Source organism: Mustelus asterias, chromosome 23, assembly GCF_964213995.1.
Source record: "Mustelus asterias chromosome 23, sMusAst1.hap1.1, whole genome shotgun sequence".
Taxonomy (NCBI): domain Eukaryota; kingdom Metazoa; phylum Chordata; class Chondrichthyes; order Carcharhiniformes; family Triakidae; genus Mustelus; species Mustelus asterias.
In genome coordinates this window covers 17,928,631-18,000,719 of record NC_135823.1, presented here as the reverse complement: position 1 = coordinate 18,000,719, position 72,089 = coordinate 17,928,631, and the positions used below count along the sequence as shown (strand labels likewise).

The following is a 72,089-nucleotide window of genomic DNA, read 5'->3' as shown; positions in this document are numbered from 1 at the left end:
AACTGGCACCGCTTGCCTGCAGTGTGCACTTTTCAATTAAATCACTGGCCCTGGCAGTCATGGGGTACTCCAGATGTTTTATTTCAACAGAAGTAAGACAAAAGCTATTACTGTGCTGATGCATGCTTTTACTCGAGCTCATACACATATACACTCACACACACACACTTACAAGTGCACACACACACTCACACTCAAACGTGCACATGTACCCCTCACACTCACACACATACAAACACACTCATGTGCACTAACAAATACTCATGCACACATGCATACACACACTCTCAAGAACACACACAGGCACAAACACAGACACACACCTATTCACAAACACACTGGCAAAGAAACACAATCTCACACACACTCAAAAACAATATAAAAGCAAATCAGTGCGGATGCTGGAATCTAAAACCAAAATAAAAAATGCTGGAAAAACTCAAACACAGATATCTGGACCATAGGGATCTCTTCCGAGGCAGGTGGGACCTGTGCAAGAACGACGGGTTTAAACTGGAAGGACATAAATATTTTGTCCGGGGGATTTGCTAGTGTCACACGGGAGGATTTAAACTAGTTTGGCAGGGGGGTGGGAACCAAAGCAAAGGTGAATTAATTGAAGGGGAACCAGAGAGTCGGGCCAGTAAGACTCAGAGAAACAGCAGGCAGGGTGGGATTGCTAATCAAAGAAGGTCTGGTGGACTGAAGTGCATTTGTTTCAATGCGAGAAGTGTAACAGGTAAGGCAGATGAACTTAGAGCTTGGATTAGTACTTGGAACTATGATGTTGTTGCTATTACAGAGACTTGGTTAAGGGAAGGACAGGATTGGCAGCTTAACGTTCCAGGATACAGATGTTTCAGGCGGGATAGAGGGAGATGTAAAAGGGGTGGGGGATTTGCACTGCTGGTTAAGGAGCATATCACAACTGTACTGCGGGAGGACACCTCGGAGGGCTCATACAGCGAGGCAATATGGGTAGAGCTGAGGAATACAAAGGGTGTAGTCACAACGTTGGGGGTTTACGATAGGCCGCCCAACAGCCAGCGGGAGATTGAGGAACAGATATGTAGGCAGATTTTGGCAAGGTGTAAAAGTAACAGAGTTGTTGTGGTGGGAGATTTTAACTTCCCCTATATTGACTGGGACTCACTTAGTGCTAGGGGCTTGGATGGGGCAGAGTTTGTAAGGAGCATCCAGGAAGGCTTCTTGAAATAGTATGTAGGTAGTTCAACTAGGGAAGGGGCCATACGGGACCTGGTATTGGGGAATGAGCCCGGCCAGGTGGTCGATGTTTCAGTAGGGGAGCAGTTCGGGAACAGTGACCACAATTCAGTAAGCTTTAAGGTACTGATGGATAAAGATAAGTGTAGTCCCCAAATTAAGGTGCTAAATTGGGAGAAGGTTAATTACAACAATATTAAGCAGGAACTGAAGAATGTAGATTGGGGGCAGATGTTTGAGGGCTAATCAACATCTGGCATGTGAGAGGCTTTCAAGTGTAATTTGATAGGGATTCAAGACCGGCACATTCCTGGAAGGATGAAGGATAAGTATGGCAAGCTTTGGGAACCTTGGATAACGAGAGATATTGTGAGTCTAGTCAAAGAGAAAAAGGAAGCATTTGTCAAGGCTAGGAGGCTGGGAACACATGAAGCAAGTGTGGAATACAAGGAAAGTAGAAAGAAACTTAAACATGGATTAAGGAGGGCTAAAAGGGGTCATGAAAAAGCATTGGCCAGCAGGATTAAGGAAAATCCCATGGCTTTTTATGCATATATAAAGAGCAAGAGGGTAGCCAGGGAGAGGGTTGGCCCACTCAAGGACAAGGGAGGGAATTTATGTGTGGAGCCAGAGGAAATGGGCGAGGTATTAAATGAGTACTTTGCGTCAGTATTCACCAAAGGGAAGGGCTTGGTGGATGATGAATCTGGGAAAGGGTGTACAGAGAGTTTGAGTCATGTTGAGATCAAAAAAGAGGAGGTATTGGGGTTCTTGAGAAACATTAAGGTAAACAAATCCCCAGGACCTGATGGGATATACCCCAGAATACTGGGAAAGGCAAGGGAGGAAATTGCTGGGGCCTTGAGAGAAATCTTTGTATTCGCACTGGCTACAGGGGAGGTCCCAGACGATTGGAGAATAGCCAATATTATTCCTTTGTTTAAGAAGGGTAGCAAGAATAATCCTGGTAATTACAGGCTGATGAGCCTTACGTCAGTGGTAGGGAAATAATTGGAGAGGATCCTTAGAGACAGGATTTACTCTCACTTGGAAATAAGTGGCCGTATTAGTGAGAGGCAACATGGTTTTGTGAAGGAGAAGTCATGTCTCACTAACTTGATCGAGTTTTTCGAGGAAGTGACGAAGATGATTGATGAGGGTAGGGCAGTGGATGTTGTCTACATAGACCTCAGTAAGGCTTTGACAAGGTCCCTCATGGCAGACTGGTGCAGAAGGTGAAGTTGCACAGGATCAGAGGTGAGCTGGCAAGGTGGATACAGAGCTGGCTCGGTCATAGAATAAGGAAGAATAAGTAAGAATAAGCAGAATAAGTAATAGAAGACAGAGGGTAGCAGTGGAAGGGTGCATTTCTGAATGGAGGGCTGTGATATGTGACGTTCCTCAGGGATCAGTGCTGGGACCTTTGCAGTTTGTAATAAATATATAAATGATTTGGAGGAAAATGTAACTCGTTTGATTAGTAAGTTTGCGGACGACACAAAGTTTGGTGGATTTGCGGATAGCGATGAGGACCATCAGAGGATACAGCAGGATATAGATCGGATGAAGACTTGGGCGGAGAGATGGCAGATGGAGTTTAATCTAGACAAATGTGAGGTAATGCATTTTGGAAGGTCTAATACAGATAGGAAATATACAATAAATGGCAGAACCCTTAAGAGTATTGATAGGCAGAGGGATCTGGGTGTACAGGTACACAGGTCACTGAAAATGGCAAATGCAGATGGAGAAGGTTGTCAAGAAGGCATACGGCATGCTTGCTTTCATCTGCTGTGGCATTGAGTTTAAAAAGTGGCAAGTCATGTTGCAGCTTTATAGAACATTAATTAGGCCGCACTTGGAATATAGTGTTCAATTCTGCTCACCACACTACCAGAAGGATGTGAAGGCTTTGGAGAGGGTACAGAAAAGATTTACCAGGATGTTGCCAGGCATGGAGGGCATGAGCTATGAGGAGAGGTTGGAGAAACTTGGTTTGTTTTCACTGGAACGACGGAGGTTGAGGGGAGACCTGATAGAAGTCTACAAGATTATGAGGGGCATGGACAGAGTGGATAGTCAGAAGCTTTTTCCCAGGGTGGAAGAGTCAATTACTAAGGGGCATAGGTTTAAGGTGCGAGGGGCAAGGTATAAAGGAGATGTACGAGGCAAATTTTTAACACAAAGGGTGGTGGGTGCCTGGAACTCGCTGCCCAGGAGAGGTAGTGGAAGCAGATACGATAGTGAATTTTAAGGAGCGCCTTGACAAATACATGAATAGGATGGGAATGGAGGGATGTGGTACCTGGAAGGGTAAGGGGTTTTAGTTCAGTTGGGCAACATGGTCGGTGCAGGCTTGGAGGGCCGAAGGGCCTGTTCCTGTGCTGTAATTTTCTTTGTTCTTTGTTCACACAATCACATACAGATGTGAATTGTCCCATTCTGCCTGCCACGGGAATTGGAGCGGGCGAGGGACAGACCATGGTAAGGTCCATTGACCTTGGGTGGGATTTTATGGTTTTGGGACAAGCGTGGCTGGAAAATTGTGCCCACACTCACAAACACACACACACATGCACTCACAAACACACAGGCACACACATTCTTAAATGCACACACTTGCAAACACATACACATGTGGACCGTACTGACACCATGCTTTAGACACAACCCCCCCATTTAAGAAAAGCTTGACCAGTTGTTCCCAGTGCCCCTCCCCCCCCGAATCAGGATGGCAGGACCTTCCCACTTCACTCCGCCATACCTCCACCCTATCCTCTGTCCTCCATGGGTTGCTCTCACACCACCCCATGCCCCCAAACCCAATCCATCCTTCACCCCAGACTCACTCTTGCCAGTCCCAATCCTCAGTGCGAGCTGCCAGTCTCCTGCTCTCCTCGCTTGTGCCGCAGAGTTCAACAAGGAAAACCTCAAATACAATGATGTGGAGGTGCCGGCATTGGACTGGGGTGGGCACCTGATGAAGGAGCAGCGCTCCGAAAGCTCGTGATTCCAAATAAACCTGTTGGACTTTCACCTGGTGTTGTGAGGCTTTTTACTGCATTCAAATACAATGGCATTGAGCCGACTATGGCATGTCACCTTTAAATAAACCTGAACGAGTGCCACAGGATTCTTATCCATTGCGGATTTTATAATCAAAGCAGGTGGAATAACAAAACATTTTAATTTAATGAGTATTCGTTAATACTCATTAACGAATCAACACAGGAGAGTGTGAGACACATCTTGCCACAGCAAATGAGGAAATTACTGACTTTGAACCCAACTTCGAGATTTCAGCTTCCAACTAATTAAGTTCCAAATCCACCAACTTTCCTGCTCTTGGAGACCCCATAAAATCCAGCACTCACACGCACTCACACAACAGCACAGTGGCACAGTGATTAGCACTGCTGCCTCACAGCGCCAGAGACCCGGCTTCAATTCCAGCCTCAGGTCACTGTCTGCGTGGAGTTTGCGTGTTCTCCCTGTGTCTGCGTGGGTTTCCTCTGGGCCCTCCAGCTTCCTCCCACACTTCAAAGATATGCAGGTTAGTTGGATTGGTCCTTGTTGTCCAAAGGTATATTGGTTAGGGGGATTAGCGGGTAAATACGTGGGCTTATGAGGTAAGCCTAGGTATGAGTCAGGGTAGACTCGCCCACAAGCCTGGCGCCTTTACCAGCACTGGAAGAGGTTGTGATGACCCTAAATATTTGCCACTATCAGCAAGGCAGATTAAAGGCTGGACACAAAAAGATGCAGCCCTATCTAAAATTAGGCGCATGATCCTGCATGGGGGATTCCGAGTACAATCCTCTGAAGAAGTGAAACCCTACCTCAGTGAGAAAGATTAGCTTGCGGATGGGATCATTCTGTGGGAGCCTCCGAGTAATTTTTCCTTCCCCAGGATGATGTCCATTATTAACTGAACTACATAATAACCGCCCAGGAGTATCAAAAATAAAGTTAAAGTTAAAGTTTATTTATTAGTCACAAATAAGGCTTACATTAACACTGCAATGAAGTTACTGTGAAAACCCCCTGGTTAGATGCTGGCTAGGGGTTACATCTGGTGGCCCAGTCTTGACTGACATCACAGGTTTGATGAAGAGATGGGACCTGTGCCAGGAAGATTAAAAACTCCCACCCTCAGCCTCCCTGCACCCATGGGAGTGGCCTGGCAGGCCTAAGGTGCATGTACATGTGGACCTGGTGGGACCTTCTGTAGGTTCCATGTTTTTAATCATGGTGGTCACACACTCCAACTGGTTAGAGGTGCACTGCATGGACTCCAGGAGTTATCAGGCTACGATCGAGAAAGCCTCAGTATACATGGAATACTGTAAGTCCTGGTTTCTGGTGACGGCACTGTCTTTACTTAGTGGTGTTTTCCAGAACATTGTGCTCTCCAGTGCTATCCACATTTAGAGAAGCACTACATGACCCTTCCTGCCAGGCCAACAAGTGGTTCCAGACCCAATGAAAAGGCCTACTACGGCCTCAGTGCCATGGCAGTTAGGGATAGGCAACAGGTACAACTCATGAAAAAAATAAAGAAAAGGTGACAGAAGAAGGTTGACGGATATGCACGATAGAATTGTGGAAAGCCTGCTGTCATTGTTAAAGGGTATGGAGCAGTCCAACACCACTTGACATAGACTTTTTTGTGCAGAGTTTGAGGTCTATCCTTTTGAACATAGTAGTGACAGACCACTCCATTAATCCATGTGCGAACCCAACCATGATGCAGCATATGATGATTGATGTCTGATATTCTAGTGGCAGGGACCACCCGCATTGGTATGCGGCAATAGGGTAGCACTGAATCATATCCTGCAAGGCCACCTCCTGCAAACTCAGACTGCTGCCCATTGCTATGGGCATCAGTGTTTAAGGGGGCTTGCAGGAAATAGATTATCATGATTTCCGAGGTGCCAGCTCAATGGAGTAGCCGTGGCGCCATGGAGTATGAAGTGATTTGATGGCTCATCTTGGATAACTATTCACGGGCTATAAATTGACTCAGGAAAGAAAGCTGCTCTGTTAATAATTACCCTTTATTACCCAAAGCATAATTTTTACTGTGAGGCATTGTATTGAGGTCTATTCAAAGTTAACCGGCCTTAGAAGTTATTTTGAGCAATCCTGGGTTTCATTTTCATGTTCTGTTTAACCATTCGTAGATTTAATGCTTTCACTTTAGCTTGGGATAATACTGAGAAATTTGCGTTCCTTGTAGACCTTGCCCTCAAATTGAGGAGTTGGCGATACCGAATGAGGTTTACCAATAAATTTAAATTTGTAATTTATTGCTTTTTAATGCATGCCTGTGACTGTAAAGAAAGTTTGCACAATGGAATTAGTCTATACAGCATTAACTACATCAGGTGGCATGGTGGCACAATGGTTAGTACTGCTGCCTCGCAGCGCCAGGGACTTGGGTTCGATTCCTGGCTTGGGTCACTGTCTGTTGTCGAGTTTGCACGTTCTCCCCTTGTCTGCGTGGCTTGGAGGGGAACTTGTAGGTGGTGGTGTTCCCATATATCTGCTACTGTTGTCCTTCTAGATGGAAGTGGTCATGGGTTTGGAAGGTGCTGTCTAAGGATCTTTGGTGAATTGCTGCAGTGCATCTTGTAAATAATACACACTGCTGCTACTGAGCGTCGGTGGTGGAGAGATTGAATGTTTGTGGATGTGGTGCCAATCAAGTGGGCTGCTTTGTCCTGGATGGTGCCAAGCTTCTTGAATGTTCAGCTGAAGGGTTTTCTAATGCACCAAACATTCCATTGTGCATATCTGTCAACCTTTTTCTTTAACCTTTTCTTTGTTTCTTTCAAGAGATCTTGTTGTATGTTGCCCATCGGTCAGCTGAAGAGCTGTGATGTTGAGCCCCTCTCTGCCAATGATTTTCCAAATGGTCTAGCTGGCCTCTCCTCCTCCTTTGGGATGTGAGTTACCCCTTGCTTTCCTTGAACCTGAATGGAATTCATCCAAGCTAATGGACCTAGGGTGAGACAATTAGTCCATCCTGTTCACTTGGGTGTGAAATTTGGCATTCCATAATCTCGCCTTCAATACACATTATCAATGCCTTCAGCCATTGGCCATTCTAAAAGAATCGGAATTGCTTCATTCCACCTTTAAACACGATTCAATCGCCAAATCTTCTGCATGAAGTATTCACCAAATGTGGAATGTGGCATTGAGCGACAGTTAAAGAAAAACTGATGTAGTCACCAAACTCCCTCCAGAATAATTCTGATCCAAAGCCTATGATGAGTCTAAATTTCTTTGTGAGTTAAGCTCGAAGTGAACACAAGATTCTAAAGGAGGAAATCCAATGAGTGAAGACATGAAATTATTGTTTAATTTTGTGGAGGATCAGAGATCTCACATTATTTGTCGCGCTCTCTGTTAGTTGATGCTGATGTTTTCCTTCCTCCCTGCCCTAAAGTGCTCTTGTTTCCGAGATAACTCCGACTGTAGCAGTTTTGAGTGAGAAGGACAACAAACTGAAACCAAAAGAGAAAACGCTGGAAAATCTCAGCAGGTCTGGCAGCATCTGTAAGGAGAGAAAATAGCTGACGTTTCGAGTCCAGATGACCCTTTGTCAAAGCTAAAAGGTATAGAAAGTGGGAGATATTTATACTGCAGGGCGAGGGAATGAAAGATGAGTCATAGCCACAGAAACCAGGGGAAAGGCTGCTAATGGCAGTCCATAGAGAGAATAAAGGGTGTGAATGGCAGAGAAGCTGAAATCAGAGGGTAAACTGTGAGAGATGAAGATGTAGGGGGAGGGGGTGGCTAGGTGGGAGAGAGGTAAAATTGAGAAAAAGGGGAAAGAGGGAAGCAAAGGGGGAGAAAAGGTAAGAAAGGAGGGTAAAAAAGGGGGGAAGAGTGGGGGGAAGAAAAATAAAGAAAGATGATAAAGAAATAAAAGGTAGAGAACAGTTAAAAGTTAAATGAAATGAAAACAAAGGGGGCTGAGGTGAGGTAGACCTAATCATCTGAAGTTGTTGAATTCGATGTTGAGACCGGAAGGCTGTAAAGTGCCTAGCCGGAAGATGAGATGCTGTTCCCCCAGTTTGCGTTGAGCTTCACTGGAACATTGCAGTAGACCAAGGACAGACATGTGGGCATAGGAGCAGGATCGTGTGTTAAAATGGCAAGCAACCGGAAGGTCAAGGTCCTGATTGCGCACAGACCGAAGGTGCTCAGCAAAGCAATCAATGAACTGATAGGTGCGGGTTAGGTGCATTGGCCATGCTAAATTCTCCCTCAGTGTACCCGAACAGGCACTGGAGTGTGGCAACTAGGGGATTTTCACAGTTACTTTATTGCAGTGTGAATGGAAGCCTACTTGTGACACTAATAAATAAACGTTAAACTTAAACTGGTGCATTAGAAACCGGATGGGGGTAGGAGTCGGGGAGAGGGGGATCGGGAGGGCCAAGAAATGGAGAAGGGGTAATGCAGTTTATGCTGAATAATCCCAAGGACTCATCAACACACAATGCTAACAATGAATATGTAAATAACTGTACTATTTGTAATGGCAGACACGATGCCATGGGGGAATCATCAATAGATCTCCCTGTGGGCTACATGGAATATGAGGTGTCTTATTGAGCAAGCGAAGTCTCTCCCAATGGGAAGCAGTCAATGGGGGGGATTTAAGACTGTTACTCTAGCTGAACCGTTGTTGTAGGTCCCGAGGTGAAGAATACCTGACTGTAAGTTGTAGGTGCAGCCCTTTCCTTTGGCGTACAATAAAGGGTGTTGGTGACAGGTAACTGGCATTTGATTAAATTACTACACTGTCATTAGATTTAAAAAGCCTACACATGAAAGGAGGCATTATGTAAAATGTTAATTGGCTCTGTGGTTCATCAGTGAATTTTTTAAATTACAAAATAAGCAAAACATCTGAAAAGCTTACATTTCTGGGCAGCGTACCATATGTTTATCAATTGGTTTAAAAGCTTTTAAAGTTTATTTATTAGTGTCACAAGTAGGTTTACATTAACACTGCAATGAAGCCACTGTGAAAATCCCCTAGTTGCCACACTCCGGCGCCTGTTTGGGTACACTGAGGGAGAATTTAGCATGGCCAATGCACTTAACCAGCATGTCTTTGCACTGTGGGAGGAAACCAGAGCACCCGGAGGAAACCCACGCAGACATGGGGAGAATGTGCAAACTCCACATATATATGTATATAAATCTGTCAACCTTTCCACACCTGACAGTGCATAGGTCAGGATTTTGTCTGTTTCTGTAGCTAATTATTCCTGGAATTGGTCGCTAGACTGTCGCCAGGGGCTTATAGCTTGAGGAACGCACCACACATCAAACTCAGCCGCACTCACAGACAAACTAAGGGACATTTACCATGGCTAATCCATCTAACCGACACATCTTTGGACACTAAGGGGCAATTTAGCACGGCCAATCCACCTAACCTACACACCTTTGGACTGTGGGAGGAAACCGGAGCACCCGGAGGAAACCCACACAGACATGGGGAGGACGTGCAAACTCCACACAGACAGTGACCCGAGGCCAGAATTGAACCCGGGTTCCTGATGCTGTGAGGCAGCAGTGCTATCCATTGTGCCACCGTGCTGGCCGTACTGTGCCTTCCCTGGAGCCTTCTCTCACGTTCAACATTTTCTGTTCTTTCCAACATCAAATACAGTGAAGCAGGAGAGAAAACATGAGGGTAACGATATGCAGGTAGTCAGCACTGGTGCCCTTTTTATAGTCCCTTCTAAACAGCCTCTGGCCTTTTCACTACATGTCACCACCACTGGACTGGAATTTTTTTTGTCTCCTACGTTGTTCAGTCTGCATGTCCCCTCCAGGCAAGCTGTGAGCTAAAACTCCACAGACATTCCAATCCCTCCCACACTCCAAAGATATGCAGGTTAGGTGGATTGTCCATGCTAAATTGCCCATTAGTGTCCCAAGATGTGTAGATTAGGTGGAATGGCCATGGACAGGGTTACGGGGATAGGTGGAGGGGTGGGCCTGGGTAAGATAATGTCAGAAAGTCAGTGCAGATTCTTTCTGCACCGTAAGGATTCTATGATTCTATGAAGACAATCGGGGCAGGATGAGAACACAGTAAACTGCATGGGTTTCCTCCGGATGCTCCGATTTCCTCCCACACTCCAAAGATGTGTGGGTTAGGTTGATTGACCACGCTAAATTGCCCCTTAGTATCAGGGAGACTAGCAGGGTAAATATGTGGTATTACGGGGATAGGGCCTGGGGTGGGATTGTTGTCGGTGCAGACTCAATGGGCCAAAAGGCCTCCTTCTGCACTGTAGGGATTCTATGATTCTATGAAATCAGTGGAAAGAAGTAGAGTTCATGGTGAAAGAACATTTTGTCGATGCTGATATTTTCTCAATGTCTGAGTGAACACTGCAGTCAATGCCATGATGATGACTAAAGTCACACTTGTAGCCTGACGGATATTTGACAGAACAATGTGGTAGATGTCAATGTGGTAGGGCGGCACGGTAGCACAGTGGTTAGCACTGCTGCTTCACAGCTCCAGGGTCCCGGGTTCGATTCCCGGCTCGGGTCACTGTCTGTGTGGAGTTTGCACATTCTCCTCGTGTCTGCGTGGGTTTCCTCCGGGTGCTCCGGTTTCCTCCCACAGTCCAAAGATGTGCGGGTTAGGTTGATTGGCCAGGTTAAAAATTGCCTCTTCGAGTCCTGGGATGTGTAGGTTAGAGGGATTAGCGGGTAAATATGTGGGGGTAGGGCCTGGGTGGGATTGTGGTCGGTGCAGACTCGATGGGCCGAATGGCCTCCTTCTGCACTGTAGGGTTTCTATGATGATTCTATGATGTCATGGATGATACATAGCAGATACTTTGGCAGAGTGAAATGTTTGGCCAGGGAGTTCTGGGAGATCTTTCCCCGGCATCTAAAGTGATTGGAATGCAGTATTACATCAAGCATTACTGAGTAACAAGAGCCAGACGATAAATGGACTTTTAGCTGCTTCACAAATGATGTTTTTCTTTGAGTAACAATGATACAATACTGTATCTGCATTTCCATAAGGATCAAACATTATGTTCATTGTCAGCCTTTGGCTGTAAGAGGCTGAGGCGGCACGGTGGCACAGCGGTTAGCACTGCTGCCTCACAGCGCCATGGACCCGGGTTCAACCCCAGCTTGGGTCACTGTCTCTGCGAAGTCTGCATGTTCTCCCCATGTCTGCGTGGCTTTCCTCCGGATGCTCTGGTTTCCTCCAGATGCTTTGGTTTCCTCCCACAGTCTGAAAGACGTGCTGGTTAGGTGCATTGGCTATGCTGAATTCTCCCTCAGTGTACCCGAACAGGTGCCGGAGTGTGGCAACTAACAAAGAACAAAGAACAGTACAGCACAGGAAACAGGCCCTTCGGCCCTCCAAGCTAGGGGATTTTCACAGTAACTTCATTGCAGTGTTAATGTAAGCCTGCTTGTGACTAATAAATAAATAAACTAAAAAGAGGTATATTGCTGGTTTAGATGTAGAATGTTAAGCGCCATCAGTGTGTGAAGTTTGAGCAAGGAGAATGATTTGTATCACACCTTTCAACACCTGAGGACATTCCAAAATACTTCACAGCCAATGAAATACTTTTGAAGTGTTGTAAAGTAGGAAATGCAACAGCCAATTTGCATAAAGCAAAGTCCAACAAATAACAATGGGATAGTGGCCAGGTTCGTTGGCACAGTGGTTAGCACTACTGCGTCACAGCACCAGGGACCTGTGTTCTATTCCGTGTCTGCATGGGATTTCCTCTGGGTGCTCTAGTTTCCTCCCACAATCCAAAGATCGGAATCACAGAATACTACAGTGCAGAAGAGGTCCTTTGGACCCATCGAGTCTGCACTGACGCATGAAAGGCACCCACCTAATCCCACTTGCCAGCACTTGGCCCATAGCCTTGAATGGCAGTGATGACATGATGTGCGGGTTAAATTGTTTGGCCATGCGAAGTTGACCCTTAGTGTCAGGGGAATCAGCAAGGTCAATACATGGGGTTGCGTGGATAGGCCCTGGGTGGGACTGTTGTCGGTGCAGGTTGATGGGCTTAATGGCCGCCTTCTGCACTGTAAGGATTCTATGATTCTATCCAAAGGTGTGCCGGTTGGGTGCATTGGCTATGCTAAATTGCCTCTTAGTGTGCCAAGATGTGTAGGTTAGGTGGATTGGCCATGGTAAATACACGGGATTACAGGGATAGGGAGGGATGCTCTTTCGGAGAGTTGGTGCAGGCTTGGGGGGTCGGATGGCCTCTTTCTGTACTGTAGGGATTCTATGCTGCTATGATCACCAGCATCCGTTTTCCATTTGTGAGGAGTTCCATATGGAGTAAAAATGTAAAAAAATCAAAATCTAATTGTACCAATATCTGGTGTGAAAGTTAAAAGATGTTTTGAAAAGACTTGATGGTATGAATATGACTAGCTTTTCATCACAAGGATATACATTGGTAAATCGCCTGACATGTAACCCAATGAGGTGATTCACCACAGCAACCACAGATCCCCTTTCACAGTACTGTCCAATAGAAATGATTGACTAGCCCCACTGTGTTAGCCACATACACTAATTTTTGTTGAAAATGCTTGTCACATAGTACAAGCAAATGTACCTCACATGCATGTTTACTTAACTAACCACAGTGATTCAGCACAAAACTTTGCAACCTCTCTCTTTCACCTTAGGTTTAGAATTCTAGCATGAATTTATCAGACACAGGGTGGCACGGTGGCACAGTGGTTAGCACTGCTATCTCACAGCGCCAAGGGTCCAGATTCAATTCCAACCTCAGGTGACTGTGTGGAATTTGCATGTTCTCCCGTGTCTGTGTGGGCTTCCTCCCACACTCCAAAGATGTGCAGGTTAGGTGGATTGTCCATGGTAAATTGCCCCTTAGTGTTCAAAGATGTGTAGGTTAGGTGCATCGGCCATGGTACAAGTGCATGAGGTTACAGGAATAGGGCAGGGGGAAGGAGGACCTGGGTAAGATACCAACCGGACTCAATGGCCTACAGATGCACTGTAGGGGTTCTATGATTGCGTCATTCAGGCAACAGTTGACCTCAAGGCTGGTTGCTGAGAATGTTGACTCACACAAGATAAGTCAGACCAGATTGTGCCCTCCCATCCAGATATAACATGGTTCCATGCTGTTTGCCTTTACCAATGACATGGTCTGTTGGAGGCTCTCTTCATTGGCTTGCATTCCTCCATTGACCTGCAGTGGTCATTCCGATTGATCGAGGCGGGCAGAATGACCGTTCCCCTTTGCGTTTCCGCGGGGTTAAAATCCCGGCCTTCCACCACGTGATGCATCACTTTAAAGACCCACCTCATGCCTCCCCCATTATCCCTCAGAAGAATAACCACAAGAGCCAGAGACCCAAAACGTTAGGGCCAGACAAGAGAGAGTATGAGAGAGTCCCAGAGCAAAAGCAGAAGGGGGAGCAAAACAGATAGAGAGAAATCGATAGAATCAGAATGCGAAAGAAGCAGATAGGTAGAAGAGAGATATTTCCCCACAAACCCCTCAAGCAATCAACAACTCCTGTGGTCTAATTTAACATGTGCTCCACAATATTCCTTTCATGTTTTATATTTAATAAGGCAATGTTTTTTTAAAAATGGTGTATAACACATTGGGTGGGATTTTCCAGTCGCACTCACCCCAGACCGGAAAATCCCACCCGAGGTCAGTAGACCTTTGTATGGTCCGTGTGCAGCCTGCTATGATTCCCGTGGCGGGCAGGATGGGAGAATTCCATCCATTATCCGTGAATGCATTCATATTCTCCACACAATGTGGTTAAAATGATTGGCCTCTACATGAATTACTTCATAAGAATTACTTTCTTGTTTTATACCAATCTGAATCACTACCGTTTTTTTAATCCCCAGTCATAGATTCCCAGCAGAGAAAGCAGTCATTCTTTTTTTTAAAATTCATTTGTGGGACATGGGCGTCGCTGGCTAGCCAGTATTTATTGCCCATCCCTATTTGCCCTTAAGGTAGTGGTGAGCTGCCTTCTTGAATCGCTGCAGTCCGTGTACCATGGGTTGACCCACAATGCCGTAGGATTTTGACCCAGTGACTGCGAAGGAACGTCAATATATTTCCAAGTCAGGATGGCGAGTGGCTTGGAGGAGAGCTTGCAGGTGGTGATGGTGTTCCCATTTATCTGCTGCCCTTGTCCTTCTCGATGGAAGTGGTCATGGGTTTGGAAGATTCTGTCCAAGGATCTTAGGTGAATTGCTACAGTGCATCTTGTAGATAGTATACACTGCTGCTACTGAGCGTCGGTGGTGGAGGGGGTGGATGTTTAGTTCAGTCTGTCGCAGTGCAATGCAAATCATTCAAGTGGACACTCTTGAAAATGACAATTTGTTTCAGATTTTAATAAACTTTTCAAATGTAGAATCAAAAAAACCTCTTTTTAAAAAAAACACAGATAAGTTCTTAAAAACAAAACTACAGCCCATATTTATAGAGAGACTCAGAAAATCTCAATTTTTCCATCCATTGAATGTAGGATTTTTTTTAAGCATAAATATTTACACTATGTACACTCAAGCTAGCTGCGGACACACAAACACAACCAAGACCACAGAGAATGGCAATATAGTAAATATTATACAGGGGTAGCATTGGCAGCACCATATTTCTACAACACAATGGCACAGTAAGCCAAGTACAGAGAGACAAGAAAAGCACAGTAAAGATATTGGTCCATTTTCATCCCTCTTTCCATGTTTAATTCACAATAGTGTTTTGACAAAGATTGAATCATCCAATTTGAAGTGTTATGGTGTTTGCATTTTAACATTAGTGGTAGCCATCTTGTATACTCCAGAAATTTACATGATATCCTGGTCTTTTCTCACTTCAAAAACTGAACAAGGGCTCTGCCTTTCCTTGCTTCCACAATAAGGAAGTGCATCCCTCCCACCCCTCTGTTCACAAACACTCCCAGTTTTTCCACAAGAAATATCCTAGTATCAGGTTGCTCAAGAACACATCAATGTTCTTAGCGGTCGACGCTACAATTACCAGTCTGCTCACCAAGGGAATGTACGGACAAGAATACAGCTTTCTGAACTTGAAGAAGGGGGAAAGCTACCATGGTTCGAGAGTCAAGGTTACATGATGCCAAGGGACAGGTGGCACAGTGGTTAGCACTGCTGCATCACAGCGCCAGGGACTTGGGTTCGATTCCCGGCTTGAGTCATTGTGTGGAGTCTGCACATTCTCCCCGTGTCTGCATGGATTTCCTCCAGTTTCCTTCCACAATGGGAAAAGACGTGCTGGTTAGATGCATTGCCGTGCTAAATTCTCTGTGTACCCAAACAGGCGTCGGAGTGTGGCGACTGGGGGATTTTCACAGTAACTTCATTGCAGTGTTAATGTAAGCCTACTTGTGACTAATAAATAAACTTTACTTTTGGGAATCGGGAACAGATTTCTGAGGTGAACATGAAATGGAAAGAGATAACGCTACCAATGCTGCAGAACATGTTGTTGTTACCCATATGCTTTTGGAACTGATATATTCACCAGACTGAGACTCCAATTTGTGCTTTCCTCCTTCTAAGGTTGCAGCAAATAAAATAAATATAACAAAAATATACAAAGTAAACATTCTCTTATTAAAAACAGGGAACATTTATCTGGATTGAGGTTCAGTTCAACCGGATGGCCAGAAAGATCTATTCACACTGGTCACATGCTTCTGTCATTAATCCTGTCGGTCAACAACCTCCCTGTTAGTTTTGGGTTAAAAGATCTTTATAAGCACCTATGTAATCATGCAGCCTGTACAACTTTACAGGCATCAGGGTGCCAAATCAGTCGCACAATTTGTTTTTTTAAAAAACTAATTTTAATCTGGAGTACCCCATTGTCCCCTTGCTAAAAGGAAATTGTTCGAATATGACTTTTCTTTTTACAAATTTCTTCTTCAACCAAAAATGGTCTTTCGCAAAGTGTAACCGAGTGCACGTTCGCAATTGCTCACATTGGACAATAAATCACTCCCCATCCTCTCTAAGGGGCCTTCACACTGCGCAGTAACAATTGTTCTCATTGGACAATAAATCAAACCCACAGTTCCTTTCTCAGTGTCCTTTGCACAGCGAGGTTACCAGCACAACCACAGCTGTTCCCACTGGACAATGAGTCAACCCTGTCCCCCCACCACCCCCCAAAAAAAAAAACCCTTTTCTTCAGGGATTCATTCACAATGTGATTCCGGAATGTACCGTGGCAGCATGTATGTTTCACAGTCCTTTTCTGCCAATTAAAAATAAAAGCAGCCGAGTTGTTAAGCAGCATCAGTCTGACTCAATCTCGCACTGATTCTCATGTGCTTCCTTGGCCACCTCGTAGATTCTCTTAAAGTCTTTGTAGCGAGGTGCGCACCCAAGCCACGCCTCTCCAAAGTGGACGTGGCCAGTGAAAATGAAGCTCCCGACCCCTTGTTTCACGCCGCACTTTAAGAATGTCCTGACTTCCCCAAAGGATTTTCCGTATTTTCCTATTGGGTGAAAGAGGGTGTACTTCTGTCTGTAGATCTTGGTGGTGCTCACACTAACAACAGACTCCTGCCGCTCCACATCATGGGCCACGTTCCGAATGTGACCTCGAACCACTGGAGAAACAAGAGAGAAAAACACCTTAGCATCTTGTGAACGACACTGCATCTCAACTTCTTAAACATACCCGCAGGCCACTGCTTTGGAGTGAGACTCAATGGGGTCGATCTTGGACTTTAATATAAACATACTTCAACAAAACTCAACTCAAACCATTTTTCCTTCCTACTTTCTTTACGTGACAATGGAAAGGGAGGTTTTCCAGTTCACCTTCATCCTCTCAAATCTCTAATCAGATGGTGGCACCAGTTTTTGATGTGATGTTTGCACTAAACCTGTTTCACATTTGTATAGATGCACACAAGATGCATAGAACATTTTTATCTTGGAGGACCCTGTTCTGGAAGGTGCACTGGAGGAACATCCTTTCCTGTTTCTAAACCCAGAGCACCGCTGTATAATACTGAAGGAGGAAATTTTCCAGAAAACCATATTTGTATCATCAAACATATTTACATATTGGACTAATTGGCACCACTCATAACGGGCCAACAATGCAGAGGGGCACCCCCGGATGGATATTCGATCGGGTCCCCCCCTGCACAGCTGAGAGACTCACGAATTTCAGAAACTACGGAAGATCCCTAATCTGCCTAGCAACAGCGCGCAGCTGCATTTTAAACTGGCCAAGGACGATCAAGATCCCTATGAAACGAGACATAGAGTGGGTTATCAAAACCAAGCTATCACTGAAATATTACCAATTCGGCCAAGGCAGACATAAAAATCTGATAAACTAAGAGATAAGGATAAAAGGTTAAGAATGAAATACTCCAGACACCGGGGCAGGACCAAGTAATCCCATTAACACGAACACACACCATACAAATGCTAATCGATGAAACTTCCTAGGGACTTTTGAAACTGACAGACCACTTTATACATTGTGTAAAAAAGCATAATCAAATGTTCCCGCGCGAATTTGGATCCCTATAAAGATCCAGAGCTGATGTGATTTAATTGAGATCAACGTGGCCAAGCCACTGTTTCTGAGCTGGCTACGAGGGTCTCCCTGGGATCACAGTAATTGTACAATAAAGACACGCTTTGAACCTTGATTTGCGACTCAACTTCTATTCTGCACTGGTAAGGGATATTTCCCTACAACAATACCAAAAGGATTAGTGGTGCCATCTCAATCAATGCCAAGAAGTTACGCCAAAACATCCCTGTTTCAGTCGGTCTCTGCTGTAACCAGTTATATATTTAAACGGTTTGCAGACTGCTTTCAGAGCTGATCACGATTTGATGGTGCTGTCACTAGGCTTTTTTTTGTTGCAGAGGTTGCCATTTAACTTTCCGTTTGTACATCATAGAATCCCTACAGGGCAGAAGGATCCCATTCAGCCCATCGAGTCTGTACCACAATTCCACCCAGACTCTATTCCCATAACCCCACATATTTACCCTACAATCCCCCTAACACTAGGGTCAATTTAGCATGGCCAATCAACCTAACCCGCACATCTTTGGACAGAGAGGAAACCGGAGCACCCGGAGGAAACGCACGCAGACACAGGAAGAACGTGTAAACTCCACATGGACAGGTGACCCGAGGTCGGAATTGACCCAGATCCCTAGCGCTGTGAGGCAGCCGTGCTAACCACTGTGCCACCCCATGCAAGACCTCCAAAAATAAATGTTCTTAGTATTTTAAATCTACCTGTGCATCCACGTCTTTTTCTCTGTTTAAAACTCTCAACCCCTAACATAGTTGGGACATTACATAACCCAAAGGGGAAACCACCAGAATGGTCAGAACCAAGTTCTGACCTTCCATGGGAATCTCCAGTGGCCTTGATATTTAGGGGAAAATGCCCTTTCCAATCCCAACAAGGGCGCCAATGCAGACGGGATGCTACCTCAACTCAATGGAACTCACTATCTGGTTGGAGACCAGTATTTGAGGTGTGACAGCATCCCAAAGGGTCCAGGGGGCCCTACCATGGAGTCCAGGCTACCAATCCAGAGTTTCTTACTTTTTCCCTCGCCAACCCCTGTCCCTGATCTACTACTTTCTGGGAGGAGACACAATATGCAACCCACAGCCAGGCATCTTGTATCCATATTTCTGGGGAGGTTGCTCGGACAGCAGTATAGCTATGTCCCAGAAGTTTCCAAGGATTCATTCCGGTCCATCAGACCACGGATTTTAAACAGGGTCGTGAGGGAACATGATGCTGCACCATCATCGATTTCCAGGCCAATGCTTTACACGATTAAAAAATTAGAAAGTGCATCCTTTTGAAATCGTACACACAAACCAACAACCATAATCAGGCTTTTCAGCAAATTCCTACTGCCCTTCAAACATATAGACCGGAATTTCCCCATTCTGCCCACCATGGAATCATAGCCGGCGGGGGGAACGGACCATGCAAAGATTCGTTGACCTCAGGCAGAATTTTCTGGTTTTGGAGTGAGCATGGCCAGAAAATCCTGCCCATTCAATCCTTACAGTGCAGAAGAGACCATTCGACCCATCGAGTATGCCCAATTCTCCGACAGAGCATCTTACCCAGGCTCTCCCCCCCCCCCCCCGCCCCCACACTATCCCTGTAACCCCACACAGTTAAGTCAATCTAACTTGCACGTCTTGGGACACTAAGGGGCAATTTACCATGACTAATTCACCTAACCCGCACATATTTGGCCTCTGGGAGGAAATCGGAGAAAACCCACACAGACACGGGGAGAATGTGCAAACTCCACACAGACAGTGACCCAAGCCGGGAAGCAAACCCGGGTCCCTGGTGCTGTGAGGCAGTAATGCTAACCACTGTGCCACCTATATGAAAACGCGAGGTTGAGACCCCTCCCTGCGACTGGATTGGTAAATGAATACCTTGGCGACTGTAACCCGATTATGAAATTATGCAACAGTTAAGAGCATTATCATGAGGCTTGATACATCATAAGACCTTTGCATTTAATCCATGGACTGGCAAATGTTTTAATGCTTAAGACTTGTGAACGAAAACATTTGCAAACTGAACTCCACGATTTTCAAATAATGCAGTGGCCCAGCCCTTGCTAAATGTTGGAAAACGGGAGTTCCAGGCCTTTAGTGAGTGCCTGACTGGTTTAGGCAATTAGCCATCACTTTAAAAATCTGCTCCGTTAAATTAGAAGACAAATGGTCAGAAACACCACTAAACTCTGATATAGGCCGTCTTGAGGAGTTTATTCTGTGAGCATGGGGTGGGATGGCTATTCTGGTCTGTGCCAAGTCCTCCACCCAAACTGAACACTAATCAATCAGTCAGGTTAACACTGGACCACACAGCCACAGATTTCTGATAATCTTCTGTACTGCTAATGTATTTAAACAGGATATTTATTCTAGATAAAAATGGATTTGCGCTGTGTGCATGTCTGCTTGGAAAACTAAAGACATTGTTATTTATTACGCAAGATTAATCTATACAACAAGCTAGCATTACAATGAGTGGAAAATCGATCATTCTGTAGCAAATTTAAATGGTACAGCAGTGATTCCTCGCAATTCTACACAGCAGCCTTCGCTAGGGAATTAATTACCTCTCTGCCGCTACCCAATTTCTCTTCCTCCTTTGTTCACCCTCTTTTTCAGTGAAAGAGTGGAGATTTGGGGCAGCATGGTGGCACAGTGGTTAGCACTGCTGCCTCACAGCACCAGGGACCCGGGTTCAATTCCCAGCTTGGGTCACTGTCTGTGTGGAGTTTGCACGTTCTCCCAGGGTCAACGTGGGTTTACTCCAGTTTCCTCCCACACTTCAAAGATGTGCGATTAGGTGGATTGGCCATGCTAAATTGTCCCTTAGTGTCAGGGGGACTAGCTAGGGTAAATGCATGGGGTTGTGGGGATAGGGGCTGGGTGGGATTGTGGTCAGTGAAGACGTGATGGGCCGAATGGCCTCCTTCTGCACTGTAGGATTCTATAATTTATGATCATGCTGGTCCCTTGATCCCAGTGGCTCTCCTGTGTATCTCTTTAAAGTGTGAAGCTGGCCAGTGAGCATCAGTTGTCAATTTAATCATATTATAGGGCATCATAGGTTCAATGCATGGACATGTGCATTATAATCATTAACAGAAATAGGAGTTCATTTCTTCCCTTGCTGTCTTAGGGTACTGAGGCCAACTGTAGCGTGCTCGCACTGCCGCCATCCAAGGCAAAAGCAATCGGGCACAGACCAAGACTCAAACATGGGGCTTTCCTGATCTGTGCCACTCAGTTAGACCATGGGCAAGATTCGCTGGCCTCCCCGCACTGTTTTCCTTGGCAGCGGGAGGCGGCGTGCCGATTGCTGGCGGTGGGATCCTCTTGTCCCGCCGCTGTCAATGGGAATTCCTACTGAAGTCACCCCACGCTGCTGGGAAACCCTTGGCAGGGGGGTGCGCTGCCGGAGGAACCAGAGAATCCCACCGGCGTGAATGGCTGGAGAACACTGGCAAATGTTTGGCTGATTAGCTCACTGAATGATCAGTGGGTTTCCTCCGGGTGCTCCGGTTTCCTCCCACAGTCCAAAGATGTGCGGGTTAGGTTGATTGGCCATGATAAAAATTGCCCTTAGTGTCCTAAGATGCGTAGATTAGAGGGATTAGTGGGTAAATATATAGGGATCTGGAGGTAGGGCCTGGGTGGGATTGTGGTCGGTGCAGACTCGATGGGCCGAATGGCCTCTTTCTGCACTGTAGGGTTTCTATGATTCTAGAATCCATACTGCTTTAAATGATTTAAAGAACTCTTGTAGAATTTACCAAAGCTTTTTGCAAGACCTTTTACAATCAGATTTACAAATTGGAATAGTAGCTGTACTGATGTACATCACAATGTTATGATCAACAAAGAGAGCAGGCTATGCACCCAAGTACAGGAAAATGGGATTAGAATAGATAGGCACTTGATGGCGGGCATAGACAAGATGGGCCGAATGGCCTCTATGTGCTGTAAAACCCTATGAACTTGTATAATTTAAAAATAAAGGCCACAGATGCCTTTTCATCAGAATACCAAATGTTATATTTTCAACAGATCTAATATCAATCGGTGCATCTTTTAGCAAATTTGTGAACACATCCCGGTTTTTATGGATACAAGGGTGGTAGTGGCTAGCACTGCTGCCTCACGGCGCCAGGGATCTGGGCTCGATTCCTGGCTTGGGTCACTGTCTGTGCGGAGTCTGCACGTTTTCCCCGTGTCTGTGTGGGTTTCCTCCGGGTGCTCTGGTTTCCTCCCACAATCTGAAAGATGTGCTGGTTAGGTGCATTGGCCGTGTTAAATTCTCCCTCAGTGTAACCGAACATGCGCCGGAGTGTGGCAACTAGGGAACTTTCACAGTAACCTCATTGCATTGTTAATGTAAACCTACTTGTGACACTAATATATAAACTTTTATATATAATTGATAATGAAATAGCTCAACTTATGAATCTGGTCAACTAAAATGGCTGCCAGTTAGCACAACATAACAGCCATTGCTTTCATTCATTTATTTGAGAAAATAGCACCATAAATATGCCAATATAATCTTGATTATTGATGCCTTTAAGAGTCATAACAGAGGATTTACAGATTTGATCTTTGTACACCATTGTGTTGCCATGGTAATCAATCAGAACCTTATCAAAGTCCAAACTGGCAAAAGGTCAGGGAAACTGGTTCACCAATCCAAATTTTATCCCACTAAACCCGACAGTAACATTTTTCTATTGAATCTAGATTGTGACTAAGTGATTTTGGGTATCACCTCAAATTCCCCTCATAGGTCACATAAATTATGTTTTGAAATCACAAACTCTACAAACAGACTGGTCATGTCTGAGGGTGGTGTGGAGAAACCATGGCAACAAGGCCCCTTCATTTTCTTTTACAAAATAGGTTAAGGCATGGTGCAATTGAGGCATGTTGGCTTTTTAAAAAAAAAACGGAGCTCTGCAAAAGCGTTGGCTTCGATTTTTCAACATTACAATTAAATTGCTGTCAAAATGATAGAATATGCTTTTGTTCCTTCTCTGATGGGCACAAAACGCCAGCAAACTACCACATGCACTGCAACTGCAGGACAAAAGCAGAGCGAGGTTGGAGGGGGAGGGGAACAGCCATAGCCCCTTTAACCTAACCTATATTTAAGACCTGCAAATCATGGCATTATCCAACCATGCAAGGATAAATTACTCACCGGCTATTTACTTTCAGTAGACCATGAGTGCTTAAAGCAGAGTAGCAGAGGTTTGAGCTCACTAATTACCTTACCGCTAATGTTTCGGCCACTATTCTTTACTACAGTGTAGATCACCATGCCAAGCTATCATTAACCCATTCAGAGCCAGCTGCTGATTTTCACTAATATGCCAATGCTATACAAGTTGGTTATTTCCAGTTTGAGTATTAGTGCCACAAGTGTTTGTTACATTAAAAACTAGCAGGAGTAGGCCATTCGGCCCTTCGAGCCTGCTCTGCCACTCATGATGATCATGGCTGATCAAATTCAATATCCTGATTCCCCCCTTCCTCCCCATATCCCTTTAGCCCCAAGAGCTAGATCTAATTTTTTCTTGAAATCAGACAACGTTTTGACATCAGCTACTTTCTGTGACAGTGAATTCCACAGATTCACCACCCTTTGGGTGAAGAAATTTCTCCTCACCTCAGTCTTCAAACTATGACCACTAGTTCTGGACTCCCCCGCCATTGGGAACATTCTTTCTGAATCTAACCTGTCCGATCCGGTTAGAATTTTAAGTTTTTATGAGTTGTGTTTAACAACTTTAGATCTCAATGACAGCTCCCACTTCCTCAGACAGCCAATGAGGTTAATGGAGGCTGGATGGCAAGAGATGGGATTGCCCTGTACACGAATTGCAGATCACCCGAGGGAGAGAACGATTTTTTAATTCATTCGTGGGACATGGGCATCACTGGCAAGGCCAGCATTTATTGTCCATCCCTAGTCGCCCTTTTGAACTGAGTGGCTTTCTAGACCATTTCAGAGGGCAGTTGAGTGTCAGCCACATTGCTGTGGCTCTGGAGTCACATGTGGGCCAAACCAGGTAAGGATTTCCTTCCCCAAAGGACATTAGTGAACCAGATGGGTTTTTCCGACAATGGTTTCATGGTCATCAGTAGATTCTTAATTCCAGATATTTTTTATTGAATTCAAATTCCACCATCTGCCGTGGCGGGATTCGAACCCAGGTCCCCAGAACATTAGCTGAGTTTCCGGATTAATAGTCTAGTGATAATACCACGAGGCCATCGCCTCCCCAACTACCAACTGAATCACTAAAAGCTGGCATTGTAACATGTGCCTACAGCTTAAAACTTTAACAATCAATTTTATTGTCACATTATTTTATGGAGCTTCTAAAATTTGTAACAGTAAACAAGATTAGTGGCGCAATTATGTAATTATCCCATGTGATCATGTCACCTTACATTCCTGTTCGTAAACCCAGGTATCAATGCTCCCTTTTAAAGATTGGCGTCATACTGCTCCTGTGATCTGCTCATAATACTATTGTATTCTTTGCAAAAAAAAACTACCCGAAAGTTAAACTAATCTACAAGGGTTTGACTGTATCTGTTACAATGTGAACTCCAGTTTAATGGCTGTTGAACTTAAACCAAAACCATCCACAGCAGTCATACAGTGTAGCATGGTTTTAGCTAGCTGGCTGGCAAATATCCATGAGGTGCTTTTCCTGCCAGCATCTTCTGTAGGTAGGTTGCCACATAAAAGACAAGTGGCGAAGCTGTGCCAATGAAAACAATGGTCTGCTCAGAGGCAAACATTGTCTCGTTACTAAATGTAGTTGTCAGCACAAGGATGTGGCATGAAAGCGAATTTCAAAAGGAAAGAGACAGAGAAGTGGCCCAGTGCTGTTAAGGGAATGTACCACCCGGAATCAAAGTGTCTTTGCAGAGATCCAGATGGATCAAAGTACAACTCTGAAAAGGTACTGGAAAAGTACTGTGGGATAATAGTGGAGTAGGTGGGTTGCCTTCTGAAATTCCGCTCAAATTTACAGGGGGCGCCATGGAATAACTTCAAGGCATAGGATTTTTCTTTCAAAATATTAATCATAGGGAATTCATTCAGACAGCTGGTCTGAAGCAATTCAGAGACGGTGGCACAGTGGTTAGCACTGCTGCCTCACAGCACCAGGGACCTGGGTTCAATTCCAGCCTTGGATGATCATCTGATGGCTTCCTGCACTACACTGCCAATTTTACACAATTGTGTATCCCAAACCACTTTCCTCACTAAATTGAAATATGATTGTAATAGTGTAAGCAAATTCAGAACTTGGAATTATCTAATGTCAGAGCCCCTTTGAGTGGCTTAGCGCAAGGAGCATTGAGTAAAGAAAAATATGAACATAGGTGGATTTTAACTGAACTTTGCACAGTGGTTAGCACTGCTGCCTCACAGCGCCAAGGACCCAGATTCAATTCTGGCCTTGGGTCACTGTGGTGTGGAGTTTGCACGTTCTCCGTGTCTGCGTGGATTTCCTCCGGATGCTCCAGTTTCCTCCCACAGTCCAAAGAACTGCAGGTTAGGTGGATTGGCCATGCTAAATTGTCCCCTCGTGTCCAAAGAGGTGTAGGTTAGGGGGATTAGTGAGGTAAATACATGGGGTTACAGAGATAGGGCATGGGTAAGATGTTGTGTCGGTGAGTTGGTGCAGACTCGATGGGCTGAATGGCCTCCTCCTGCACTGTAGGGATTCTATGAATTATTAATACAACAGGATTGTTAAATATTCTGCACAACTGTGTCAAGGCTAAAGCTTTAGTTACTAAAATGTCACCTAGAGAATAGTTTGTTTTGAAAAATTTCTAACTTTTCTTCCTCCCTGGCATCAGTTGCTCAATGGGGTACACTTCCATGGGCATTAGAAGACCTGTGGGCCTCATCCAAACCTTCCTCATGAGCCTTGGCAAGGTGCGCCAACAAGCTATTCCACCATGGTGGCTTCGCAGCAGAGTGGAGTCCTGTCCTCACTCGACTCCTACAGCAGGGTCACCTGACCATAGTCAAAAATGGGACTGATTTTCTCCTCCAATTGTTTTTTATTCATTTGTGGAACATGGGTGTCATTGGCTATGCCAGCATTTAGTGCCCATCCCTACTTGCCCTTGAGAAGGCGGTGGAGAGTTGCCTTCTTATGATTGGCCATTCTAAATTGCCCCTTAGTGTCCTGGGATGCATAGGTTAGAGGGGTTAGTGGATAAATATGTAGGGATATGTGGATAGGGCCTGGGTGGGATTGTGGTCGGTGCAGACTCGATGGGCCCAATGGCCTCTTTCTGCACTGTAGGATTCTATGATTCTTGAATCGCTGCAGCCCATGTTCTGTGGGTTGACCCACAATGCCGTTAGGGAGGAACATCCAGGATTTTGACCTAGCGACTGTGAAGGAACAGCGACATATTTCCAAGTCAGGGCAGTGAATGGCTTGGAGGGGAACTTGCAAGCGGCGGTGGTGTTCTCATGCATCTGCTGCCCTTGTCCTTCTAGATGGAAGTGGTCGTGGATTTGGAAGATGCTGTCTAAGGATCTTTGGTGAATTGCTGCAGTGCATCTTGTAGATAGTACACACTGCTGCTACTGAGCGTCAGTGGTGGAGGGAGTGGATGTGGTGCCAATCAAGCAGGCTGCTTTGTCTTGGATGGCATTGAGCTTCTTGTGTTGTTGGAGCTGCACCCATCCAGGTAAGGGGAGAGTATTCCATCATACTCCTGACTTGTAGATGGTGGATAGGCTTTGGGGAGTCAGGAGGTGAGCTACTCTCCGCAGCATTCCTAGCCTCTGACCTGCTCTTGTAGCCATTGTTTATGTGTGAGCAGGTAAAATCCTGGCCTGTGTGTTTGAGTGATGAGGTTGTCATGGTCAAAACAGCTGGCAGGCAGTGCCAGCCGTGAGATGCGGGCATGCGGCTTACAGCAGAAGCTGTGAATTCTGGGTAAAACTAGAGGTTGCTTGTCGGTGAGTGATCAGCGAAGCAACGACGGAGGCAATTGGGAGAACATGGCAGTTGCAAATCTATTGACAAACTTCAATCATTGTCACAGGATCTTTTACATCCACCTGGGAGAGCAGATGGAGTCTCAATTTAACCCACCCAAAAATACAGCGCCTCAGACATTTCAGGGCTCCCTCGGTACTGCACCAAAGTATCAGCCTGGGTATGTGCTTTGCATTGTGGGACCTGAATATTTTAATATCCAATAGTAGCCGTCTCGTTCTCGCTGGTTAAAAATTTCAATATAACTTTGTTATAGCAGTTTCAGAAAATGTCAAATAAGCTATGTTGAAACGATAGTAACTAATTCACAACTGTCTTAGATGCCTTTTAACATATATCAATACTTGCTTTAATGGTAAACTGACAAAAATGTTTACCATTCTATCAAAAGTCAAATTCTTTCCCATTCCTAACGAAGCATCAAAGATTATTCATGGAAATTGTAATTAGTTAATTTCACTCCTCTTCACTATATCTACCTAGAACTCCAAACTCCACAGTCAGGTGCTCTTATGCATGTTGGGGACATGCCCCTTTAAGAGAACAGGTCAGCTGACCCTGGATGCAAGCTCCATCCTGGATTGAGCTTGCCTAGCCAGTCTTGTGCTGTGTGCGCTAGAGAATGCCTACACATCTTTGGAGTGCAGGAGGAAACCGGAGCACCCGGAGGAAACCCACACAGACACGAGGAGAATGTACAAACTCCACATAGACAGTGACCCAAGGCTGGATATGAACCCGGGTCCCTGGTGCTGTGAGGGAGTAGTGCTAACCACCATGTACCCAATGTTCCAAATTATCAGTTACACATGAAGGAAAATAGAATAGACCGAAGGGAAAAGGGAACATTACAAAGACGTGGTGAAAAGAATTTGAAGCACTTACCAAAATCACTTGTGCACACAGCCATAAGGACTTCTGTGTCGTTGCATGGTCTGCACGCACCTACAACCAAGAGAAACAAACATATTTACTCTTTCTGTAGGCTTTTATATATCTCAAACACACTTACTCAAAAGGTGAATTCTAATGATTTCTTTCTAAACCCAACAGAAATCAATCGACTGCCAAGGAAATTGTCAGACATTCTCCAATGTGGTCGGAGAAGTGGAGAATTCGATTGGTTTAGAAATTATTTATTGCCGAATTATGTAATTAGTTCTGGTGTGAAATAATTTCTAGCTGCCATCTATTTTTCTTTTCTACCTACCTTATATTAAGCTGATCTTTCTCTGCACCCGAGCAATGACTGTAACACTACATTCTGCACTCTCTCCTTTCCTTCTCCCATATGTATTCTATGAACAGTATGCTTTGTATAGCATGCAAGAAACAATATTTGACACTGTATCCCAATACATGTGACAATAATAAAATAAATCAAATCTTCCTTCAAGGTGCTGATTCCTGTTGGGCTGTGATTCCATTGGTACCCTGTCCAATGTGCAGGAGCATGCACGCACAACACGCACGCACAGAGATACACGTGAGCCCAAATTCTCCGGCCGTTCACACCCTACCAGTGAGAACAGAGAATTTGGCACTCAGCCAAATCTCCATTCACTGCAGCAGGACTGGAGAATCCCAGTCGTGGGCGAAGCCAGAGAGTTCCAGCCGTTACTATTTGATACAGGAGCTTTGTCCGAGTTGGGTTTTCCCTGGAACTAGCGATGCTGACATAAGGACCTGGGACAATTATATCTGGGGATTCAGAACGATGTAAATTCTTTATTTTCAGAGGGTTCAGAGCCAACTAATTTAAATAATTATGTTGTCATGCAGTAGTGGGCAGGTAGGGGTAGCGTTCAACGTGTTGAGGGTCAGCAGATACACTGGAAAAGCTGACAAGAGGCAAGGGGATAGCTTACTTACCCAGTGGTGGGTGCGAGAGCCGAAGGACCTTAGCTTAGGAGACTCCAATGTGCCAGCATACAATGCAAACTGTGCAATATTTAAAAGGAGTGCTACCATCCGACTATACACTTCTGACCATCGTGGGATCTTGAAGCTTTTCAAGTTTTGTCAACATCTTTCCCTGGGCCAGTAAGTGATGTGATGTTATAATTATAGAATTATTATATAATTACACACTTGCCAGGCCAATGAGAACCATAGAATCCCTACAGTTCAGAAGAGGTCATTTGGTCCATCAAGTCTGCACCGACTCTCCGACAGAGTATACCACCCAGGCCTTCTTCCCCCACCCTATCCCTATACATTTAGCATGGCCAATCCACCTAACCTGCACACCTTTGGACTAAGGATTAGAAATCTGGCACGGTGGCACAGTGGTTAGCACTGCTGCCTCTCAGTGCCAGGGACCCGGGTTCAATTCCTGGCTTGGGTCACTGTCTGCACAGAGTCTGCACATTCTCCACGTGACTTTCCTCTTGGTGCTCCGATTTCCTCCCACAGTCCAAAAGACACGCTGGTGAGGTGCATTGGCCATACCAAGTACTCCCTCAGTGTAGTTGAACAGATGCCGGAGTGTGGCGACTGGGGGATTTTCACAGTAACTTGATTGCAGTGTTAACGTAAGCGTAAAGTTCATTTATCAGTCACAACTGGGTGAGTGAAAATCCCCTAGTCGCCACACTCTGGCGTCTGTTCGGGAACACTGAGGGAGAATTTAGCATGGCCAATGCACCTAACCAGCATGTCTTTTGACTGGGGGAGGAAACCAGAGCACCCGGAGGAAACCCACGCAGACACAGGTAGAATGTGCAGACTCCACACAGACTGTGACCCGAGCTGGGAATCGAACCCTGGTCCCTGGTGCTGTGAGGCAGCAGTGCTAACCATTGTGCCACCGCCCATACTTGTGGCACTGATAAATAAGCTTTAAACATTGAACCAGATGATAATGCGATTTTGTTTTCACCAAGTCAACATTTATATTCTAAATCTGTCCTGTTGATTTGGGAGGAGGATCATTTGTTTATAGAAATCAAAAATAATTTATATCTTTGATGTTATTCTGAAATGAACACTAATATAATAAATCTCTGTTAATGCACAACAGACAAGTCACTGCAAGCTTCTTACAACCACAATTAAATAAATTAATTTTTCCCAAATAAATCAATGGTTTCTCAGAAGCAGAATCTCCCTAATGAGGATTTGCAAGTATTGAGGCTTTCTTATGGGTTAGTTGTTTAAAGTTTTCTCAAGTTTATTTATTAGTATCTCAAGTAGGCTTACATTAACACTGCAATGAAGTTACTGTGAAAATCCCCTAGTCGCTATACTCCGGTGCCTGTTCGGGTGCACCGAGGGAGAATTTAGCACGGCCAATGCACCTAACCAGCACGTCTTTCAGACTGTGGGAGGAAACCGGAGCACCCGGAGGAAACCCACATTGCACGTTCTCCCCATGTCTGACTCCACACAGACAGTGACCCAAGCCGGGAATTGAACCTGGGTCCCCGGCGCTGTGAGGCAGCAGTGCTAACCAAGGTGCCACCCCAGCTAATCACAATTTTTTAAAAATCACTGACTGTAAAACAGGAAAGGTTGGACCACTAATCAGTTTTGTACCAAATTTTCTTGACAATAAAAAAAAAGACATCAGGCGCCAATTCCACATCACTTATTTTTCATCCAACCACGGAGTTAAAATTATCCACTCAGGCCTCAATTAAGTTTCGTGAAACTGAAGTAACCAAAGCTTTAGTTTGTCAAGGTTTTTGGTTTCTGGCAAGTGTTTCACTGAAAACATGTAATCTACTTGTCGACCGGCGGGTTTTATTTAATCATCTTTGGGAACAAAACATCAGGGTCCACAAAAGGCCGATTCACAAACCACTGTAATTTCGAGCCCAGCCTAAATGGTAGTTCTGTTTAATACAGCCTCTCTTATTCTCAAATCAGTTAACTACTGCCAGAAGCTTTCAATAACAGGAGTTTCTGTATGATGCTTGATTCAAAGAAAAAAGCTCAAAACCCTCTTTGATTACACTAGGCGACATTGTTGCACATCCACCGGTCCCACTGGCATGATTGTGATTGCCTAACCAGGGAATACTAGCTGGGTGAAGCCAGAATGCTGGAATACACTATAAACGAGCAAGCCACATAACCCTCAAGTCAGGTCAAATCTCGGTCATACTGGACTATATTTTTCCTGCGGGCAATCAGCACGCATTCTGTCAGAAGAATGACGTTCCTGAGAGACCGGGAGCACATTCAGCTTTCTCTTAAAATAACGATGACCATCGGGTAATCGTTACCATCCAAATGGAACCCAGTTCAGCAACACTGGGCGGAATGGCTACGCATGTCCAATTGCTGTGTCCACAAGTAAGCTCACCCCAAATACCACTACATTCAGATGATAAAGTTACCATTTTTACCACATGCACAAAAGAAAAGATGTTTCCTATTTACAACGATATAATTACTCATCGGCATGCCGGGGAGGCGGTGGTGTAGTGATATTGTTACTGGACTAGTAATCCAGGGTAATGTTCTGTGGGACCTGGGTTCGAACCCCACCATGCCACATGGTGAAATTTGAATTCAATAAAAATCTGGAATCAAAAGTCTAATGATAACGATTGCCATAAAAACCGATGGGGTTCACTAGAGAAGGAAATCTGCCATCCTTGCCTACATGTGACTCCAGATCCACGGCAATGTAGTTGACTCTTAAATGCCCTCTCATTTTAAGGGCAATTGGGGATGGGCAATAAATGCTGGCCTAGCCAGCCACGTCGATATCCCATTAAAAAAACTGGTCGTCTATCAAATGTACAAGAACTCCCAAATACCAACATTTATTAATCTCTTATCCAACAATAATACTTTATGCTTTTCTATCTATCCTACAAAAGCAGATAATTTCACATTTCCCCTTAACATCAGCACGTTCTGGCCCAATTAACCTGTTCATATCCTTTTTCAGTGTCATTCATAGTTACTTTCCCAAATCATAGAATCCCGACAGTGCAGAAGGAGGTCACTTGGCCCATCGAGCCTGCAACAATAACAATCTCACCCAGCCCTATGCCTGTAACCCCAAGTATTTACCCTGCAAATCCCACTGACACTCGGTCAATTTAGCATGGCCAATCAACCTAACCCATACATCTTTTGGACTGTGGGAGGAAAGCAGAGCACCCGGAGGAAGGGACAGCAGATACATGGGAACACCACCGCCTGCAAGTTCCCCTCCAAGTCGCTCACCATCCTGACTTGGAAATATATCACCGTTCCTTCACAGTCGCTAGGTCAAAATCCTGGAATTCCGTCCATAACGACATTGTGGATCAACCCACAGAACATGGACTGCAGCGATTCAAGGCAGCAGCTCACCACCACCTTCTCAAGGGCAACTAGGGATGGGCAATAATGCTGGCCAGCCAATGATGCCCATGCCCAACAAATGAATAAAAATAAATTAGACACAGGGAGAACGGCCAGACTCTACACAGACAGTGACCCAAGCCAGGAATTGAACCTGGGTCCCTGGCGCTGTGAGGCAGCAGTGCTAACCACTGTGCCACCTTTGGCTTTGTATTGTTAACAAACTTAGATATGTTGTACTTTATTCTGTCACCCAAGTCATTAATATAGATCGCAAGTGGCTGAGACCCAGGCACTGATCTCTATGGTGCCTCACTCACCGCACCTTGCCACCTCGAAAATGATCAATTCATTCTTACGCTCCCTTTTTGCCATTAACCAATCCTTAATCCTGTAAATTACTGTCCAGGCCCGGAACATAATCCTGTGTAACAGCCTCTTGTCTGGCACCATGTCAGATGTCCTCTGAAAATCCAAATATGCTACATACACTGGGATCTCCCTTATTCCCCCAGTCTTTACAACCTCAGAGGAAAACTCTTGCCCTTAATGTCTCCTTTCTTCGACCTGTAATGCTGCAAAGAGCCTCCGAGCTCTTTGTGGTCTTTGACTGAGAGCGATAATCATTATTGTGGAAAGATGTTCTCCACTGGCACCCGGTAAGACAAAGCAATTATTGTCAGCAGTTTTACTGAGATTTCCTACTACGGCTGCTCTCCCAGTCACAAGGAACAACACTAAGTTACTGTCTGTTTTAGCAGCCATATGTGTATTGTTATTTTAGTCAAGATTGAATTCTCAATGTTTGAAACTCCAGATTTTCATAGAATCCCTACAGTGCAGAAGGCAGCTATTCAGCCCATTAAATCTGCACTAACCACAATCCCAAACAGGCCCTATCGCCATATTCCCCACTTATTTACCCTTATTTACCCTGCTAGTCCCCCTGACACTAAAGGGCAATTTACTATGGCCAATCAACCTAACCCACACACCTTTGGACTGTAGGAGAAAACCCACGCAGACACGGAGAACATGCAGACTCCACACAGAGTCACCGGAGGCCGGAATTGAACCCGGGTTCCTGGAGCTGTGAGGCAGCAGTGCTAACCACTGTGCCACACCAGGGTGAAGCCTCAGGAGAAGCAGCCTTGCGGAAAAATGCCCCGAATTTATGTACTGGGGTGAAGAGGATGGGCTCACCAGCTGTTCCTTCACTGTCACTGGCAGCACAGTGGCACGGCACAGTGGTTACGCAGACACAGGAGAACACGCAAACTCCACACAGACACAGTCACCTGAGGCCGGAATCAAACCCGGATCCCTGGAATTGTGAGGCAGCAGTGCTAACCACTGTGCCACCCTTGTGACATTGGAACGGGAGATGCAATTCCAGCTACAAAAAAAAAACTTTGCTGCATTAATGGTTAAATGCTTTTGGAATTTGACAAAGACTTTGTCCCTCATGAGTCAATAGCCTCAAACACTTTATTAGGATGAGAGAAGTGTAAACAGTTTCGGGCTACAGCCCATCAAACACCTCCAGCTGCACTTTATGACCCCACCTTCACTCCTTTCGGCTTGCTGTTTGATGGATGGCTTAAGTCAGGCTGTGCAGAGCCCTATTGAATTCGCCTGAACCTTCAGGGGCCACTTGATCTTCAGTCTGGGTGTGTATTACTCCTTCAGAAATTCCAGCACATGAACATAAACACCTTACAAAACCTGTTGTACAGCACCAGGTAAACTTTAAAAAAAACATCCCATCAGACTGGAGCTCCTCATTTATCAGATTGAAACTACTCAGATAATTCCCATCACAGAATTAAAGAGCAAAGTTAAATTAAATTTCTAGCCTTTAAATGCAGCAGTCAAGAAGACAACTTAATTGTCAGGAATGCCCAAAGAATTCTAAGTGCTACCATTTATGAATGGCTTCAAATTTACAATTAAAATTGAATGTAATAGAGGTTTAAATGTCTGTTTTCAGAATGGTTTCATCCTTATTTAATTTGGCTATTATTTAATTATGGGCGGCACTGTAGCACAACAATTAGCACTGCTGCAACACAGCATCAGGAGGAAATTTTTCTATCAGCGATGGACATAATTTGACTTTTAATAAGAAAACTCCTATATTTTTACAAACAAAATGAAGATTTGGATAGATCGAACATGATCAGAGACCCGGGTCACTGTCTGGGTGGAGTTCATGATGTGGAGATGCCGGCGTTGGACTGGGGTAAACACAGTAAGAAGTTTAACAACACCAGGTTAAAGTCCAACAGGTTTATTTGGTAGCAAAAGTTTGCACATTCTCCCCGTGTCTGCGTGGGTTTCCTCCCACAGTCCAAAGATGTGCAGGTTAGGTGGTTTGGCCATGCTAAACTGCCCCTTGGTGTCAGGTGGATTAACATGGTAAATCCGTAGGATTGCAGGGATAGGGCCTGAGTGGGATTGTCGTCGGTGCAGGCTCGATGGGCCGAATGGCCTCCTTCTGCACTGTCGGGATTCTATGATCCTAAATTCTTAACTTAGTTTTTTTTTTTAAATGGTCTCACCACAAATTAATGAGCATTTTACTTTCAGCAAATTATTGCTGTGGCTACATTAAAGATATATATTAAAAAGGTAAAGTTGCCACAGATGACCATAGGATGCTCTTCTCTGAGGGGGAGAGCTGACTGGTGGCGATTTAACCTGAGGGTCACCACACCTCAGGCGAGGGGCAAGGTTGAGAAGGCAGGGCCTTCAGGGATAAAAATTAGCCGGTATGGGAATTGAACCGGCTGTTGGCATTGCCCTGCATCACAAACCAACGGGCCAGCCAACTGAGCTAACCGCAGTTAAAATATAGTACATTGTTCAATGAATAGATCCACCAAACAATGCCTCCCATTACCCACACTGCTGAATGTCCAATTTCAACCAAGCTACCCAGGGGAAAAGTGAAGCAAAATCACAGGGAGGGTTGCCCATTTTATGAGTCATCCATGTCTCTCAGTTCCAACTACGCTGGAAGTACTGAGTACCACAATTGATCAACACAATCCCGCAAGTCACTGTTTATAGCTGGGGAACTGAGATAAGGGGGTGGTGGGGCTGGCAGGGGAAGCAAGAGGGAAAAGTATTTACTCAACTTAAAATTTATGCAATGTACAACTACTTATGCGTTCTAACTGTGTGCTTGAGAACTCACAGTTGGAGTTTGTGAGCTTTGTTTATAGGATGCAAAGCTATTTGCTGTCTCAAAAATTGTAAGCCCTCACATTTACAGGAAAGAATGTGTCATGTTCCATTTGTAGAAACTACCCAATTAAACATTGTGATCAATAGGTTTTGTCTGATTATTGCAGAGATTATTAAATAACTGAATGTCCAATGACATCTATATTAGTCAATGTAGGATAATTGTGCAAATGAATTAAAATCTCACCCACACTCGGATTAAAAGCACCGCGATTGCCTGAAAGGTGGTAAGATTAAGCTGGTTAAATGGGTTTGAGTATAACACCTGCATTGGTGAAGGCAGCAAGTTTGTGAGCAACGGGGTATAATGGGGAGAATTGGGAGCTGGCCAATAACACCTTACACTGAAAAGAAAATTACTCATATTTCTAGACTGAGAAAAGGCAGGTGGTGTAGTGAAGTGTTGGGGGCTATTCAGGTCAGGGATGTCAGGTGCATAGTTACACAGGATTAGACAGGGATTTTTCTGTCTGGGTAACTATCAAGGTAAGCAAGTCAGAACTTTGAAATCTCTTGACTATTTTTTCCCTCAGAGAGTCCTGGGAAGGAGAATTGCACACCGGAATTCAACTTCTCCAGCATTTCCAACAGCGTTTCCGTGTCGGGACATCTTGGGTCAAACTCTAACAATGCAGAGACTGGACGATCTGGTTCAATAAATGCCTATTCATTTAACAGAAAGTATACAGTAGAATCCCTACAGTGCAGGAGGCGGCCACTTGGCACATCGAGTCTGCACCGACCACAATCCCACCCAGGCCCTATCCCCATAAGCCCATGCATTTACTCTAGCTAGTCCCCCTGACACAAAGGCAATTTATCATGGCCATTAACCCACGCATCTTTGGACTGTGGGAGGAAACCAGAGCACCCGGAGGAAACCCACACAGACATGGAGACAATGTGCAAACTCCACACAGACGGTGACCCAAGCCAGGAATCGAACCTGGGTCCCTGGCGCTGTGAGGCAGCAGTGCTAACCACTGTGCTGCCTCTATTAACAAGGAGGAGAACACACAGGAGCCTAAAGCAGTAATGTTGAATATTTTATTGAATGAAACTTTACAATCCCCAGTTAGAGAAGGGTTTCAATAGGGTTAATTCAGAATTGGAGAAGTTTACTTTACATTCCAGTAATACGTTGGTCTGGAATGACCCCAATCTCATTTACATCAATATTTGTACTGGTTTCTAGACCAATCATACTGATGGGAAATCAAATGCAAGCTCATTTGCCGGCACTGGAATATAAAAGCCAGTGTAAACCAAAGGCAAAAGCTACACTCTGAATAAGTTAATAGCCCAAGTGTGAAAAAATAACATGTCATTAGTCAGATGCCTCTGCTACTCCACCATCATTACTGTATGGAACCGAGGTATAATCATAGGGAAGACCATTCCAGCAACGTATTCACCCTGAACATATGAAAAGCGAAGGTGGACATTTGGGTGCATCAGGATGGACAGCATTTTGATGGGAGCATGGTGCAAGGCTGCAGCACAAGACTATATTTTTTAAAATTACAATGGAGGTTTCTATCAAACTACAAGTCTCAGGATCTGCAGATTCAGCTGTGGCTAAATCCTGGGGCATAAATTTAGATAAAGAAGCTGTAAGTGAGAGCAACACTCCTGTGTAAAAACAGAAACTAGAAACAGGAATAGGCCATTCGGCCCTTCAAGCCTGCTCTGTCATTCATAATGATCATGGCTGATCATCAAATTCAATATCCTGACACCCCCCCCCCCCCCCCCCGCCCTTCCCCCACATAGCTCTTTAGCCCAGAGAGCTAAATATAATTTCTTCTCGAAATCAGACAACATTTTGGCCTCAACTACATTCTGTGGTAGTGAATTCCACACATTCACCACCCTCTGGGTGAAGAAATTTCTCCTCACCTCAGCTCTAATCCACAAACTATGACCCCTAGTTCTGGACTCCCCCACCATTGGGAACATTCTTTCTGAATCTACCCTGTCTAACCCTGTTAGAATTTTATAAGTTTCGATGAGATCCCCTCTCACTCTTTGACACGTACAAATCTTCATGGTGTGGGGAAGGGGAAGCGTGCGATGTTGCTCTTACACTACTGCTGCGGCAAACATTATGAAGAAGTTCCAGGCACTCATATCTGGTGAAGGTCAGCTTAGTACTACTTCAAATATTAATTTTTCTGGAGATTTAATCTCACTCCATTCGTGGCTTACAGTTTAATTGTTATTGATTTGCAGCCGGTATGCTGAACCTTATGGTTCCTAGTAACCATGCTGTTGCCTTTTTATTTACTGAGTGTACACCAGCACGCAGAACATTGGGGCGGCACGGTGGCACAGTGGTTAGCACTGCTGCCTCACAGCGCCAGGGACCCGGGTTCAATTCCGGTCTCAGGTCACTGTCTGTGTGGAGTCTGCACGTTCTCCCCGTGTCTGCGTGGGTTTCCTCCGGGTGCTCCGGTTTCCTCCCACAGTCCAAAGATGTGCAGGGTTTAGGCCATGCTAAATTAACCCTAGTGTCAGGGGGACTAGCTAGGGTAAATATGTGGGGTTACAGGAATAGGGCCTGAGGGGGTCAGTGCAGACTTGATGGGCTGATTGGCCTCCTTCTACACTGTAGGGATTCTATTTAAGCACAATTCAATAATGCATGGATGCCAGCTAAATGTTGAATGCTCTCTGAAGAGTTTTCAATATCTAGGGCAATATTTCTGGTGCAGTTTCTTTCACTGTTTAACTGTGACATGGATGCAGAAATGAAATGTTGTTTTCTACCTCACTTTGATACCTTGAATACACACACAAGTCAGCAAACCTCGCCCACTGCTTGGATTACTATCACCTCTGGGAACAATTTGGTGGTTCAAGCCAGACAAGTTAGTTAAAAGAAACATTTGTGCAGCATTTCAGCAATTCCACAATCACTTATCTCCCGACCAATCTACACACTCCCATGTGGTGTTAATCGCTGCAGTATTCCACATACGCTGCATGTGACATGGGTCACATGTTAAGGATGGTTTCCAGCTGCACTGAAACTCAACTCCGCCAAGTAACACAATACACAGGTGGTTTAAATTTAAACTTTTGTCCTGTGTTTCGATATCACTTCTTTCAAAGCGTGCGCCTCACAAATCCAGTGTCAGGATTGTTTATACAAAGACCTACGGTGAGTGTCCTTTCTTCGCAGAATACAACACACTTAACCAGTGCCAAAGATATAAATGAACAGTTTGTTAATCAGAATCCTACAGTGCAGAAGGAGGCCATTCAGACCATCGAGTCCCCACCAACCACAATCCCACCCAGGCCCTATCCCTGTAACCCCACGTATTTACCCTGCTAATCCCCCTGACACTAGGGTCAATTTAGCATAGCCAAATCAACCTAACCCGCACATCTTAAGGGTTTTGAGAAAGTGAATCAAATCAACATGGCTTTTTAAAAAAAACTTAGCAATCTTATTCTTCCAAAATGGTAAGATTATGGATCAATTCTTCCAAAAATTCTGCTTTCACTTCACTCCAAAACACATCATGGACTTTATCACATGCGCAAGAGCAAGTGTTGCCTGCGTTTGCCTTTTTCTTCTCATAATCTTTTAAATCCAGGCCGCACCAGATGGACAGCAAAGGGTCTATTCTTGTGGTAACAATAGTGGCAAACGAAAACTTCATATCCAAAAAAGGAGTCTGCTCTCCCTCTTTAAAAAGGTGACATCCATAAATCTCCACAACAGGTCATTCGAAAACAAACAACAAATCTGTTTTATTTTGCAGCCCTATTAAATTTAAACCAGTTATTTTGCCCAAGTTCCTGGAAATGAGACGAATGTCCCGAGAAACGGTTATTCCTCCTTTTCATGTCTAACAAGGATTTGCAACATGAATAACATTAAAAATGCAGCTCAGCTGTTGGATTGCTTTTTTGACTGGGGGAGCACATGCTCAGCATTGTTAATGATAAGTGAACCGTGCACTAAAGGGTAACCTTGCACACCACTCCTCCTCCTCCTCCACCACCACATCCCACCCCCCCCCCCCCCCACCACCACATCCCACCCCCCCCCCCCCCCACCACCACATCCCACCCCCCCAACTACTTGAGTCAAATAGAGACTTTTTTTATGTACAAAAACCAGAGGTTGAAAATAAAAAGGACCTATTGAAGAGTCGGACTGAAGGAGCCAGAAGCTTTGCTTTTGAAAACACTAAAAGATCCTTTCACTATTGAATAAACATGGAGATTGGTGATACAGTCTAAGTTTATTTATTAGTGTCACAAGCAGGCTTACATTAAGACTGCAATGAAGTTACTGAAACTTGCCACACTCCGGCGCCTGTTCGGGTACACTGAGGGAGAATCTAGCATGGCCAATTCACCTAACCAGCACGTCTTTCGGACTGTGGGAGGAAACCGGAGCACCTGGAGGAAACCCACGCAGAAGCAGGGAAAACATGCAGACTCCACACAGACAGTGACCCAAACCGGGAATCAAACCTGGGTCCCTGGCGCTGTGAGGCAGCAGTGCTAATCACTGTACTACCGCAAATATAGACAGGATATCACAGTGGGGGTGATGTAGCGAGTTTATTGGTAGGGCTATATAATTTATTTATTACTGGAATCAATCCATTCCAGAGATGTCAGTACCTCAAAGCAGCAAGAGTTAACATTTCTGTAAATTATTTTCATACATTTTCTTAGGAAATTTGGCAGTGATTGCCAGGGATATATATTGTGGTCTGGGAATTGGTGTTTCCGATGGTTACGGACTATTAAGAATAGTTAATAACTGCAGACTGAAAGTGGAATTCAGGCCACAATCATAGAATCCTACAGTGCAGAAGGAGGCCATTCGGCCCATTGAGTCTGCACCAACCACAGTCCCACCCAGGCTCTATCTCCATAACCCCATGTATTTATCCTGCCAGCCCCCTGATGCTCGGGGCAATTTAGCATGGCCAATCCACCCAACCCACACATCTTTGGAGTGTGGGAGGAAACCAGAGCACTCAGAGGAAACCCACGCAGACACGGGGAGAATGTGCAAACTCCATACAGAAAGTGATCCAAGCCGGAAATCGAACCTGGGTCCCTGGTGCTGGGAGGCAGCAGTGCTAACCACTGTGCCACCTATTAACAAGTAGGAGAACACATAGGAGTCCAAAGCAGTCCCTGTAATGTTGAATATTTTATTGAATGAAACTTTACAATCCCCAGTTAGAGAAGGGTTTCGATAGGGTTAATTCAGAACTGGAGAAGTTTATTTTATGTTCCAGTAATACATTGACCTGGAATGATCCCAATCTCATTTATCTTTGGACTGTGGGAGGAAACTGGAGCACTCGGAGGAAACCCACGCAGACACAGGGAGGATGTGCAAACTCCACACAGACAGTGACCAAAGCCAGGGATTGAACCCGGGTCCCTGGCACCGTGAGGCAGCAGTGCTAACCACTGTGCCACCATGCTGCCCTGATAAGCCATGATCTTATCAGGCTCGAGGGGCTGAATGGCCCACTCCTGCTTTTAACTGACATGTTTGTATGGAGGGATGCATTCCTCAAGTATAATGCTCATGTTTATTGTGAGACACACAAATATCAGGGAATTATGAAAATGAAATAAATGCTTCATTTACTTTGTTTATCCGTAAATATAACCCAGTCAGTAACTTGATGAAATGCAACATGTCACGTGACTGGTGTGTCAGAGGTCTTTCCTTAATGTGTGGGCAGAAAACAAAAATGAAAAATATTTAAATCCTTACACAGATCCTTTCGATCTTGAACAAGATCGGTTCGCCAGAATCTTGCTGCCGTTCATGCTGGCGGCATCTTACAGTCCCGCTGACAGCGAAACTCCGACACAGGTTTCTCAGTGACGAGGGTTGCGTTCAACAGGAAACCCCATTAACAATGACAGGACCATAAGATTCCACTGCCAGCGAGTGGCAGACCACCACAAAGGGGGAGGAAAATCCCACCCACTATTAAAACATCCCATCTTCCAAATGGAATTCTTGGGTTTATGAGGAGATCCAGGGGAGGGGGTGGATACATCTAACTGGATGGGCTGAATGGCCTCCTTCTGCAGCATGGTGGCACAGTGGTTAGCACTGCTGCCTCAGTGTCCAATTCCGGCCTTGGGTCACTGTCTGTGTGGAGTCTGCACATTCTCCCCGTGTCTGCATGGGTTTCCTCTAGGTGCTCTGGTTTCCTTCCACAGTCCAAAGATGTGCGAGTTAGATGGATTGACCAAGCTAAATTGCCTCTTAGTGTCAAGGGGTCTAGTTGGGGAAAAGCATGGGGTTATGGGGACGGGGCCTGGGTGGGATTGTTGTTGCAGGCTCGATGGGCCAAGTGGCCTTTTTCTACACCAAGGATTCTAGCCTATCGATCACCAAGTGATTGCATTTGTTCCTAATTGTCGACTAACTTTCACAATTTATATTGCCTGTTGCAAATTGACAAAAGAAAACAAAATATTCTCTGTAGCATTAATGTTATTTTTCTTTGGCGAATCTCTGACCTCGCCCATGACTGGGATTCTCCAGTCCTGCTGCAGTGAACAGTGGCCCGCAAGACTGGAGAATTCCAGCCATTGTCTTTTGGTCGTAAGTACAGAGATTCCCCGTGTGTATCAATATCTGGAGGGGAATCCTCAACATGGGAAAGATTTTTTTTAAAACACCCATGTTAATGCAAAGAGCTCTCAGATACTGCCCACACATATACCAATAGCATATCATTGCAAAAGCCAGGTTAGTAAAGACAACAATTCTGTCTGATAACAGTGACTGTGTTGTTTTATTGACTGCGACTGTGAAATTGAGTTAAAATAACTGAATTTATTCCATTAAAGTATCAATGACTGTAATTTTAGGATTGTTACACATGCTTTCTCCTCGCTTTCCCTCGTTTTTACATAGAATCCTTCAGTGCAGAAGGAGGCCAATCAGCCCATCAAGTCTCCACTGACCACAATACCACCCAGGCCCTATCCCTATGCATTTACCCGAGCCAGCTCCCCTGACACAAAGGCAATTTAGCATGGTCAATCCACCTAACCCACACATCTTTGGAGTGTGGGAGGAAACCCACGCAGACACGGGGAGAAAGTGCAAACTCCACACAGACAGTGACCCAAGCCAGGAATTGAACCCGGGTCCCTGGCGCTGTGAGGCAGCAGCGCTAACTACTGTGCCACCCATGAAGTATAATGTCCTCTTCCCACTGTAATAAAACTAGGTCAGATGATGATATTCTTCATGATGCATGAAGTCAATCTTCCAGTTTTACCACAAAATGACTTGTGTGGAGGGTGGGGTGAGAAGGTAGAGTAGCTGGAGCATGATAATGAAGGGAGCCATACTGCCTCTGACGACAGGCCTTCTTTGTTGAGCTAATTTACTGGAACTGGCCTGAAAATGCAAACTGGTATGTAGTTGTAGCACTTAGTTAAGTCAAATGAATTCATCCTTAATCTAAATAAATATCCAGTCGGAGAATAGCATTTATAGCCATGTTACTCTGACATTACAGAAGACTGAAATCCCATAGAACCCTTACAGTGCCGAAGAAGGCCATTCGGCCCATTGGGTCAGCACCGACTCTCCAAAAGGGTACTCTACCCTGGCCCAATACCCTCCACCCACTCACCCCACCATTTCCCCATACATTTACTGTGGCGATTTTTTTTTTTTTAAATTCATTCGTGGGACATGGGCATTGCTGGCTGGCCAGCATTTATTGCCCATCCCTAGTTGCCCAAGGGCAGTTGAGAGTCAACCACATTGCTGTGGGTCTCAAGTCACATGTAGGCCAGACTTCCTTCCCTAAAGGACATTACTGAACCAGATGGGATTTTCTGACAATCAACAATGGTTTTGTGGTCATCAGTAGATTAATAATTCCAGATATTTTCACTAAATTCAAATTCCACCATCTGCTGTGGCATGATTCAAACCCAGGGCCCCAGAACATTAGCTGAATTTCTGGATTAAGAGTCGAGCGATAATACCACTAGGCCATCACCTCCCCTATCCTACATATCTTTAGATACTAAGGGGCAATTTAGCATGGCAGATCCACCTAACCTCATTGGGCCATGGGAGGAAACTGGAGCACCCAAAGGAAACCCACGCAGGCACGGGGAGAAGGTCCAAACTCCACATAGACAATGACCCAAGCCAGGAATCAAACCCATGTCCCTGGCCAAATCATAAATGTTTCTTGACAAACTAGCTACAGATCGATCTCTATTCCAATGTTCGTTGGATGCTGTAGATTATCTCACTGCCCTTCCACGTCTGTATCCTGGTTTACTTTCAGTTCAAATTGAGGAAACTAAAAAAATCTCCTTTCTTGGTTGCCAGGGTAGCAGGATTAAAAATTACAACAACAACGTGTCAAGATGTAACATTGGTATATCTGTGTACATGAAGCTGGAATGGTGCCACCGTTCATGCTGGTAGGATTTTCCCATCCTGCCGCAGCGAATGGAGGTTTAGCTGGCGGTCAAATTCTCCGACCTTGCTGCAGCATGGCACGAATGACCATTAAGATTGTGCCCTCTTTTTCTTACATAAACATGTACGCGTGGTCAGTCATTTTTCAGCCCCTTCCGCTAGCGAGATTTTCCAGTCCTGCCGAAGTCCAAGGAGTTTTAAATAACTCGCTGCATTTTCCAGCCATGTGGAGATGCTGGCGTTGGACTGGGGTAAACACAGTAAGAAGTTTAACAACACCAGGTTTATTGGTTAGCAAAAGCCACTAGCTTTCGGAACCCCGCATATTTACCATGGCTAATCCACCTAACCTACACATCTTTCGGACTGTGGAAGGAAACTAGAGCACTTGGAGGAAACCCACAAAAACACAGGAGAATGTGCAAACTCCAGTCACCCAAGGTTGGAATTGAACCCGGATCCCTGGAGCTGTGAGGCAGCAGTGCTAACCACTGTGCCACCTCATTTATAATCATTTACATTTTTCCCTATTGTGCATCGCAGATTGAAGTGTATTCTCACAATATCAGGAGTTCTAGGTAAATTAACTATAATCTGCAGTCTATAGAACTGTCCCAAGCTTCCAAAATCTCTTGATGTGGATCCTAGATGCCAGAAAGTTTTAAGGATGATACCTTATTCAACTTGGGTTCTTCCGCAGTAGAAATAGCTTGGCATTTTTGCCCACAAAAAAGGCCTTGCCTGCTGTTTTTCCAAGTAGCTTATGGGAGTGCTTTACTAGATTGGCACCAGTGACATGCCAGGGTTTTCAGCCCATTGACTGCAGAAGAAAGCTGCCAGTGTGGGCTAATCTTTGAAAAAAAAGAGAGAACCTCTAAGAGGTGGTCTCATGTTGTTTTCATTTATTTTAAAATGCCATTGACCAAAGCCTAGTACATTTAATTTAAAAACTAAAAAAAAATGTACTCAGATAACTTATCCTGCTGCAGCTGACTACTAATGAACTGAACAGGGTGGCTGGAACAAATCACTGGAATCGGAGAGGCTCTAACAATGTATCTGATTGAGCAACATAACTGTAGGTGTTGGGCCACATCTGGAGGATTGAAGGCAGTTTTGAGCATGCACCTTAAAGGATATATTAGTCTGGAAGAAGGGGCTGGGGCAGCACAGTGGTTAGCACTGCTGCCACACAGCGCCAGGGACCTGGGTTCAATTCCAGGTGACTGTATAGAGTTTGCACGTTCCCCCTGTGTCTGCGTGGGTGTCCTCCAGTCCAAAGATGTGCAGGTTAGGTGGATTGGCCATGCTAAAATTGCCCCTTAGGTGTCCCAAGATGTGTAGGTTAGATGGATTAGTCATAATAAATGTGCGGGGTTATGGGTTTAGGACAGAGGGGTGGGCTCTTTTGGACAGTCAGTGTAGGCTCGATAGGCTGAATGGCCTCCTTCTGCGCTGTAGAGATTCTATATAACAGAGTGCAATGTGCACTTACAAGAATGATACCTACACTCCAATGGTTAAACTACCAAGAGCAGCTACACCAACGAGGGTTAAATTCCCTGGAATTCAGATAATTAATTGAAGCATTTAAGATATGAAGGAGAACAGATAGGATAGATAGAGAGAAACTATTTTTGCTGGTTGGAGAGACTAGGATTAGGGGCCACAGTGTAAGAATTAGAGTCAGACCTTTCCAGGACAGGAGTGGAATTAGGAAACCTATCTATACAAAAAAGGGTGGTAGAGGTTTGGAACTCTTTTCAAGAAATGACGCTAGATAAATTGTTGATTTTAAAACAGATATTGACAGCTAGCCAAAGATGTTACAGAACGTGGGGCAAAGATGGGTATACAAGGTTAGGTTGCAGAATAGTCATAATCTCACTGAATGGAGCACAGGGTCAGGGTGCAAAATGATCTTGTCCTGTTCAACATTTCCCACTCATCTCCCAAATGCAGTCAGTTGCAGCTAAGGGTGCAATCACAGGATCAAAGGAATTGCTGTGAAGCAGAGAGCAGAAGATGCTGCTGAATGCATACAGGACTAAAATGAGACACATGTTGTGCTCACATTCAGCTTTTAGTGCATGGAAATTCGTTCTAATTCAGAAAGCTCTCCCAACCATCTTCTGCAAGTATTTTAAGCCTGGGCCACTAAAAGGAGGAATGCAAGTGTGGGAAGGTCAAGGATAGGCACAATGTGCCAAAGTTAGGCTTGTAAAAAAAAAAATTGTTTTCAATATGCTGCTATTTAGCTATTAAGCAGCAAAAACAAAGCTTAAAATAGATCATCTGTACATTGCATAGTACGAGTAGATTACTCCTGGCTGGGTAACAAGGAGAATGACGCTTTCAATTTTCAGAATTTTGATTGTGCAACTGATGTTAGTAGTTCAAGGAATTAGAAGTGTAGACTGGTTTCCCCAGTTATTTGGCTGTTAATATTCTTTGTAATAATCGAACACGCTGGGAGGTCATGAGGATGTTAATGTTGCTATATAAGACCATAAGACATAGAAGCAGAATTAGGCCACTCAGCCCATTGAGTCTGCTCCGCCATTCAATCATGGCTGATATTTTTCTCATCCCCATTCTCCTGCCTTTTCCCCATAACTCCTGACCCCCTTATTAATCAAGAACCTATCTATCTCTGTCTTAAAGACACTCAAATGACCTGGCCTCCACAGCCTTCTGCGGCAAAGAGTTCCACAGATTCAACACTCTGGCTGAAGAAATTCCTCCTCATCTGTTTTAAAGGATCGTCCCTTTAGCCCAAGTTGTGCCCTCTGGTTCTAGTTAAATAAAAGTTTTCTGTGAAAATCGACAGATTCAGCATCGCATCTTCCATTGAATTAGTAATATAGTGAGGAAGGATTTCCTTTGTGCATGGAGTTCACAATTTGGAAATAAGTCCAGGAAAGGAACACAGTCTTTACCCCAGGAAAGTACATTCTGACATTGCAAAGAAATCATTTCACATTTGTTTTCTTTTAAATTTCTCAACTAATCTTTTTGTGCCTTTTAAAAAAGGCTTTATACTGTACACTTTAAATACAATTAGTGTCACACAGGTTATTCATTATACATAACACATCATACTACTGATGGAGTTTCAAGTTTCCAGGCAATTTGGAGTTGCTGTTATGTAGGCTATTTTGCCTTTAAAAATATGTGGAGAAAAGTTTAACAACAAGTTCCAGAAATCTGATTTCTACCTACGGTCTTCCAAAACAAACAAAAAAATTCAAAAATGTACGGGTTCCAGTTAAAAACTAAACAAAACAACATGACAAAATACTTTACAATCACCATGACAACTGTACTAATCCTTAATCTTTCATGCATCTCAATAAAAGGCAAAGTTCTGTCTTGGACCCAACATACTGGGCTTTTGTCCATTCCACCGCAAGGGTGCTATTGGGGTTACAAAGACAAGAACATTCTTGACCCTCAATGCACTTGTTCTTAGGAAAGAGGGGAAAATTCTGTCCCTGTGTCATGGGAAGGGAAACTGAGGTGGGACTAAAGCCTTGAAGCTACCCATTTGCAAGTTGATGTTCAGACACACCTGGCTATTCCTGTGAATGGGCTATGTAGACTTCCACTGTGTTTCTGAATAGTACATAAAGTGGAAACTGGAAGAATTTCCAACAGTGCAAGAACCTCAGACCACACAACCACTACAGTTTCATTCAGTCCAGGAAACAATCTTACACCGAAATTGGATCAAAACATGCACACTTGAAAACTAGAAGTATCTTTCAATTTAAGTTTATAAGCTTAGATCCATTTATTAGTGTCACAAGTAGGCCTACATTAACATTGCAATGAAGTTACTGTGAAAATCCCCTAGCCGCCACACTCCGACACCTGTTTGGGTCCACTGAGGGAGAATTTAGCATGGCCAATACACCTAACCAGTATTTCTTTCAGACTGTGTAAGGAACCCGGAGCACCTGAAGGAAAAACACAGACAGGGAAAACGTGCAGATCCCCCACAGAGAGTGACCCATGCCAGAATCGAACCCAAGTCCTGGCACTGTGAGGCGGCAGTGCTAACCACTGTGCCACCCCTGGTGCCGTCATGCATAACTACACAGGATTAAATCCTGCACAGCAAAACCTTCACTGCAATCATTTTCCTTCGACAATAATAGCAGGAAGTACATACAGACAAACAGTAGATTAATTTCTGAAGTGTTGCTAATGATGACCGCTTGGTGACCAGTTCCAGAAATCACTGACCAAATGGAGTTTGAAGTTTATCCTCCTAATACCAAAGCCTCATAATCTGATAGGGAAAATAAAGGATTACCAGCATTCCCTTGGCCTAGTCAATCGTGTATACACAAGGACTTAGCAGAATTGGCAAGCAGCAGGTTGTGAAAATCGAAAGTCGCAAACAGGATGCTCTTGCATTGTACTGCGCTTGGAAGGACATGAAGTAATTCAACAGAAAATTTTTAGTAGCATTGTCATAATGAATCATAGAATCTCTACAGTGCAGAAGGAGGCCAATCAGTCCATCGAGTCTGCACCAACCACAATCCCACCCAGGCCCTATTCCTGTAACCCCTTAAATTTACCCTGCTAATCCTCCAACACTAGGGTTAATTTAGCATGGCCAATCCACCTGACCCACACACCTTTGGACTGTGGGAGGAAACCGGAGCACCTGGAGGAAACACACTCAGATACAGGGAGAACGTGCAAACTCCACACAGACAATGATCCAAGGCCGGAATTGAACCCGGGTCCCTGACGCTGTGAGGCAGCAGTGCTGACCACTGTGCCACCGTGCTGTCCACAAGTGAAGACCCTATTAAAATCACAACTTTAAGATGCTCCGCTGAGATCATTTGTAGCTTGTTCCTACAAGATCATAACCTAGAGATGTGCTTGAACCTTAAAATTAAAATTGATTAAGTTCTCATAAAAACAGATTGAGCCAATTTGAAGTATTGTCCTTTTGAATTTTACATTGCAAAGGTCTCTTACAGGAAGAGGACATAGGAGCAAAAGCAGACCATTCAGCCCATCGAGTCTGCTCTGCCATTCGATGAGATCATAATTGATTTGATTGATAATCCTCAACTCCACTTTCCCGCCTTATCCCCATAACCTTTGATTACCCTACTGATTAGAAATCTGTCAATCTCAGCCTTGAATTTCCCTTCTCCACTGAAGAAGAATTGGTTTCCATAATAAATTATCTTGCCTTTGTAATACTATTAGGAAATTTCTCCCAATGAGTGATCATCAAGTTTATAAAGACTTGAAGGAACATTTCTACAAACTTGTTTTTTTAAAAAATAAGTCTAGGTGAGACTATCAAATTAAAATAATGTCAGTGATCTCTCCAGCCTGTGGGGCAAGATCTGGTGAAACATCATATTTCCCCCATTTTGGATGTCGCTAGACATATCAAACATCACAAACATTGTTTTCACTAGAGATGGGCTGCTTCACAACCACTTCTGTTATTCTTTCAATAGATGTGGGCATCTATGGCAAGGCCAACATTTGTTGCCCATTCCTAATTGCCCCAAGTGTAGTTAATAGTCACCTACATTGGGACTGGAGGGGGAAAGGCTGGCAGCTTTCCTGGTCTGAAGGACATTAGTGACTGATTTGGGTTCCAACATTTGACAATGGTCACATGACTGAGAATAGAGCCCGAAGTTTCACTGAGACAGGTAAACTCAGGAGCCCTTTAAAAATGGCGGGTGGGTCCACCTAGAGATTCTTGACCCCCTTCCCGGGCTATCTGAATTTCAGGAGTGCCTTTAAAGGGTGTGGTCTGGTTCCTGTCAAAAGCCTGCATCCCAACATTCTGGATTGTGGGAACAGGCATCTCTGGCTCCTCCACAATTTCCATGGAGTCAGGCCAGGATTTTAAAGAGTCACAGTTCACAGCCCCTCAAGAGGAGTTGTGAACCCTAGTCTGCACATGAAGTTTTTGAAAGGTAGGTTAAAAAGGTCCCCCCCCCACCCCACACCACCACCATAGCTGCTCATGCACCTTATGCCAAACTATAGCACTTCCATCTCCATTGATCCTAGAAGGTGTACAATGGCTTAGTAAACCCTATAGTATATTTTTAAAAGAGCAATTCAGTGATAATTTTCTCCTCTGTTTAAAAATAAATCTGTACCACAAGCTAATAAAAGCATCCAGGCCTTTTAAAGACTTAAAAGCCAAAAGAAACACACAAAACCTTGAAACCACTTAACTGGTGTAAACAAAGAAACATTGCTGTCAATTGACAGCAGAGCCTGAGCCAGCAATTAAACAAGCTTTCCTCTGGGGAGCAGGTGTTCTAGTATTCTAATAGCTGCCGCGGCTCTCAGTCAAGCATACATAAACATAGTTTGAAGGCGTACATTGGGTCAATGAGCATGGAAGCACAATAACTTGGCATAGTGGACATGAAAGGAGCTGGTGGAAGGGCAGAGTTTATCATAGGGAGCATGAGGAAACATAGGGATGGGTAATGGGGCAGAGAGAATTTTCCCGACTCCCCCTACCCACCTCAGGGATGAAAGTTGAGGCCCAGCTTTCAATTCCATTGAATTTAAATTCCACCAGCTGCAATGGTGGGATTGGAACCCACATCCCCAGATCATTAGTGTGGACTGTCCTGATTATTAGTCCAGTGACACTACCACTACGCCACAATCTCCCGCAGAGTGAACAGAACTTATTTACTTGCAACCATTTTAATCCTCCCAGGTCATGTCTATTACAACTGGGGCTGCATTTCTAAAGTACTTAACTAACCGCAAATCATTTTGGGATGTCCAGACATCATGAAAGGCACTATCTAATTACAAGTCCTTCTCTCTTTCACGGTGTTAGAACTGATTGAAGGCAGAAAGGTACCCCGAATGAAATTGAACTCCAACCTTCTTTTCATGGGATAATGCAGAATCCCATCATCTCCCTTTTTCTACACAAGTGTTCAACTCCTCACTGTTGGATTAATAACCAATCCCTGTACTGTGTTGGTGGTTTTATAACATCACAAGACAGAACATCCAGAGACAGAGAAGCTGGTCGGCTTTGCTCATTCACTGCCCCCTGTGATTGACAACAAAGAACAAAGAACAATACAGCACAGGAACAGGCCCTTCGGCCCTCCAAGCCCGCGCCGCTCCCCGGTCCAGGAATGAATCCTGAATCCAGGATCCCCGCCCAATTTTCCAGCCTATCTACATACCAATATCCTATCCACCGAGCTGTCCCTCACAGCTACGATGCTTTGTTCATTACAACCTATTAACTGACCCCCACCCCCCCATTCCAGACCATGTGATCTCCAGGGAGAGGCGAAAACCCAGAGTGAAAAACCCCAGGGCCAATATGGGGAAAAAAAAATCTGGGAAATTCCTCTCCGACCCCCTGAGGCGATCGAAACGAGTCCAGGAGATCACAATGGCCCTGATCGGAAAATGCTTCCCAACCCTAGTCATTTCCACTTCCACGAACACCATATGAATTCCCTGCCCCCGAGACAGGTTCCCAACTATCCGCAGTCTCGCTCTGTACTGGCACCAGCAAGATGATCATAGAATGAAGCCTTGAAACGAGAAACAAGGAACAATTAGCCCGCGCCGCTCCCTGGTCCAAACTAGACCACTCTTTTGTATCCCTCCATTCCCACTCCGTTCATATAGCTGTCTAGATAAGTCTTAAACGTTCCCAGTGTGTCCACCCCCACCACCTTGCCCGGCAACACATTCCAGGCCCCCACGACCCTGTGTGTGAAATATGTCCTTCTGATATCTGTGTTAAACCTCCCCCACTTCACCTTGAACCTATGACCCCTCGTGAACGTCACCACCGACCCGGGGAAAAGCTTCCCACCGTTCACCCTATCCATGCCTTTCATAATTTTATACACCTCTATTAAGTCTCCCCTCATCCTCCGTCTTTCCAAGGAGAACAATCCCAGTTTCCCCAATCTCTCCTCATAACCAAGCCCCTCCATACCAGGCAACATCCTGGTAAACCTCCTCTGTACTCTCTCCAAAGCCTCCACGTCCTTCTGATAGTGTGGCGACCAGAACTGGACGCAGTATTCCAAATGCGGCCGAACCAACGTTCTATACATCTGCAACATCAGACCCCAACTTTTATACTCTATGCCCCGTCCTATAAAGGCAAGCATGCCATATGCCTTCTTCACCACCTTCTCCACCTGTGACGTCACCTTCAAAGATCTGTGGACTTGCACACCCAGGTCCCTCTGCGTCTCTACACCCTTTATGGTTCTTCCATTTATCGTGTAGCTCCTCCCTACATTATTCCCACCATAATGCATCACTTCGCATTTATCAGGATTGAACTCCATCTGCCATTTCCTTGCCCAAATTTCCAGCCTATCTATATCCTTCTGTAGCCTCTGACTATGTTCCTCACTGTCTGCAAGTCCTGCCAGTTTTGTGTCGTCCGCAAACTTACTGATCACCCCAGTTACTCCTTCTTCCAGATCATTTATATAAATCACAAACAGCAGAGGTCCCAATACAGAGCCCTGCGGTACACCACTAGTCACAGGTCTCCAGCCGGAAAAAGACCCTTCCACTACCACCCTCTGTCTTCTATGACCAAGCCAGTTCTCCACCCATCTAGCCACCTCCCCCTTTATCCCATGGGATCCAACCTTTTTCACAAGTAGAGGGATTGCTAGTTAAGAGCAGACTTGGGGTTGCCAACCCTCCAGTATAGGCCTGGAGTCTCCAGGACACTGCTGTGTGACCCTAGAGGAATAAAAAAATGATCGGGACCTTAAAGATGGTGCTTAAAAACATCTCTTTGAGATACAAAAATATTGAAAATGGGGGAAAGAAAGCCGTTTGGTTGACAGTCAAACATCATCCAATTGGGTAGAGTCTCATTGCTTCCCAATTGGTGTAGCAAGGCAGTGAATTAGAAGGATGAATGTGCGAGCTGACTAAATAGGAGTCTCTGTTAAAACTTGAAGGTGGAGAGGTAGCCAGAAATGAAAATTAACTGGAACCTACTTGTCAAGAGATAGTGCAGGTTATTTTTCCTTTTCTTAACTTTTCAAAAAAGTGTCATCTCCTTCTGGCATGGCTGGGATGTGATGAAACCTCCAAGAATAGACCATAAGACCATAGACATAGGAACAGAATTAGGCCACTCGGCACATTGAATGGTGGAGCAGACTCAATCATGGCTGATTTTTTCCCATCCCCATAACCCGACTCCCTTATTAATCAAGAACCTATCTCGGTCTTAAAGACACTCAGTGACCTGTCCTCCACAGCCTTCTACAGCAAAGAGTTCCACAGATTCACCACTCTCTGGCTGAAGAAATTCCTCCTCATCTGTTTTAAAGGATCGTCCCTTTAGCCTGAAGTTGTGCCCTCTGGTTCTAGTTTTTCCTACTAGTGGAAACATCCTCTCCACATCCACTCTATCCAGGCCTTACAGTATCCTGCCAGTTTCAATAATATCCCCCTCATCCTACTAAACTCCAATGAGTACAGACCCAGAGTTCTCAACTGTTCCTCATATGACAAGCTCTTCGTTCCAGGGATCAATCTTGTGAACCTCCTCTGGATCCTTTCCAAGGCCCACACATCCTTCCTTAGATACGGGGCCCAAAACACCTCAATACTCCAAATGGGGTCTGACCAGAGCCTTATACAGCCTCAGAAGTGCATCCCTGCTCTTGTATTCGCGCCCTCTCGACATGAATGCTAACATTGCATTTGCTTTCTAACTGCCGACTGAACCTGCATGTTAACCTTAAGAGAATCTTGAACAAGGACTCCCAAGTCCCTTTGTGTTTCGGATTTCCTAAGCATTTCCCCAATTAGAAAATAGTCTATGTCTCCATACCTCCTTCCAAAGTGCATAACCTCACTTTTCCACATTGTATTCCACCTGCCACTTCTTTGCCCACTCTCCGAACCTGCCAAGTTCTTCTGCAGCAACCCCCCCCCCCCCTCAATACTATCTGTCCCTCTACATATCTTTGTATCATCTGCAAACTTAGCAACAGTGTCTTCAGTTCCTTCTTCCAAATCGTTAATGTATATTGTGAAAAGTTGTGGTCCCAGCACTGACCCCTGAGGCACACCATTAGTCACCTGCTGCCATCCTGAAAAAGACCCCTTTATCCCCACTCTCTGCCTTCTGCCAGTCAGCCAATCCTCTATCCATGCCAGGATCTTAGCATTAAAACCATGGGCACTTAACTTATTTAACAGTCTCCTATGCGGCACCTTGTCAAAGGCCTTTTGGAAATCTAAATAAATCACGTCCACTGGTTCTCCTTTGTCTAACTTCCCTGTTACCTCAAAGAACTCTAACAGATTCGTCAGACATGACCTCCCCTCGACGAAGCCGTTATGACTCAGTCCTATTTTATCATGCACTTCCAAGTATCCGCAATCTCATCTTTAATAATGGACTCTAAAATCTTGCTAACCAGCCTATAATTTCCCATCTGCTGCCTCCCTCCCTTCTTAAACAGCAGTGTTACATTAGCTACTTTCCAGTCCTCTGGGACCCTCCCTGCTTCTAGTGATTCTGAAAATCACCTTCACAATTTCCTCAGCTATCTCTTTTAGAACGGTGGGGTGTAGTCCATCCGGTCCAGGTGACTTATCCACCTTCAGACCTTTCAGTTTCTCCAGAATCTTCTCCTTAGTGATGGCCACTACAGTCACCTGTGCCCCCGATTCTCCTGGAGCTCTGGCATCCCACTGGGGTCTTCCAAAGTAATATTCAGTTCCTCTGCCATTTCTTCATTTCCTATTATTACTTCTCCAGCCTCATTTTCCAGTGGTCCAATAGCTATTTTTGCCTCTCTTACACCTTTTATATATTGAAAACTCTTCCTATCTTCTTTTATGTTACTAGCTAGCTGACACTCAGTGTAATATATGAATAGACTTGATCGAAGTTGGCAACCCAAGGCAGACTACAAACTAGGAGAATTTCAGTAACTTCATTGCAGTGTTAATGCAAGCCTTACTTGTGACTAATAAATAAACTATAAACTTTAAAACATACGAATTAGGAGCCGAGTAGACCATTCAGCCCCTCAAGCCTGCTCTGCTATTCAACAAGATCATGGCTTATCTAATTATGGCAAATTTCACACTCTACCCGATAACCTGTGACTCCCATTTTAGTCAAGAATCTACCTTTGCCTGAAAAATATTCATCAACCCTGCTTCCACCGTTCTCTGGGGATCAGAATTTCAAAAATTCACAACAATTTAAGGGGTAACTTTCTCCTCATCGCCGTCCTTAGTAGGAGACCCTTTACTAATAACATGTGTCCCCTAGTTTTAGTCTCTCTCACAAGGGGAAGCATCCTTTTAGCATCCACCCTGTCAAGTCCCCTCAGGATCTTATATGTTTCAATAAGATCACACCTCATTCTGCTAAACGCCTGTGGAATCAAGCCTGTCCAATCTTTCCTTATTCGAAAACCCCCTCTTTCCAGGTTATCACTTGACTGAACCATCTCTGAACTGCTTCCAATGCAGTTTTAAGATGCCTGGCATATGATAGGGGGCACAGATTTAAGGCAAGCGGCAGGGGTTTTGGGAGGGGGAAAAAAAATACCTTTTCCATCTGGAGGGAATCTGGGACTCACTGCCCTAAAGGGTGGTGGAGGTGAGAACCTTCACAACACTTAAGAAGCATTTAGATGAGCATTTGAAATGCCAGAGCGTACAGAGTTCCAGACCAAGTGGAGGAAAGTGAGATTAGAATAGGTGGATAATTGATGGCTGGCACAAACAGGATGGGCTGAAGGGCCATCATGACTCGGACACTCACCAGCCAGCACAGTGGTTAGCATTGCTGCCTCACAGCACCAGGGACCCAGGTTCGATTTCTAGCTCACTGTCACTGTCAGTGCGGAGTTTGCACATTCTCCCGGTGTCTGCGCGAGTTTCCTCCAGGTGCTCCGGTTTCCTCCCACAGTCCAAAGATCATAGAAGCCCTACAGTACAGAAAGAGGCCATTTGGCCCATCGAGTCTGCACCGACCACAATCCCACCCAGGCCCTACCCCCATATCCCTACATATTTTACCCGCTAATCCACGCATCTCAGGACATTAAGGGGCAATTTTATCATGGCCAATCAACCTTACCTGCACATCTTTGGATTGTGGGAGGAAACCGGAGCACCCGGAGGAAACCCACGCAGACACAAAGAGAATGTGCAAACTCCACACAGATAGTGACCCAAGCCAGGAATCGAACCCAGGTCCCTGGAGCGGTGAAGCAGCAGTGCTAGCCAGTGTGCTACCGTGCCACCACTAGCTAGCTAGCTGATGTGTGGGTTAGGTAGATTGGCCATGCCAAATTGCCCCCTAGTGTCAGGGGGACTAGCTGGGGTAAATGCATGGGATTGTGTGGATAGGGCCTGGGTGGGATTGTGGTCGGTGTAGAGTTGATGGGCTGAATGGCCTCCTCCTGCACTGTAGGATTCTATGACTCTAATCAGGGGCAGACAATCCTATGTGATTCTATGTGGCTCTGTCTCTAACTATAACCAAAGGCAGACAATTCTAAATAACTCTTACGTGGCTCTGACATTATAACCAGGTTAAAGTCCAACAGGTTTATTTGGTAGCAAAAGCCACAAGCTTTCGGAGCCTTAAGCTCCTTCTTCAGGTGAGTGACCACTCACCTGAAGAAGGAGCTTAAGGCTCCGAAAGCTTGTGACTTTTGCTACCAAATAAACCTGTTGGACTTTAACCTGGTGTTGTTAAGCTTCTTACTGTGTTTACCCCAGTCCAACGCCGGCATCTCCACATCATTATAACCAGGGACAGACAATCCTATATGATCCTATGTGGCTCTGACACTAGCTGTAACTAGGGGTAGACATTCCTACATGGCTCTATCACTAACTATAGACAATCTTATACAGGTACTTCACAGTATAGCTCCTTACTTTCAATCTGTTGAGGGAGCAGCAGTCCAGAGCTCCAGTCCCCGCGGAGTTCATATTTAAAGGCAGCAATGCGGCGGCTGATGTCCCTGTGCAGTGTTGACTGGATGAACAGAGCTACTTTGTCACCGACCAGGCGGCTAAAACAATGCACTTTGGGCTCCACTCCATCCTCCTCCTCCTCGTCCTCCAGTGGCTGGTGTTGATCCCGGACCAGCAGCTGCAGCTCCCCGTCCCTCTCCAGGTAGATCTGCGCCCCCCTGAAGCTCTCCGCTGGCTTGATGCACGCCGTGATGCGGCCCCCGGTGCTCCCCCGGCTGGCTGGGGCGGCTGGCCCTGGGGGGAGCCGGGGAGACAGGCTGAGGCGCAGTGCTCCCACCGGGTACAGCCACTCCACATCCCCTTCGGCACAGTGCAGGAAGATCTGCTCCACGCTGCCCGGTTCCTGGGATAAACCACTGCAAGGGAACACAACAAGCCCATTAAAATTAAAATTTAATTAGAGCTCCTCTACATCCACTTACCTTTTAACACTGTTTAAAGTTTATTTATTAGTCACAAGTCAGCTTACATTAACACTGCAGTGAAGTTACTGTGAAAATTCCCTAGTCGTCACACTCCGGCACCTGTTCGGGTACACGGAGGGAGAATTTAGCATGGCCAACGCACCTAACCAGCATGTCTTTCAGACTGTGGGAGGAAACCAGAGGACCCAGAGGAAACCCACGCAGACACGGGGAGAATGTGCAGACCCCACAGAGACAGTGACCCAAGTCGGGAATCGAACCCAGGTCCCTGGCGCTGTGAGACAGCAGTGCTAACCACTGTGCCACCGTGCTGGACAGCTATTAGAACCATAGGAAGGAAATCATCAATACAATTTACTTTGTTGAATGATGCAGCACAGAAGGAGGCGTTTCGACCCATCACACCTGTACTGGCCCTTTGGGGGGAAAAAATACTCAATTATCCCCAAAATCCTTATTTCCCCCATCGCCCTGCTGATTTCCCCCCCCCCAATGTACAATATATCCAATTCCCTTTTTATTACTGAACCTACTCGCACCACTCTTCCAGCTGCAGTCCCCATCACCACCCATTCACACATATTCAGTGTCCCCCCCCCGTCCCCCTTTACCATCAGGAAAAAGATACAAAAGTCTGAGGTCACGCACCATCCGACTCAAGAACAGCTTCTTCCCTGCTGCCATCAGATTTTTGAATGGACCTAACATATTAACTGATCTTTCTACACATAGAACAGTACAGCACAGTACAGACCCTTCAGCCCTCGATGTTGTGCCGAGCTTTGTCCGAAACACATGCTAGCTATGACTGTAACATTACGTTCTGTACCCTCTCCTTTCCTTCTCCTCTATGTAATCTATGAACCGTATGTTTTGTCTGTATAGTGCGCAAGAACCAATACTTGTCACTGTATCCCAATACACGTGACCAATAATAAATCAAATTACCCAATATCTGTGCCACTTGCTTGTCAATTAACCCCCATACCCCCCCCCCCCCCCCAGCCATTGGAAACAACACTTTCCCCTTCTGCACAAAAGGCTTGAGAATTAAACCTCGCCTTCTCCATATGGAAGGCGAGCTTCCTGCAAGCTATTGCAACTTGTACATCTCTGAATGTACCAAAGATCTTCATTAGCCCACATCAGGAACGATCCACAAATCCACCTGCTCAGGGATGCTGGAATAATTTTTATATAAAGACGTGCACATAGCTATCAAGGACACAAAACTGGACACTCGCCATGTTCCATAGTCCATGTGGATTATGGTGAACTTTACATATATTTATTACAATTAACCAGTCTGCTAATAAACACTGGATAGGAAACAGTTTGCTCATTTGACGGACAGGACTCTGCCTCTGTACATTTTATCAGCAATAAACTCGCAGGCCACATCCATTATACCAGTTCACTGGGTTAACAGCTTGCACTGTTGCCTCACAGCTCCAGAGACCCGGGTTCAATTCCAGCATCAGGTCACTGTCTGTGTGGAGTTTGCACATTCTCCCCGTGTCTGCATGGGTTTCCCCCGGGTGCTCCAGTTTCCTCCCACAGTACAAAGATGTGCGGATTAGGTTGATTGGCCATGGTATATTACCCCTTAGTGTCCTGGGATGTCTATTTTAAAAGGGATTAGCGGGTTAATGTGTGGGGATAGGGCCTGGGTGGGGATTGTTGTCGGTGCAGACTCGATGGGCCAAATGGCCTCCTTCTGCACTGTAATGTTCATAGAATTATAAAACCGTGCCATAAATTATCCAGCACCAAAACCGTACTGGTTAAATCGGCCTCCCCACCCCTACGGGTTTATATTCCTCCCCCCACCCCCCAAAGAACAAGTCACTCTCACACACAGTGAGCGGGTAAAGTGCCACTCTCTCTCTCAGTCCCACGCTCGGGAGATGCGACAGATTGCACTGGGATTCCGCTTGTCAAGCGCATCACTGCACTTCACCCCTAGACAATTGGAGCAACAAGAGTGCGCGCCAATGTCGAACAAAGGGCTGGCATTTTAATAAAATGCTGCATGCAAACTCACAATGATGGCAACACAACTCTCCAAACGTTGAGAGAGCAAAGCCCTAAGGGCTAAAAACAAAACTTAACCCCGGGGCATTCCAATAGCAACTACCACCCCAGCGAAGTTCAGAGTAAGAATTGAAATGAGGTCCGAAATAAAAAAGCGTTTAGCCAGGGTTGAGGTGAGAATGCGAGGCATTAAAATCAAATAGAATGGTTGCTAAATGTTCCTTCCCAATAAGTGCATTAAACATCGATGTTAATGTGTCCCTATATAGAATAATATTCATCACATTGGTCTGAACACCTTCCGAGATAAAAACTATTTTAAGGTCTTATTGGGATCTTAGAGTGGTTCACTTGCCTTTCTACTGAGAACAGATTTGAGAGAGTCTTGCAAACTTTGCAGTTTCTCACCAAGTAAATTTACAAAAGAAAATTACAAACTTTAAATCATTTCCACTGACCAAAGAAAGAAGTTTCTGTGAACTCTGGAGGATAAGGTTTCACAGCAGCTAGTGGAAACGTAGGACAGGGGGCGCCATCAATAGGAAACTTGGATATAACTTTCGTCCCGTTTCTGGCTGTTAATGAAACATCACAATAAAAAGTCGAGGGTTTTAACCGGGGCTCCATGTGCTGGTGACTTAAACAGGGCACTTTCTTACCTTCCCTTCCAATTGCACTGGTCCACCGAGTAATTAGAATAAGCCGTTTTCAGCAGGCAGAGCAAGGAAGTCCAAAGTGTAAAGGGAGTCAGCCAAAGCATCTTCAAAGCCAGGAGGTGCAATCCTGATTCAGTCAAGCGGGGCTCCCATTCAAGCTGATACCCGCGGAGGAAGGTGGCAAGGGTGCGAGCATGCTGCTTTCTCCAGAGGGGGCAGCTCTGTTATGTCCTGCCCGCCTCGACCCCCCCCCCCTTTTTACCAGCCTCCCTTCATTGCTCACGCTGCTTCTCCTGACATCCTGACACTGACCAGAAGCACAGGCGCCTCCTCTTCACATTTGTTACACACTCCAGACCTGGCTGGCCAATCAGTGCGGCTAATCTATTTCACCCCAAGCCAATCAAAAGGGGGGAGGGAGCAGATATTGTCGGGGACACGCTCCTAACCATGACGTCCAGCTACAACCCCACGCACACACACTTTTAAAAGGGCAGTGATGGCACTTAACTCAACCTTACAGACTTCTTTCCCCCATCATTTATAAATAGCAGTGGTAATATTGTCCTGGTTGTGGACATGCTAAACATTCAAGCTAGCACTATATTCTGCACCTTCTCCTTTCCTTCTCCCCTACCTACTCTATGAACAGTATGTTTCACCTGTATAGCGTGCAAGAAACAATACTTTTCCCTGTATCCCAATATATGTGGCAATAATAAATCAAATCAAATCATATCATTCACTCTGAAGTGTAATGTGATGAAGTTGCGCAATGTTGAATGAAAGTTGACTCGCAACGTGGGTGGCATGGTGGCACAGTGGTTAACACTGCTGGCTCACAGCGCCAGGCACCCAGGTTTGATTCCAGCCTCGGGTGACTGTCTTTGTGGAGTCTGCACATTCTCCCCATGTCTGCGTGGGTTTCCTCCGGGTGCTCCGATTTCCTCCCACACTCCAAAGATGTGCAGGTGACATGGATTGGCCATGCTAAATTGCCCCTTAGTGAGAGGGGGACTAGCTAGGGTAAATACATGGGATTGTGTTCGGTGCAGACTCGATGAGCCAAATGGTCTCCTTCTGCACTGTAGGGATTCTATATTTTTAAAAATCCTAAATATTGAAATGTTTTTAATGTTCTCATTACTACGCAGAACGGTGGTACAGTGGTTAGCACTGCTACCTCATAATGCCAGGAACGCGGATTTGATTCCCGGCTTCGGTCACTGTGCAGAGTCTGCACATTCTCCCCATGTCTGCGTGGGTTTCCTCCGGGTGCTCCAGTTTCCTCCCAGAGTCTGAAAGACGTGCTGGTTCGGTGCATTGGCCATGCTAAATCTTCCTCGGTGTACCCGAATTGATGCCGGAGTGTGGTGACTAGGGGATTTTCACAGTAACTTTATTGCAGTGTTAATGTCAGCCTACTTGTGACACGAATAAATAAACTTAAAACTTTACTGAATTGAAACAGCTCAGATTGCATCTCAATCTCTGGAGAAAATGTGAATATCATCACACTTTACTGTCATAAGAATTTGAAATGTTTTGCAATTTGTCTTTCTGATTTTATAGGGCTAACGTATAATTTTGCAAAAAAAAGGTTTGAGGGAGACCGTCTGGACCCCACATACCCCCTTCTCCTCCTCCTACCCCCACCAGAAAGGGGACTCTCAGACCAAAAGAGAAAATGCTGGAAAATCTCAGCAGGTCTGGCAGTATCTGTAAGGAGAGAAAGAGCTGACGTTTCGAATCCAGGTCCAGGTGATCCTTTGTCAAATGGGGTCTCAGAACTATTGTCGATCCAACTGCATATTCACTCCCTTAACTCTAACAAGAATGCAGCAAGCACGGGTTTTAGCTGTAGCTCAGTGAAATATCGGATAAATCTTGAGGGGGGGAGTTAATAAATTATGATTATCAATCAAACAGTATCTCAGTCCCAACCACTGGGAGATTCACCCTCCCCCAAAATATCCTTTATTGATAAAATGTATAAAAGCACATAACAAAACACTTTGATTTGACGATTACAGAGAGTGCAATGAAATTCAACTTGTCTCCGTATGTCCCACTCAGGGCTGTCTCAATAAAAGTTTATTTATTTATTAGTCATAAGTAGGCTGACATTAACACTGCAATGAAGTTGCTGTGAAAATCCCCTAGTCGCCACACTCTGGCACCTGTTCAGGTACACTGAGGGAGAATTTAGTATGGCCAATGCACCTGACTAGCATGTCTTCCGGACTGTGGGAGGAAACCCACACAGATATGGGGAGAACATCCAGACTCCGCACAGACAGTGACCCAAACTGGGAATCGAACCCAGATCTGTGGCGCTGTGAGGCGGCAGTGCTAACTACTGTACCACCATGTCACTGTATATAATGTAGCACTCCTAATATTGACAATGTGCATTCCATGTCAGCACACAGCCTGAGAGGGAAGAGGACTCTACAAAGTTTTGAGGAGTCTACACAGTTCCCCCTCCACCCCACTCCCCACTTTGCACTATAGCTGAAAGGCCTTTCTCCATTCTACCTCTAGAGCTACTAGCCCATGCTTTAGTCCCAGAGGTTGCAATGTGCCAAGTCTGGGACACTCTGTGAAGGACAGAGGGGAGCTATCCATGGCATTGTGCCGCATCAAGTGATTTTGAACACTTAGATCTAAAAAGCCGTTCTTACCCCCCTCCTCTCCCCCCCCCCCTCTCCCCCCCCCCCCCACCGCAGAAATCAGTCATCTCATTTTAACAATACAGTAGCTGTATTTTACCACCCTCTGACTGACCCGTGTAGCAGTGGGAATTTACCACGGCAATTTTTTTTAAGAACAAGCTCTCAATCCACAATTTCAAATTGGGGTTCCCTTCATTTGAACTAAAGCACTCCAGAGTTGAGATTCAATCTTAGTTCACTGTGGGAGTTCAATTATTGTGCTGAACCCTAACTCGCAATTACATGGGGGATTTTCACAGTAACTTCAATGCAGTGTTAATGCAAGCCCTATTTCATAGAATCATACAGTACAGAAGGAGGCCATTTGACCCACCAAGTCTGCACCGACCACAATCCCACCCAGGCCGTATTTCCGTAATCCCACACATTTACCCTGCTAATCCCCCTGATACTAGGGTCAATTTATCATGGCCAATCAACCTAACCCGCACATCTTTGGACTGTGCGAGGAAACTGGAGCTCCCAGAGGAAATCCACGCAGACACAGGGAAAAGGTGCAAACTCTACACAGACAGTGACCGGAGTCTGGAATTGAACCCAGATCCCTGGCACTGTGAGATAGCAGTGCTAACCACCGTGCCATCCAATCATTACACTAATGAATAAATAAAATACATATTGGGTTGGTTGAGAATATCTGTATGAACAGATAACTCTTCCGATTAGATTATACATAACTCTTAAAATCAAAGCCATATTATTTTTTAAAATAGTGAAACTTCATTTAAGTTTTTCCTCATTATAGTGAGATTGTTCTGCACAATTTCATACCAACATACAAATTAGGAGAAGATTACCCGACTCATCAATGAACCACGGTTTTGACTGAATTAAAACATTCCTCATTCTATGCTGTAAATAGGTCAAAATCCTGGAATTCCCTCCCTAATGGCATTGTGGGTCAACCTACAGAACATGGACTGCAGCGATTCTAGAAGGCAGCTCACCACCACCTTCTCAAGGGCAACTAGGGATGGGCAATAAATGCTGTAAGAAGTCTCACAACACCAGGTTAAAGTCCAACAGGTTTATTTGGTAGCAAAAGCCACTAGCTTTCGGAGCGCTTGCTGTCCCTTCGTCAGGTAAGTGGGAGTTCTGTTCACAAACAGGGCATATAAAGACACAAACTCAATTTACAAAATAATGATTGGAATGTGAGTCTTTACAGGTAATCAAGTCTTAAAGGTACAGACAAAGTGAGTGGAGAGAGCGTTAAGCACAGGTTAAAGAGATGTGTATTGTCTCCAGACAGGACAGTTACTGAGATTTTGCAAGTCCAGGCAAGTCGTGGGGGTTACAGATAGTGTGACATGAACCCAAGATCCCGGTCCAACGCCGGCATCTCCACATCAATAAATGCTGGCCAGCCAGCAACACCCATGTCCCACGAATGAATAAAAACATAGGATGGACATGATGGGACTTTCTGGGAATCATTGCTATCAGAATGCCTGGATTAGTGTCAATAGCCACAAAATTGATTTCTTAAAAATGTCAATGAGAGAGAAAGCTACACAGTAGAATGTTTTCATAAAAGATCTAAAAATATCCGATATGTATTTAAACAAAGGCTGCACCAATTCAGTTTAATTAGCACTGATTTAAACTGATTTATTTTTAAAGCTATTTCTGCTCAGTGCGACAATGTTAGATGTCAGACTCCCATTCTACAATATTCAGTCTGATCAGCAGCCCCATTTCTCTTCAAATAAAGATTGTCCTTTCTATCTATGTAAAGCAAGAGTAATGTCTATCTATGTCTATCTGTCTATTTATGTAAAATGTCTATCTATGTAAAGCTATGTAGAGCAGAAATAGCTTTAAAAATAAATCAGTTTAAATCAGTGCTAATTAAACTGAATTGGTGCAGCCTTTGTTTAAATACATATCGGATATTTTTAGATCTTTTATGAAAACATTCTACTGTGTAGCTTTCTCTCTCATTGACATTTTTAAGAATTCAATTTTGTGGCTATTTACAGACTGACACACAGTGTGTGTCTGTAAATAGCCACAAAATTGATCTTGTGTGTCAGTATGTACAATAATTCCGCCTTGGTAAATGCTGGTGGATCCCCCTGCCCTTTTACAAACTGCATTCGTTTTCTTGAGGACATCTTCAAGACTGTCATGCCCATCAGCTAATCCCGACAGTGTTATTATAAATTCATGTATACATTATGGTTTGAAAGGAAACGCTTTTGAAAGGACTATTGATTTTTTTTCTTCTTCTTAATTCGCTAAATAGTCGGATCGCCCGCCAAAATTTCAAATAAAGGACTCACAATGCGGGGGGGACACAGACGGGCGGAAATCTATGCAAATTGGTGAGCAGAGGCACGCCTGCCATCCCAGGCAGTGTGCTATAACCCCAGCAACCCCCCTCTCTGAGATTTCTCCACTATTCAGACTAACAGATCCTGCAGTCGGTTCTGGTGTGCTGTCTGCAGACACAAAGCCTGAATGTCCCAGCTAAAAGCACGCCCCACCTCCACTTGGTTCAATAATCACAGGTCTTCACTTTATATCTAATGAATCCCTGTTCACATCTTGCCCACTCTCTAAAGCCACGTTTATAACATGACTGGTGTTTTACCAATCTAGCCTTTAGCTTAGTCAGGGCAATAACAGACAGAGACAGTAAGGGACATTGCAAAGACTAAGGTACATTGCAAAGACAACTCAGGCAGAAGAACCAACTTGTGATTTCTGCTCCCTGTTTACATTCATTTACAGAGGGTTTTTTTCTGTAACCCCAATTGCATTTCTCATTTTCTGCCTACACTGTACTTAAGCCTATTCATCTGCACTGGGGATTCTGTCCGTATGAATGAGATGTACAAGCCACATTAGCACTGGATACACATTCTGCCATTTAAACAGGAAAGCTGCTGCTGTTAGAGGATAAAATGAGGCCAATTCTGTTTCGCGCTGGGAGGGGGGAAGAGTTGGTTGGATTCTTGCGTCAGGGTACCAAAAGAGGTGAGAGGTGTCAGTTAGACACAAAACACTGACCCCAGAACCTTGGTGGTGTGTGTATATGTGGTGAGGGGGAGGGTGGGGAAGGCTTAATTCAGGAGCCAGAAGGCGAGTCGTGACCCTCCTTAACATATCCCGCCAAAACAAGCACTATTCTTGGAGTTGAATAGTCAATGCATTCCAATTGGCCCAGCCTTTGTTTAAATACATATCGGATTTATCTTTTTAACTCTTTATGAAAACATATACCAATAAACATATACCTGATTGGAATGACACCAATGATTTGGTGTCTTTATCTTGTCCCTGTCCCAGATGCCTTGCTCAGGATATAGTAACACATTAGGCTCTGAACCTATTGCTCTGTGCTCCTGTTTAGAGCACAGTAAGAAGTCTCACAACACCAGGTTAAAGTCCAACAGGTTTATTTGGATTCACGAGCTTTCAGAGCGCTGCTCCTTCATCAGGTGAGTCAGTCAAATTCCAAATAAACCTGTTGGACTTTAACCTGGTGTTGTGAGACTTCTTACTGCGTCCACCCCAGTCCAATGTCGGCATCTTCACATCGTGTTTAGAGTACATCACACATGAATCAAGGGAAAAGGCACTGAAATGAGCCTCTGGCCCTCTTGTGTACACCTGCCCTGTCACCCCACGACTCACAGGAACACAAATCCAATAGATGATCATTCCAGGCGCTGGCTTTGACACATGACGTGTGAAAGTAAGTACATTGCAGTCAAAGACAACAGGAATGAAATCTGCTCCTCAGCAAGTTAGATTATTAAACAACCGTTTGCAGCTTGAGCATCCTGGACTTGTGTCTACTGATCTACAGCGGTTAGCACTGCTGCCTCACAGCGCCAGGGTCCGATTCCCGGCTTGGGTCACTGTCTGTGCAGAGTCTGCACATTCTCCCCGTGTCTGCGTGGGTTTCCTCCGGGTGCTCCTTGTTGGTTAGGTGAATTGGCCATGCTAAATTCTCTTCCAGTGTACCCAAACAGGCGCTGGAGTGTGGTGACTAGGGGATTTTCACAGTAACTTCACTGCAGTGTTAATGTAAACCTACTTGTGACATTAATAAATAATCTTTAAAATATTCTGTAGGAGATGAAACTAGTCTGAATGAGAATCAAGACAAAAATGCCACTGAGACTAGAGAATCCTTTTCAAGTCAGTCCCAAATAGGGTAAAAGTGAAAGGGTTTGAGATCCCCCCTGGGATGCCACTTCATCATCGATTCACAAGTGTAATCCCAGCGCAGTGTATAGCTGCAATTTAAAAGTATCCAGGCAGCTTGATGGGCCTCTTAAGGGCTTATTAAACTTGCCTTTGAATGTTTGCATTGTTAGTAGATAGCAGATGTTTCGGCCCTCTCTTTAACATGAAAAATCTAACCATCCAGTGATTGGTCAGCCGGATTAATGAGGAAGGGAGGGAGGGAGAGTGGTAGCAGAGCTGACTCTAATTGGAAATGGGACGAAGGAGTGCATCTGACAAGTGGTCTTGTTTGAGAAAAGGCCAAGCTTAGGGACAGACCCGTCCAAATGACATAATCTCTCAAACTTCTCCAGTTCCCCTCATGTGGGAAGTCGGATTTCAATTTTCAGTCTCAGGGATAGTCCGTGTTGCCTAATTTATTAGGATTTTCATTTGGAAGAAATCACAGCATGTAGAGAAAATGATTGTGATGGGTATACATGTGACAAAAATGAAGCTAGTCATTAAATAAGGCTTGGTTGGTTTACTCTGTCTCAGTCCCTGCAAAGTTAATAACTAGATCCACCTGCAGAAAGTTTTATATCTTTTTTTTATTAATCAGTGTAACAAGTAGGCTTACATTAAGACTGCAATGAAGTTACTGTGAAAATCCCCTAGTTGCCACAATCCGGTGCCTGTTCGGGTACACTGAGGGAGAATTTAGCATGGCCAATGCACCTAACCAGCACGTCTTTCGGACTGTGGGAGGAAACCGGAGGATATGCACGCAGACACGGGGAGAATGTGCATACTCCACACTAAACGGTGACCCAAGCCGGGAAATAACCCGGGCCCCTGCCACTGTGAGGCAGCAGTGCTAACCACTGTGCCATCCTGCTGCTCTTATACCATACATGGTGGCACAGTGCCGAGCACTGCTGCCTCACAGCGCCAGGGATCCAGGTTTGATTCCCGGCTTGGGTCACTGTGTGGAGTCTGCACATTCTCCCCGTGTCTGCATGGGTTTCCTCCGGGTGCTCTGGCTTCCTCCCACAGTCCGGAAAGACGTGCTGGTTAGGTGCATTGGCCATGCTAAATTCTCCCTCAGTGTACCCAAACAGGCGCCGGAGTGTGGGTGACTAGGAATTTTCACAGTAGCTTCATTGCAGTGTTAATGTAAACCTACTTGTGACACTAATAAAATAAACTTTAAACTTTCCCAGTGTTTTCAACTGTAGACATTGCACTTAGCCAAGTGCCATGCCATTCGGTACAGTGTAACCAGATTGTGAGTTGTTGGCAGATATATGTTTCAGCTTTTTGATTTTAAGAATCACATAGTTATATTTCCTTCATTTTAGGAAGATCTTGCAAAAATATTTCTCAGCCCATCATGTTCGAATTCATCATGCATCTTATTCATTTATTATTGTCACAAATAGGCTTACATTAACACTGCAATGAAGTTACTGTGAAAATCCCCGAGTCACCACACTCCGGCACCTGTTCAGGTAACTGAGGGAGAATTTAGAATGGTCAATGCACCTAACCAGCATGTTTTTCAGATTGTGAGAGGAAACTGGAGCACCCGGAGGAAACCCACGCAGACATGGGGAGAACGTGCAAACTCCACACAGACAGTGACCCAAGCCGGGAATCGAACCTGGGTTCCTGGCACTGTGAGGCAGCAGTGCTAACCACTGTGCTACCCTGCTGTCTGAGAATGCTGCTTCTATGGACTTTCAGAAGGCAGTTGAAAAGTTAAAATGTTTGGAATTGGAGGAAACCTTTTGATTTAAGTTGGTAGTGTGTTTGGTGGGCAGGATGGAATAAGAAACAGAAAGGGAAATGGCAATATGTTCTGATTGCTGGGACACAAGTGTTGAGCTCCAGGATCGGTACAAGTACTTCAGCTTCTCACTGATGACGTGGGATGAAGGAATATACATCAATGTGTTAGTATAAATTAATAGATTTTGAAAAAGGGGATTGGGGCTAACATCCCTGCATTAGAGTAAAGCACATGCCAGTTAAATGCTCAAACCCCGAGTGAACTTCACACAACCTCAAGGACCTGAGGTCATCAAAAATCCTCCTGAAAGGCCTTGGCTGCTTATCTCAGAGAAAATAGTCTCTAGCCAGAAAGAGATAACAGCCAAGGTCTGGGTGAAGGTTTAATAATAAATCGATGTGGACAACATTGGAATTTTAAACAATGTTCTGTGTACTGACTAATTGTATAAACACAATGCATATCTGTGACTTAGAGGAGAGAGAAGTATTAACGTTCTCTCCCTTTGAGTACTGTATTAGAGGAGAGTGCTGCTTCAGAGGATTCTCTGGGGTAGTGCCCTCCATGCTGGAATCATGAATAAACTATTGAAACCCGTCCGAGTCTCCTTTCTTGATTTAATTTGATTTGTCACATGTATTAGTATGCAGTGAAAAGTATTGTTTATTACGTGCTATACAGACAAAGCATACCGTACATAGAGAAGGAAAGGAGAGAGTGCAGAATGTAGTGTCACAGTCATAGCCAAGGTAGAGAGAAACATCAACCTAATGTGATGTAGGTTCATTCAAAAGTCTGATGACAGCAGGAAAGAAGCTGTTTTTGAGTTGGTTGGTACGTGATCTCTGACTTTTGTCCCTTTTTCTCGTTGGAAGAAGGTGGAAGAGAGAATGTCCGGGATGTGTGGGGTCTTAGATAATGCTGGCTGCTTTTCCAAGGCAGCGAGAAGTGTAGACAGTTTCAATGGATGGGAGGCCGGTTTGAGTGATGGACTGGGCTTCATTCACAAGCCTTTGTAGTTTCTTGCAGTCTTGGGCAGAGCAGAAGCCATCCCAAACTGTGATACAACCAGAAAGAATGCTTTCTATGGTGCATCTGCAGAAATTAGTGAGAATTGCAGCGGACGTACCAAATTTCCTTAGTCTCCTGAGAAAGTAGAAGTATTGGTGGGTTTTCTTAAATGTAGCGTCCTCATGGAAAGACCAAGACAGGTTGTTGGTAATCTGGACACCTAAAACTTGAAGCTCTCAACCATTTCTACTTCATCCCCAGTGATGTAGACAGGGGCATGTCCTCCACTGTGCTTCCTGAAGTTGGAGACTATCTCCTTCGTTTTATTGGCATTGAAAAGTGTGGTTAGTTGAAAGTAGTCCACCACAATAAATGCATATCAATGTTTCCAGGGGTGCCATTTTGCTGCATTGGATTAGATCACAGATGAGCGCCAAGATGAGCAAGAGAAGTCAACGTGGCCTGTTTGGGAGGGATGGGGCGAGGGGGAGGGGGGCGGTGTAGAATGAGTTGCATAGATGAAAGCAGGGAGTTACAAGGAACCATAGACAGACTAAATGAATGACAGCTGGAAGTGTGTACTCATTCACTTTGGATTTGAGAAAGACACTTTTCTTAATGGTGAAAGGCAAAGAGTTGTAGAGGAACAACAATGTGAGTGTCCCTATAGAGAGATCACTAAAAGATGCTGCAAAGATTACAAACAGTAATCCCATCGACTACTGAGAAGTTTGGCTTTCTCTCAAGGAAGTTGGAGTGTTTCAGTTATATAACGGCTTGTACAAACCCCAGTTGGAGGATTGCATTCAGGTCAGGAGAGAGATGTTGACCTTGAAGGGGATACAGTACCCACTAATCAGAGGTTCCAATGCAGTGACTGCATTTTGAAGTGAGGTTGTGTAAATTTGGTTTATATTCCTGTGAGTTTTGAAGTATGGGGGATGATCTAATGGAGACATTGATTCAATATGGTGCAGAAAACAACACTAGACTGGTAGGGAGCAGGGTGAGCCGGGGCCACTGATTGTGCATCTGTCAGTGACTTTTTACCTCAGCCGCTTTATAGAAATCATATAAATCATAGAAACCCTACAGCACAGAAAGAGGCCATTTGGCCCATCGAGTCTGCACCGACCACAATCCCACCCAGGCCCTACCCCCATATCCCTACATATTTTACCCACTAATCCCTCTAAACTACGCATCTCAGGACACTGAGGGGCAATTTTAGCATGGCCAATCAACCTAACCCGCACATCTTTGGACTGTGGGAGGAAACCGGAGCACCCGGAGGAAACCGACGCAGACACGAGGAGAATGTGCAAACTCCACACAGACAGCGACCCAAGCCGGGAATTGAACCCAGGTCCCTGTAGCTGTGAAGCAGCAGTGCTAACCACTGTGCTACCGTGCCGCCCTTTTTTTTTTGCTATGGCCGGTTTTCTTTTAATAAACTTATTGCGAAAAAAATGCCATTGTTATTTACAACAACTTTTACTGAGAATTAAGATTCTTGTTAACAGGTTATATTTAAGGAGTTAATGCCTTAATAAGAAGCTGGGGCCTCTCAGAGGGTTGAGTTCTAGCGCCGAGGGCTAGATTTACACTTTAACAAAACCACGAGACACAGGAATACGTTTATTGCTGGGCTTTCTGTCCAATTAGCATCAATGGACATGATAACAACACACATGATGCCAGTATTTAAAGGGATACTCCAAACATGCAAGGCGAAGGAGGAGAGTCACATACCTGTTGCTACGGATGGACAAAGTTTGCAGCATCACCGCCCTGGATGTGTTCTTGGGGGCCGTAAGAACCCAGGATGAAATAATTTTCACAGAATCCTGGTTAGCAAAGGTTAGCACTGTTGCTTCACAGTGTCAGGGATCCAGGTTCGATTCTGGCCTTGGGTCACTGTCTGTGTGGAGTTTGTATGTTCTCCCCGGGTCTGCGTGGGTTCCCCCCCGGTGCTCCGATTTCCTCCCACAGTCCAAAAGATGTACAGGTTGGGTGGATTGGCCACTGTAGGTTTACAAGAATGGCGGGGTGGGTGGGGGTGGGGGGGGGGGGGTGGGGGAGTGGGCCTGGATGCTCTTTCGGACAGTTGGCGTGGACCCAATGGGCCGAATAGCCTCATGTTGTTTATTTATTAGTGTCACAAGGTAGGCTTACAGTAACACTGCAATGAAGTTACTGTGAAAATCCCCTAGTCGCTACACTCTGGCGCCTGTTTGGGT

At 44.9% G+C, this 72,089-nt stretch overlaps 1 protein-coding gene across 1 annotated transcript; it reads right to left on the bottom strand.

Annotated features, from left to right (window-relative positions):
• Positions 1-14,717: 14,717 nt before the first annotated feature.
• On the bottom strand, positions 14,718-60,445 carry metrn (meteorin, glial cell differentiation regulator). The gene is made up of 4 exons (XM_078240051.1): positions 60,136-60,445; positions 56,919-57,373; positions 27,827-27,886; positions 14,718-16,923 (listed from the first exon to the last, which is right to left on the bottom strand). The coding sequence occupies exons 1-4, from the start codon at positions 60,234-60,236 to the stop codon at positions 16,607-16,609; spliced, it is 933 nt and encodes a 310-aa protein (XP_078096177.1). The 5' UTR covers positions 60,237-60,445; the 3' UTR covers positions 14,718-16,606.
• Positions 60,446-72,089: the final 11,644 nt, after the last annotated feature.

What these genes read in the sequence shown, in the direction of transcription:
- metrn (XM_078240051.1), bottom strand. Translation starts at nt 60,236, where the DNA reads ATGCTTTGGCTGACTCCCTTTACACTTTGGACTTCCTTGCTCTGCCTG. An exon ending in GCTCCCTCAACAGATTGAAA is followed by an intron (nt 27,887 to 56,918) that starts GTAAGGAGCTAT and finishes TCTTGGTTGTAG; the next exon opens with GTGCGTGCAGACCATGCAAC. An exon ending in TGTGTGCACAAGTGATTTTG is followed by an intron (nt 16,924 to 27,826) that starts GTAAGTGCTTCA and finishes TTGTTTCTCCAG; the next exon opens with TGGTTCGAGGTCACATTCGG.